General features: G+C 39.5%; 1 long non-coding RNA gene across 1 annotated transcript; it reads right to left on the reverse strand.

The window, feature by feature from the left end:
- Positions 1-28584: 28584 nt before the first annotated feature.
- On the reverse strand, positions 28585-29948 carry LOC144019367 (uncharacterized). The gene is made up of 3 exons (XR_013283642.1): positions 29650-29948; positions 28979-29209; positions 28585-28709 (listed from the first exon to the last, which is right to left on the reverse strand). It is a non-coding gene; the product is annotated as an uncharacterized LOC144019367 (long non-coding RNA).
- Between the last annotated feature and the right edge of the window lie 42141 nt (positions 29949-72089).

Below are 72089 nucleotides of genomic sequence, written 5' to 3' on the forward strand. Positions count from 1 at the left end.
CAAACGTTGTGCACTCAAATCTTTTGCTGTATTTAGTTTAATTTGGGATCCGGATGATGATTCTAGCATGTAATTGCTTGGGCACCTGCTAATTTTTAAGATTTTGACACATTCAGCTCAAATGTACACAATTGCTGATTATGGCTGTCAAATCTAAACCAAAGGTTGTGCACTCAAATCTTTTGCTGTATTTAGTTTATTTTTGCATCCGGATGATGATTCTAGCATGAAATTGCTTGGGCACCTGTTAAATTTTAAGATTTTGACACATTCAGCTCAAATGTACACAATTGCTGATTATGGCTGTCAAATCTAAACCAAAGGTTGTGCACTCAAATCTTTTGCTGTATTTAGTTTATTTTTGCATCCGGATGATGATTCTAGCATGAAATTGCTTGGGCACCTGTTAAATTTTAAGATTTTGACACATTCAGCTCAAATGTACAATCATGCGCTAAAAACGCATTTAAGCAATAAAAAGGTGATTATGGCTGTCAAACCTAAACCAAACGTTGTGCACTCAAATCTATTGCTGTATTTAGTTTATTTTGGCATCCGGATGATGATTCTAGCATGAAATTGCTTGGGCACCTGTTAATTTTTAAGAATTTGACACATTCGCTCAAATGTACACAATTGCTGATTATGGCTGTCAAATCTAAACCAAACGTTGTGCACTCAAATCTTTTGCTGTATTTAGTTTATTTTGGCATCCGGATGATGATTCTAGCATGAAATTTCTTGGGCACCTGTTAATTTTTAAGATTTTGACACATTCAGCTCAAATGTACAATCATGCGCAAAAACGCATTTAAAGCAATAAAAAGATGATTATGGCTGTCAAACCTAAACCAAACGTTGTGCACTCAAATCTTTTGCTGTATTTAGTTTAATTTGGGATCCGGATGATAATTCTAGCATGAAATTGCTTGGGCACCTGTTAATTTTTAAGATTTTGACACATTCAGCTCAAATGTACACAATTGCTGATTATGGCTGTCAAATCTAAACCAAAGGTTGTGCACTCAAATCTTTTGCTGTATTTAGTTTAATTTGGGATCCGGATGATGATTCTAGCATGAAATTCCTTGGGCACCTGTTAATTTTTAAGATTTTGACACATTCAGCTCAAATGTACAATCATGCGCAAAAACGCATTTAAAGCAATAAAAAGATGATTATGGCTGTCAAACCTAAACCAAACGTTGTGCACTCAAATCTTTTGCTGTATTTAGTTTAATTTGGGATCCGGATGATAATTCTAGCATGAAATTGCTTGGGCACCTGTTAATTTTTAAGATTTTGACACATTCAGCTCAAATGTACACAATTGCTGATTATGGCTGTCAAATCTAAACCAAAGGTTGTGCACTCAAATCTTTTGCTGTATTTAGTTTAATTTGGGATCCGGATGATGATTCTAGCATGAAATTCCTTGGGCACCTGTTAATTTTTAAGATTTTGACACATTCAGCTCAAATGTACACAATTGCTGATTATGGCTGTCAAATCTAAACCAAACGTTGTGCACTCAAATCTTTTGCTGTATTTAGTATATTTTGGCATCCGGATGATGATTCTAGCATGAAATTGCTTGGGCACCTGTTAATTTTTAAGATTTTGACACATTTAGCTCAAATGTACAATCATGCGCTAAAAACGCATTTAAAGCAATAAAAAGGTGATTATGGCTGTCAAACCTAAACCAAACGTTGTGCACTCAAATCTTTTGCTGTATTTAGTTTATTTTGGCATCCGGATGATGATTCTAGCATGAAATTGCTTGGGCACCTGTTAATTTTTAAGATTTTGACACATTCAGCTCAAATGTACAATCATGCGCAAAAACGCATTTAAAGCAATAAAAAGATGATTATGGCTGTCAAACCTAAACCAAACGTTGTGCACTCAAATCTTTTGCTGTATTTAGTTTAATTTGGGATCCGGATGATGATTCTAGCATGAAATTGCTTGGGCACCTGTTAATTTTTAAGATTTTGACACATTCAGCTCAAATGTACACAATTGCTGATTATGGCTGTCAAATCTAAACCAAAGGTTGTGCACTCAAATCTTTTGCTGTATTTAGTTTAATTTGGGATCCGGATGATTATTCTAGCATGAAATTCCTTGGGCACCTGTTAATTTTTAAGATTTTGACACATTCAGCTCAAATGTACACAATTGCTGATTATGGCTGTCAAATCTAAACCAAACGTTGTGCACTCAAATCTTTTGCTGTATTTAGTATATTTTGGCATCCGGATGATGATTCTAGCATGAAATTGCTTGGGCACCTGTTAATTTTTAAGATTTTGACACATTTAGCTCAAATGTACAATCATGCGCAAAAACGCATTTAAAGCAATAAAAAGATGATTATGGCTGTCAAACCTAAACCAAACGTTGTGCACTCAAATCTTTTGCTGTATTTAGTTTAATTTGGGATCCGGATGATGATTCTAGCATGAAATTGCTTGGGCACCTGTTAATTTTTAAGATTTTGACACATTCAGCTCAAATGTACACAATTGCTGATTATGGCTGTCAAATCTAAACCCAAGGTTGTGCACTCAAATCTTTTGCTGTATTTAGTTTATTTTGGCATCCGGATGATGATTCTAGCATGAAATTGCTTGGGCACCTGTTAATTCTTAAGATTTTGACACATTTAGCTCAAATGTACAATCATGCGCTAAAAACGCATTTAAAGCAATAAAAAGGTGATTATGGCTGTCAAACCTAAACCAAACGTTGTGCACTCAAATCTTTTGCTATATTTAGTTTATTTTGGCATCCGGATGATGATTCTAGCATGAAATTGCTTGGGTACCTGTTAATTTTTAAGATTTTGACTCATTCAGCTCAAATGTACAATCATGCGCTAAAAACGCATTTAAAGCAATAAAAATGTGATTATGGCTGTCAAACCTAAACCAAACGTTGTGCACTCAAATCTTTTGCTGTATTTAGTTTAATTTGGGATCCGGATGATGATTCTAGCATGAAATTGCTTGGGCACCTGTTAATTTTTAAGATTTTGACACATTCAGCTCAAATGTACACAATTGCTGATTATGGCTGTCAAATCTAAACCCAAGGTTGTGCACTCAAATCTTTTGCTGTATTTAGTTTATTTTGGCATCCGGATGATGATTCTAGCATGAAATTGCTTGGGCACCTGTTAATTCTTAAGATTTTGACACATTTAGCTCAAATGTACAATCATGCGCTAAAAACGCATTTAAAGCAATAAAAAGGTGATTATGGCTGTCAAACCTAAACCAAACGTTATGCACTCAAATCTTTTGCTGTATTTAGTTTATTTTTGCATCCGGATGATGATTCTAGCATGAAATTGCTTGGGCACCTGTTAAATTTTAAGATTTTGACACATTCAGCTCAAATGTACAATCATGCGCTTGTCAACTTCCGCTTACCCGCAGGACTTAAATCGGGAAATATGTCCTGATCGACTCTCCAATTAAAGGGTTAGAAATTCCCCTTTTTCCTCACCAGCTCTAAGGCGTCAGCGTGAGGAGACGGGAATTAGATAAGCCGATATATCAAAGTGGATTCACCTAGGTTTGTTCACTGTCTTCTTATCATGAGGCCAATCCGTTTTCATCCACCTATCAATCCTGAGTGAGTAACCACACACACAGAGCCCAGGAAGGATAATCTGAACACCTCACTTAAATTGGCAGCTCCACTTTTCTAAGTTGTTTGCATTTGTTATTGACCTAGTCATTTAATAATCCTTGTTAGAATCATACGGATTTGTTACATATCAAGCTGGAGTATTTGACTTTATTAATACAGATGGAAGCATTGGTTAGAGGTTATTCAAATGCACTTACCTTCTCCCAAACGTCCGTTGCTGTTGTCCTCCTCGAAGAGGGAAAAAATAATATTGATGCGGACTTATAAAATGTCCAAAACAAAATAAAATCAAAACAAATGATAAGGACTTATAAAACGTCCAAAACAAAAATAAAATCAAAACAAATAATAAGGACTTATCAAACGTCCAAATATAAAAATAAAATCAAAAACAAATAATAAGGACTTATCAAACGTCCAAATATAAAAATAAAATCAAAAACAAATAATAAGGACTTATCAAACGTCCAAATATAAAAATAAAATCAAAAACAAATAACAAGGACTTATGAAACGTCCAAAATAAAAATAAAATCAGAAACAAATAATAAGGTCTTATAAAACGACCTCGGACTCATAAAACGTCCAAAAATAAATATAATAAAAATTAAAACAAACCAAACAAACTAATTAAATCACAATTAGTTTTTAAATCATTTTATTCGGTCTCATAAAATGACCTCGGACTTATAAAACGTCCAAAAGGAATAAAACCAAAAATAAATAAAATAAAGATTAAAACAAAACAATAAAATGATTGATTCAAAAATTGTCTTTTAACCAATTTTATTGACAATAATAAGACAACCAATATTAATCATCAAAATCACATTTAATGATAAAACTTTAAATCAAACAAAATAAAATAAAATAAAATAAAAACAGAAAATTAAGAATAATATAAACCTTTTACAAGAGCTTTCTGAGATTGATCATTTCTCAAAAAAGCTTAAGACCTGATTCACAATAAGATGTTTTTGGCTGAAAATAATTTTAAAGATATGAGAGTGTATTAAATGGCCCCCACCCTGACACGCGATTAGTCATTCATATCTTCCTATTATACATCATTATTGCTAAAAGATTTGTACATTACCAATCAGAGAAGAAGAATTCCAGTCAGCTAATCCAAGTCCTTTGTAAAAAATTCGAAGTCCTCAAACAGCTATAATCCTTCTTCGGGAATACACTCTGTCCAGACCACATCGCAGGGTGAAGAAAAAGGAGCCCCGATCGCAGCTGGTGACGGCTTTTTATCCCCTTGGGTCAGACCACTGACTTCTTCCGTGAATGTCCTTCCGCCTCCAGAAATATCAAAGCGCACTTGTTGGGACTCATTCCCAGTAATTTTCCACAGACGAGCCATGAAGATGAGTCATGAAGTCATACATTCTTTACAAATGTGTCATGGATACACAACGTTGAATGATGAGTCATACATGAAAATATGTCAAGGTCTTAGCTCTATTCGACAATGATGAACGTTAGAATCAATAAAATCATATGTATATTAATTAAGCAAGCATGAATAACATATATATACATGACATGTTAAATCCCAAATTCTCTCACGGCCCTTAACAGGTTAATTCTAATCTCTGTTGCACATCTTGTATATATCTTTGTTAAATCAAACAATACATACAGATAATCTTTTCAATGCAGTTACAGCAATATTATCAGCGATAAAAGACAGTATCACTTATAAATAAAATAAAAGAAAAGAAAAAGAAAGACAGCAAAACTTCATAGTTGGCTTTCAATGTGCTACAAACATTGATCCAAAAATCAGGTTAACAATTGTCGAATATAGATTGTGTTGTGTATTATTATTTAATTCAGGATATCATTTATTTACACTCAATTTGTATCTTATATGGAATTATCCGGGCAATGCTGAGTGGGTGGCTTAGTTGTACAGGTTTGGCGGCATCTGGTGGTTACTTTGAGGAACTACACCCAGAGGCCAAAGAATGATTCAGTCCTACAGACACCAATTGGTATCTAACTACGAATTGAGTCTAGTCCATTAATTTGTTATCTCATTTTACATGATATGGCTTTTCATCTGACCCTACTCAATCCACTCAATTCAACACCCCCTCCTAGAGATCAATGGTGTCCAAACTGATCAACCGCAAAAGCCCCCAGCTCCAACCAGTCACCTGCATTCAACCCCCTTGTGTCATCCGGCAACGGAGACACCGGGGATTCAGAAGGCAAGGAGTCGGACGGAGGATCAGTAAGAGGAGACCACAGGCCCAGTTCACCTATCATCAGGGAGGGAGATGACCCCGTTCCACCCCCATCCTCGCCTTGCACACCCTCCAGGTCATCAGTGGTCGATGTAACCGTGGGGGAGGGTGATCTCAACAGTGGCACAACCTTACCAACTGGAACATCCTGTCGGGCGGCTCTGGGTTCCCCAGGCTCGTCAACCCGGTCCAGGAAGGGCGAGGAGGGCGTTACAGGCTCGTAGGGCCACTCATCCCGATTGGATCCGACCTGTCTCAAAGGAGTGGCGGCTACACAGAAGCCAGCCAAGGTGTTGAATGTCAAGCGCCGAGCACCGTCAGGCAGGCGCCATATCATGCGCATTAAAGGGAAAGTTCCCCCGATAAATTCAGCCTCAACATTAAAATAATAACGTATCTCTTTCAAGCGACTTTGAACCAAACCTTCCAACTTACTTGAGCCCGCGAGGTCAGCAAAGCCAGGCCATATCCAGGAACCACACTGGATATCAATGAAAAAATCACTGACGAAATTTAGAAAAAGCCCGTCTGGTATGAGCCACATTTCTCTACCCTCATCCACTGCGGGCAACGGATAACAACAATGTCCATAGAAAGCGTCCCCCACCACCCAAGCGGACGTGAGGAGATCACTTCCACAGAAGACACACTGCGGCTGATCCTGGTTATCCTGTTAAACACACATCCAAAATTCGACAATTCTTAGACCTGGGGGAAACCTAAAATATTGCGGCTCCCAATATATACATTCTAATCTTAGTCTAAGTTTCCATCCGCATCTACTCCATCAATGCGGAACACCTCTACCACGGGAGAGCGAGAGTGTGGTCGCTCTTCCGAGTAGCGGAACCTCTTGGCGGGAGAGTAAAAAAAAAATACATAGATAAAAACCCAAATTACTAAAACCAAGTGGTCGACCAGACATAACCAAAGGAGAATTAAAATTATTCCCCACACTATTAATTTAGTTGTTCGCTATATCCGACACAACAATAAAAAAGCCATATTATAAAAAATATCCAATATTCCACTTCATTACTCACGTTTTGAAGGGCGCCTGGTCTTCCAATAATACCTTTACCCAAAGCATTACAAGCCATGGTTAGTTGTTGGTTACTGTTCCGCCAAAAGATTTCAGTGAGAAGTGAGGAAGTCAGGGCTAGGGCGTCTTATCTATAATTGGATCGATCCCGCCCTTTTCTGAAGCCCATCCCCACTTCTCAATAATTTCCCCTTAGTCGGCCCCCCCATTTTTCCTGCAGCTCGTTGGCCAATAACTGAGCTTTAACCTTATTTGGTGAGGTTTTCTCTTTATAATTTCGGTGGGTAGATAATGCCAAGATCCCTCTTTTGATAACTGCAACAGCTATAACTGCTGACAGGACAATTCCTGACACAAGCAGGAACCATAGTCCTACATCATATAATAAACCATACAGCCCTGTACTTATCCCAATAACCGCCGTCTCTGCTACATCTTCTACAACTTCCCCGGCTGTAGTGGCCACAGTTTTTACTACACCTTTTATTGCCAATCCTATTCTCTCATACCAAGTACATACATGTTCCCCCTTATGATCATATTCGTCACTGTGTCCACAATGCAGCCATCTTTCAGCAGGTTCGTGGCATGTGCCAGGGCCATAAATTTTATTAAATCCCAGCCAATCAAACCCTGTAACTATATCCCCTTTACAAAGGGTCTTCCTAAATGCGTGACCTTCTAAGATCTGCATAATAGAGTCAGGAGGCTTGGGGATCATTCTTAATCCTACCATTTTGGATAAGTCATGATCTTTGTCCCATCGCGTACAATATTCTCTACCTGCAGCTTGACTCCGGATCCATTGATTACTGTTATCCTTGATCCATACTGCCCCCTCATAGTTGGCATAATTCTCATCGCGATAACGTACATTACAAAAATTCTGAAATCGGGAGACTTTATAACAGGGTATACGTGCTAATACAATTGTGCATTCATTAAAATTTTTCACGGACTCTCCCCCCTTACACAACATTTCCCATGGTCTTGGATTAGCATATAAGGCTGGTCTTTCAATGTCAGGCCAAATATCGTTCTCTTTAGAGTACACCGTCGCCATATATTGATATTTAATCCAATAATTCTCCGACTCTCCTAAGCAAGGTATCACATCCTGAACCATCTCATCTTTATTGAGCCCCCACCACGTCTTACTTTCATCTCTCGTGTGTCCTTCTCTCCATGCTTGGAGCACTCCTTTAATCGTTAGGTTTGTGTTCAACCCTGTACAGTTATATATTTAATGAGTCAAAGGTGGCGTTCCTGTCTCCACCAAGGGGCATCGTGGTGAAATTCCACTTATCCACTCCTTCCTATGCAATCTGTTATACATTCTCAATGCTACACATTGGTCAATTTTATCAAAATCCCCTTTTGGGACATTATATAAATCATCCGGTGTAGGAATACGTTGAGCCCACATCCGTGCCCATACTACTTTTAACACATTTATTCCCAAAGTTTTATTAAAGGTTGATTTCAATATATATGTATCTCTTTTCCATATCCATGGAAAGGAATCATTTAGCCATACTTCATGTTTCACTTCTATTTTCTTTTGATCTAATACATTTCCGGCATATAATCTAATAAAGGGACTCAGGATTAAATTTACATCACCCCTAAACCCTATATCGGAGAGTGTAATTCTATTACCCTCATCTGCATAACAAAACATATGATTGGGCTCAAAACAATATTTCATCATATTCCAATCACAATGGCTATTATTATACGACTGGGCCTTTTCTAACATTAACTTGCATCCTGGCCGTTGCGTTATTACTAATTTTTTCTGTGATATTGATACAGGCTTTTTAAATTTTGCAAACCGACGTAATTTAAGAAATTTAGGTGACCTACCTGATGATGGAGTAGGAGTACCTGGCAAGTAATCTGTGGTCCCGTTTGTCCCTGGCTCCTCGCACCGAAAGGTTATACAGTTCCAACATCGTTCCCATGCCGGGCGAAATTCGGTACAGGTGTCATTCCGTGGGGCCGCCGGGTAGGTAAAGTCAGGGGCGTCATGGTCTGTCTTCAACCAGTATCCACCTGTTGCATCTGGTAGTCTTGCACAATATTCGTTGAAGTACCAAGCAGGTTCTTCCTTCCCGATCTGGACCCAGTTCTTTCTGATGATTCTTTGTTCTTGCTTCTCCAGACATAACAAGGTAATATTGACTGTGAAGTCGCTTGTTGTGTTATCAACTCGTAGAATCACTGGATGTGCACACTTGCTTTTTGATTTCGCAGGATATATAGTACTTCTTCTCAAGACCTCTAGGGTTTCATTATAATATGTGCTGTTAAAGGTGCGAAGATAGGAATTTATTACTGCTATCTTCTCCCTTCTCCATTCTACCCCACAGGGTTTTTCCTCGCCAGCACCGCAGGCTCCCTTCTTCCTTCTCCATTCTTCACAAACATGCTTCACCTCCACTTTCCAGCACGTCTGATTGGTTATTTTAGTGGTGCCATACCGTATTTCTACCAGGTCGAGGGGATTAATCGGGGCTGTGCTAGCGATGCTAGATTTTTGTCTCATCAAATAATATATCAAAAATATTACCATAAAACAAAGTTTGATAGTTATCAAAACCTTTCCATACCTCCAATTTTGTCGCTGGCGTTTAATAGCTTTAAGTTGTTCATCAACTGTGTCCGGTGGGTCTTCTAGCTTAGTACTAGAGCTTAGCTCTAGTATTACTAGCTTGCTACAACCTTGTTCTTGGTTCACCTGTTAATTTTTAAGATTTTGACACATTTAGCTCAAATGTACAATCATGCGCTAAAAACGCATTTAAAGCAATAAAAAGGTGATTATGGCTGTCAAACCTAAACCAAACGTTGTGCACTCAAATCTTTTGCTGTATTTAGTTTATTTTGGCATCCGGATGATGATTCTAGCATGAAATTGCTTGGGCACCTGTTAATTTTTAAGATTTTGACTCATTCAGCTCAAATGTACAATCATGCGCTAAAAACGCATTTAAAGCAATAAAAAGGTGATTATGGCTGTCAAACCTAAACCAAACGTTGTGCACTCAAATCTTTTGCTGTATTTAGTTTAATTTGGGATCCGGATGATGATTCTAGCATGAAATTGCTTGGGCACCTGTTAATTTGTAAGATTTTGACACATTCAGCTCAAATGTACACAATTGCTGATTATGGCTGTCAAATCTAAACCAAACGTTGTGCACTCAAATCTTTTGCTGTATTTAGTTTATTTTGGCATCCGGATGATGATTCTAGCATGAAATTGCTTGGGCACCTGTTAATTTTTAAGATTTTGACACATTCAGCTCAAATGTACACAATTGCTGATTATGGCTGTCAAATCTAAACCAAAGGTTGTGCACTCAAATCTTTTGCTGTATTTAGTTTATTTTGGCATCCGGATGATGATTCTAGCATGAAATTGCTTGGGCACCTGTTAATTTTTAAGATTTTGACACATTTAGCTCAAATGTACAATCATGCGCTAAAAACGCATTTAAAGCAATAAAAAGGTGATTATGGCTGTCAAACCTAAACCAAACGTTGTGCACTCAAATCTTTTGCTGTATTTAGTTTATTTTGGCATCCGGATGATGATTCTAGCATGAAATTGCTTGGGCACCTGTTAATTTTTAAGATTTTGACACATTCAGCTCAAATGTACACAATTGCTGATTATGGCTGTCAAATCTAAACCAAAGGTTGTGCACTCAAATCTTTTGCTGTATTTAGTTTATTTTGGCATCCGGATGATGATTCTAGCATGAAATTGCTTGGGCACCTGTTAATTTTTAAGATTTTGACACATTCAGCTCAAATGTACAATCATGCGCAAAAACGCATTTAAAGCAATAAAAAGATGATTATGGCTGTCAAACCTAAACCAAACGTTGTGCACTCAAATCTTTTGCTGTATTTAGTTTAATTTGGGATCCGGATGATGATTCTAGCATGAAATTGCTTGGGCACCTGTTAATTTTTAAGATTTTGACACATTCAGCTCAAATGTACACAATTGCTGATTATGGCTGTCAAATCTAAACCAAAGGTTGTGCACTCAAATCTTTTGCTGTATTTAGTTTATTTTGGCATCCGGATGATGATTCTAGCATGAAATTGCTTGGGCACCTGTTAATTTTTAAGATTTTGACTCATTCAGCTCAAATGTACAATCATGCGCTAAAAACGCATTTAAAGCAATAAAAAGGTGATTATGGCTGTCAAACCTAAACCAAACGTTGTGATATATATGTAAAGGACGGCAAATGTCAAAAAGTGATTTATTGCCCCCCATAAAACTTTATTGCACCCCCCCCATAAAACTTTATTGCACCCCCCTCATAAAACCATTCATATCCTAGTCCTTTGAAGTAAGCCCCTCCCCCTTCCGGCATCTTAGCCAATCAGAAGCCGTTATTTTGAATTAAGCCCCATCCACTTTCCACCTTCTTAACCAATCAGAAGCCAAGGACGGCAAATGTCAAATTTGATTGATGACATTCTGTTTCCCACAATAACAACAAGCACATGTTTTCCGGATCACCCCCACCCTTTGACAAACATAGGATTCCGGTCACCCCCCACCGATTGTATACGTACTTCCTTTGAACCCCCACACCAACAGCTTTGTTGTCTGAGAGGAAGTTTTCGTCCTGATAAAAAACTTTTTTTTCATCTTACAGGAAGGATCCTACCAGCTTTTGAAGTATCAAGGGGGAAACGAACCCTTGTATTCATGAAATTTTTCACACGAATACTGATAAAGCCCCCCACTTTGAAGTAGAACGGATACCAACCGTAGGAACCCCCGACCCACCTTATCACCATGTTGTTTTCTTTTTTTAGATTAAATACCACGTGGTATTAGGGTGGGATGGATTTAAAGCAGTGGGTGTGTTTTTAGACTGACTAGCGGGAGAGATTCGATTTTCTTTTTCATTTGAGCGGTGACAACTGAAACAAAATGTCTGAGCCCAACCACCGTGTAATAGGCGAGACTAGCGTTTTAATGCGATGTCTTGTGCGTTGTATTTGATAGCAATGTAATAAAGAAATTTTGGTAGGATGAACACATTAAAGTTAGTCTACAAAAGTAAATTAGGGTATTAAAATGTTGATAATGAATGTAAAACCTAAAAATTTGATTCAAAGGTATTCAATTTGTAAAATTATACATTTTGGATGACGGAACAATGTATGGCATTAGAGTAGCCTTTAAATATTAAGTAGGGTTAATTTTTAATTTTTGGCGACAGCAGATCGAAACTAGCATCATACTAAACCCCCCAGCAGCCATCTTTTTAATGTTACTGAACACTATCCCTATATTAAACCAAACTTAACTCATTTACGTTTCGGTTACAAATGATACGTTTTATTTTTATATGGTATCTATTATAAGACGATGGATGCTAGAATTTGTACATTTTATATATACGTGATGTTTATAGGTATGCTTAGACGTGTATGTTTTTATTATTTTATGTTTATGATGTGTATAAGAGTACGCTGTTTGGGGAGGGATGGGAAAATTTGTTTACCTTTTTTTGTGTGTTTAAAAAAGATAATAATTGTACTAGTTTTTAAAAAAAATACTGATTTCTGGAGAGAATATATAATCACAAACTCAGGCAGGAACTGCATGTGGACATTATTGGTCAGACGTCTGCTTCTTTTTAAAACTAAGAGAATTGAAAGTATGAAACTTTGAGTTTCTTGATGCGTTATTAGATTTATACTCTACTTAACCCTTAATCTTTAATCTTAAAGCCGATCTTTGCAACAATTTAACCAAAATCATCTTCTTATTAGTAGATTAACACCATAGTCTCTTACAAAGGGTATTCCTGTAAGCCTTTGGCTAATAGTTTTCTGTAAAAGGATCCACGGTCTGAATTTATGACACCATAGATGTATTTGTACATGAAGAAGGGTGTGTACACTTTTATTTTAATTTTAATTAGAGTGAGGCGTGAAATTAATCGGTCGATGTTTTGTGTGTTGTATTTGACAGCAATGTAATAAAGAAATCTCGGTAGGATGAACACAATAAAGTTAGTATAATTTTGTCTACAAAAGTAAACTAGGGTATTAAAATGTTGATAATGAATGTAAAACCTAAAAATTTGATTCAAAGGTATTCAATTTGTAAATTATACATTTTGGATGACGGAACAATGTATGGCATTAGAATAGTGAAAATTTGTTTACCTTTTTTTTTTTTTTGTGTGTGTGTGTTTAAAAAAGATAATAATTGTACTAGTTTAAAAATACTGATTTCTGGAGAGAATATATAATCACAAACTCAGGCAGGAACTGCATGTGAACATTATTGGTCAGACGTCTGACAGCGTGTGTGCGCGGGTTTTTTTTTTTTTTTTTTCTGTGTTTTTTCCCATTAGTAAAACAGACTGTTATATCTGATGCTTTAGTCTGAAGTATACTTTGTATTACCATACAAGCGATTCTATACCTTCTATTTAAAACTAAGAGAATTGAAAGTATGAAACTTTGAGTTTCTTGATACGTTAATAGATTTATACTCTACTTAACCCTTAATCTTTAATCTTAAAGCCGATCTTTGCAACAATTTAACCAAAATCAGCTTCTTATCAGTAGATTAACACCTTAGTCTCTTACAAAGGGTATTCCTGTAAGCCCTTGGCTAATAGTTTTTTTAGAAAGGATCCACGGCTTGAATTTATGACACCATAGATGCAATATGTATATGAGGGAGGGTGTGTACACTTTTATTTTAGGGCTGTAGCAATTCAAATTGGAATTTTCCACATTTACCAGATTTAAAGACATACTTAGATGTTATCCTAAATGTTATAAGCGATTCTCTTTGCAACAATTTAACCAAAATCATCTTCTTATCAGTAGATTAACACCTTTGTATCTTACAAAGGGTATTCCTGTAAGCCCTTGGCTAATAGTTTTTTTTAGAAAGGATCCACGGTTTGAATTTATGACACCATAGATGTATTTGCACATGAAGAAGGGTGTGTATTGTTTTATTTTAGGGCTGTAGCAATTCAAATTGGAATTTTCCACATTTACCAGATTTAAAGACACTCTTATATGTTATCCTAAATGTGATTCACTGTGCAAAATAATAATACTAATGACACTAAATCACGGCGAGGCGTTGCTCACGTTCTAGTTGTAAACCTGCTTTGGGGATATACATTTTCTACAAATGTACCACTGAGAATATTTACGAGCTTGTAAATAAAATACTAAAGGGGTACCAACATGAAAACTTAAATTTTTGGAGGTTTTAGCTGTGTTAAAATGCTCTTACCTCGCCAAATACATGACCGAATTGGAGTTTTCCTCCATTCTCCCCTCTCTGAGAAATTCTGTTCTACAAAACACCAGCCCCACCCAACCTGAGAAAAAAAGCTGTAGGCGGTCTTTGACACCATAAGGTTACCCTCTCTCACGTTTTTGGTGTACGTCTAGCTATGTATTTTATGTTTTTGAGCTGTTGTATATAAGATTGTGTTGTACATAAGAATTTTACCCCCTCTTACGTTTTTGATGCGTTATAAAACTAATAAATGTGCTGATTTTTTTTTTTTTAAAGGATTAGACTTAGAGAAGGTGTTGGTGGCACTCTCATGAATAAAGCGCGCAAGTTGTTTTAGCCCCTCTGCAGATGCGTACACGTATAAAATGTTATTTTTCTGTTTCTAGTTTTATTACCGCTAGTGCTATTTGTCTATACGATTTTTATTGGATGTCTCTATGTATTTTTGTTGTTGTTTAAGTTTATAAGGTTTGTATATACGAATGCGCTGTGTGGAAACGGGTTTTAACATCTATCGTTTTTGTAATATTTAAAAAACTAATAAATATACTGTTTTTTTTGTTTTTCTTAAACTGATTTATGAAAAGGACTTGTAATCGCAAACTCTTTTTTTTAAAAGCAGTAACTGATTTAGGAGGTGGAGGGGCAATGTATTATGGGGATCATACTTTTTGAAATCTTTAAACTGTTGATTGTAAGAGTCTTCTATCTTGATGTTAGCCTTTTTATCTGAATATGTATGAATGAAATATCTTCTAATTATTAGCTCGGATTCTTTCAATGGATAGCCCTGTAACCCTTAGGTTAGTAGTTTTTTATAAAGTATCTGGGTATGAAATATGTTATGTTAGGAATATGGCGCGTACGTGAAGAAGGTACGTCTGGCTATGTATTTTATGTTTTTGAGCTGTTGTATATAAGATTGCGTTGTACATAAGAATTTTACCCCCTCTTACGTTTTTGATGTGTTATAAAACTAATAAATGTACTGATTTTTTTTTTTTTTTTTTTTAAAGGATTAGGCTTAGAGAAGGTGTTGGTGGCACTCTCATGAGCAGAGTGCGCAAGTTGTTTTACCCCCTCTGCAGATGCGTACACGTATAAAATGCTATTTTTCTGTTTCTAGTTTTGTTACCGCTAGTGCTATAATTTGTGTCTATACGATTTTATCGGATGTCTCTATGTATTTTTGTTGTAGTTTAAGTTTATGAGGTTTGTATATACGAAAGCGCTGCGCGGAAATGGGTTTTATCCTCTTATCGTTTTTGTAATATTTAAAAAAACTAATAAATATACTGTTTGTTTTTTTTTTGTTTTACTTAAACTGATTTATGAAAAGGACTTGTAATCGTAAACTTTTTTTTTTTTTAAAGCAGTAACTGATTTAGGAGGTGGAGGGGGAGGCTGGTCCAAAGTGTGCATGTGTGCATGCGTGTGTAGGGGTGTCAGTGTTTACGCCTAGGGGGTAGTAAAACAGTCTTTGAAAGTGATTGTCATACGATGCTTCGATCTGAAGTATACTACTTTGTAGTCGCGTATAAATAATTTTATACATTCTTTTTTAAAAGAGAGAAATGTAGGTACGAATGTTCGAGCCTGTTAAAATGCAGCGAACTTTATACTTGATTTAGAAATTATTCTTTAATTTACTAGGGCAATGTATTGTGGGGGTCATACTTTTTGAAATCTTTAAGCTGGTGTTTGTAAGAGTCTTCTATCTTGATGTTAACCTTTTTATTTGATGATGTATGAATGAAATATCTTCTAATTATTACCATGGCTTCTATCAATGGATACCCTTGTAAGGCTTAGGATTGTAGTTTTTTAGAAAGTATTCGGGTATGAAATATGTTATGTTCGGGACATGGTGCGTACGCGAAGAAGGTTGATGTAGTTTTATTTTTGTTTTGTTTCCGATTTAGTTTTTTTTTTTAGGGGGATGCAGGCATCGTTTTAAGGTGCCAGGTGTATTTTGTGCAAATAATATATGGATACTTACTTTTTATTTTTGTTACCGATAGTGCTTTGTTTCGTGAAACCCTTATGTTTTGTTTTGTTTCTTGTTTTTTTAACTTACCCTTCGAGGATAAATAAAACGTCTTTAGACTTATCGCTAGCGAAGATGTAGCACGTTTAACATTCTAAATAGTTTTATCGCTGCACGACGTATTCGAACTAAGAGATCCCAAGTCTTTGTGAGTTTTTTTTTCTTTTAAATACTTAGAAATACCCATTGTTAAATTAGCCTATAAGATATTATTGAATATGATAGGCTGTAAGATTAGCTATACTAAATCACCCCTGGGTTTAAAACACAAAACTATGAGATTTAATCAGAGCGTAACAATCTACCGCGACGATCTTTTTTAATCTTAAAACCGCTCTTTGCAGCAATTTACCTAAATATATAGTGAACAAACATGTATCTTGTATGACTAAGAGACATTTAACTTTTGATTGAACGATTTATTTTTTTCCTTACAAATCGCGCTTACTTTCCGATGATACGCGTAGGTAAACAATTTTTTACAAGCATGATTGTGAAATAACAGCTACTATATTACTTAATTTGAATGAATAATATTATTTAAGACGTCTACCCATCTAACGCTTTAAAAATAGCGACATAATTCAGATAAAAATATTATTCGTACTATATATTTTTTTTTTACAATAGTTTCCGAGTTCTCACAATAGATGTTCGATGATACTATTTTATGTTTTTCTTACCGGTATGATTAACTTGTATTACATTTATGACTTTTCGCTATTATCTTTCCATCGTTTTAAGGTGGCCGGTGTATTTTGTACAAATAATATATGGATACTTATTGATTTCTGATCAATTTTTACTCGTATATTTACCTACTTTTGCTTTTAGGCGTATGTTAGTTAGTTAGTTACTTGTATATGAGTGCGTATTCTAACTTTCCCATTCACTTCTTGGTTCCATTCCATCACCCCTGTGAGACCGGACTCGTCCACTTAATATCACTAAAGTCTGTTCAAAAATCATTGGACACCCTGACAGAGCCTCATCTTCCTTTTGTGACCGAATCCTGCTCGATCCGTTTCACTCACTTCATCGAATGTTTGAGTGGCTTCCATCATCTCAGCAGGCTGAGACGCCCCACTCTGACGAACACAGCGGCGGAGAAGGAGGAGGAGGAGGAGGAGGAGGAGGAGGAGGACTACATTTGTCCCCAGATCACTAAAATCTCTTGAACAGTGACCCCCCTCCCGGGCCAAATTGCGACAGACTGACTGACACGTAGCACTTTAGTGTGAAGCACGGAGCACTTTCTTTTGGATTTTTTTTATTGTTATTTATTATTTTTCGTATTTGTTTTTTTTTAATGTTCATTGGTTTCATGTTTTGTTTTTTTAACTTCCCCTCGAGGACAAATAAAAGCGTTTTTGAATTGAATATTTAATTACTTGTGGTATTTTATTAATTTTTAAGTTATTTTTTGGTCTTAAAAAGAGAAACTAAAGTCTTTATCATTAGAAGTTTAATAGTTTTTTTAAATTCCTATCCACGCATCCCTCGCCACTTCCTTGCTCCACCGGTGGTCTAAAACTCGATAAGAAAACAAACGACAAACATGATTTTAATCCATACAGATATATTTTTTATTTAGTTACACGGGACGTCAACAAAAAGACATGATATACATTGTAAAGCACATCAAATAAAACATAGGGACGCACCTTGCTTTCAATAACAGTTTGGAAGTTTTTCATTTCATTTTTTAGATTCAAAGACTCGTCGTTGTCGTAATAATATTTAGCACAGTCAATAAACAATGTCATGACGGTCACCAAATGTCCCGCTTTAATATCATGGTTACACCAATTATTCAATACATATTCCAACGTGTCAGTCATGTTTACACGGTTCTTCAACAGTTTTGTTCTCAATGGATGTGTGTAAAATGGTTTTCTCTACAATTTCTATCCAATTATGCAAGCTTTCGAAAAAGATTCGCCCATCTCACACGTACCAATCAGCGATCAGATCTAGTTGTTCATGGCTCAGTCCTCCGTCCCAACAGTTATCGAGAACGATCTTAATTCTGTCTAACACCATACGCTCATGAACGTAGTCGTGTAGCACAAATTCTACGATGCGTTGGACTTCCTCGGTAGTCGTCTCACGATGGGTTATGGTTAAGATACGGTGAATCGTCGACAGAAAACGTCCGTTACACAGTAGTTTCATGATACCTTCAAAATTCCGAGCAAGATAATACGGTTCCCGATCATAAAATAAGCAGGGATGTCTTAACTGACTCGGTAATTTTAAATCATATCCGGAGCAATTCTCTCTGCTATATTTATGGATAGCGTTCATCAACATATAGCTAACAGTCTGCTTAATACAATTATATCTTGCATTTATTACCCACACGTCCGGTGCGTAGTTCCAAACCAATTCACCCTCCCTCTCCTTAGGCCCGGCAGAAGCCGTCGGTAGACTGGTTAGCGAGTCGTCGTCGTCCACGGAGGTCTCAAGAGAGGAAACGTTACTTTCCGTACCGTCCTCAGTCGGGCGATCTTCGGGTTGAGGAGACCCGGGCGGAGGGTTATTCTCCTCTTCCTCAGCGATAGGGTCTATCATCTGTAAATATAAACGTAGGTAACCCTCCTTTTTTTAATTATTATTATTATTATTGATGTTATTAGGCTACATCGATTCGTCAAAAGTAGTTTACCGGGATGGATGCCGTAGACGATGTCGAGGATAAGTTGCAAGCGGTCATGGGGCTGGAACTCCGGTAGGGTCCGTCGATAAAGGTTACGTTTGCCTCATCCTCTTCGACGTCCGAACGCTCAGGACTAGATGCTGTAAGATTTGGCGGCTCGCTGAAAATCTGCATACTTCTGGAGAGTCGTGGGGATGTCCAGATCGTTCTAACTCGATCCCCCGGAGGTGGTGGCACTAGTGAATCTCCTCAAAGATTATCAAACGTTCGCAATGTTAGGTTTTTTTTTTCCCGAAGGGGGAGCGGTTAAATACTTTTATTAGCACGAGACCCCCCACAAAAAAAGGTTGGTGGCGCTAAAACAACAGATTTAAAAAAAAATGAAAGTCAGAGAGTCTCCTTGATTCCTTCGCACATTAAAATCAATATGCGACTAATATAAAAACATTTACCGTAAAATAAAACATCTTTGAATAAGTCCCCCCTGTTTTAATCCGGGATAAAACATTTAACGATAATATTCGTCAGTAAAGACACAAGGGGTCTAAGCCGACGTTTAAAGCGTGTAAAGACGTCGCTAAAGAGTAAACTCTCGGAATAACTTTAAATTATAAAACGTTAGCCTCACGAATAATTAGTCAATACGGGAATCGAGTAGTTAAATATTAATTACAAATTTTAACGGTATACGTACGCATTCAATAAAAATACAAGCGGGCGATTAATACTCGGCAAAGTTACGCCTAGAATTTTTAAAATCCGTAAAAATGTGTAAACACGTTTTGTTTTACTTTGTTTTGGAGGGACCGAGTATTTTGAAACATTTCATAGTAAAGCATAAGGAGAACTAAAAAGTTTCATAAAGGTAATAATTTGACTTTATAAAAAAACAACCAAAAAATAACTTAAAAATGAATAAAATACCACAAGTAATTAAATATTCAATTCAAAAACGCTTTTATTTGTCCTCGAGGGGAAGTTAAAAAAACAAAACATGAAACCAATGAACATTAAAAAAAAAACAAATACGAAAAATAATAAATAACAATTAAAAAAAAAAAAAAGAAAGTGCTCCGTGCTTCACACTAAAGTGCTACGTGTCAGTCAGTCTGTCGCAATTTGGCCCGGGAGGGGGGTCACTGTTCAAGAGATTTTAGTGATCTGGGGACAAATGTAGTCCTCCTCCTCCTCCTCCTCCTCCTCCTCCTCCTTCTCCGCCGCTGTGTTCGTCAGAGTGGGGCGTCTCAGCCTGCTGAGATGATGGAAGCCACTCAAACATTCGATGAAGTGAGTGAAACGGATCGAGCAGGATTCGGTCACAAAAGGAAGATGAGGCTCTGTCAGGGTGTCCAATGATTTTTGAACAGACTTTAGTGATATTAAGTAGACGAGTCCGGTCTCACAGGGGTGATGGAATGGAACCAAGAAGTGAATGGGAAAGTTAGAATACGCACTCATATACAAGTAACTAACTAACTAACATACGCCTAAAAGCAAAAGTAGGTAAATATACGAGTAAAAATTGATCAGAAATCAATAAGTATCCATATATTATTTGTACAAAATACACCGGCCACCTTAAAACGATGGAAAGATAATAGCGAAAAGTCATAAATGTAATACAAGTTAATCATACCGGTAAGAAAAACATAAAATAGTATCATCGAACATCTATTGTGAGAACTCGGAAACTATTGTAAAAAAAAAATATATAGTACGAATAATATTTTTATCTGAATTATGTCGCTATTTTTAAAGCGTTAGATGGGTAGACGTCTTAAATAATATTATTCATTCAAATTAAGTAATATAGTAGCTGTTATTTCACAATCATGCTTGTAAAAAATTGTTTACCTACGCGTATCATCGGAAAGTAAGCGCGATTTGTAAGGAAAAAAATAAATCGTTCAATCAAAAGTTAAATGTCTCTTAGTCATACAAGATACATGTTTGTTCACTATATATTTAGGTAAATTGCTGCAAAGAGCGGTTTTAAGATTAAAAAAGATCGTCGCGGTAGATTGTTACGCTCTGATTAAATCTCATAGTTTTGTGTTTTAAACCCAGGGGTGATTTAGTATAGCTAATCTTACAGCCTATCATATTCAATAATATCTTATAGGCTAATTTAACAATGGGTATTTCTAAGTATTTAAAAGAAAAAAAAACTCACAAAGACTTGGGATCTCTTAGTTCGAATACGTCGTGCAGCGATAAAACTATTTAGAATGTTAAACGTGCTACATCTTCGCTAGCGATAAGTCTAAAGACGTTTTATTTATCCTCGAAGGGTAAGTTAAAAAAACAAGAAACAAAACAAAACATAAGGGTTTCACGAAACAAAGCACTATCGGTAACAAAAATAAAAAGTAAGTATCCATATATTATTTGCACAAAATACACCTGGCACCTTAAAACGATGCCTGCATCCCCCTAAAAAAAAAAACTAAATCGGAAACAAAACAAAAATAAAACTACATCAACCTTCTTCGCGTACGCACCATGTCCCGAACATAACATATTTCATACCCGAATACTTTCTAAAAAACTACAATCCTAAGCCTTACAAGGGTATCCATTGATAGAAGCCATGGTAATAATTAGAAGATATTTCATTCATACATCATCAAATAAAAAGGTTAACATCAAGATAGAAGACTCTTACAAACACCAGCTTAAAGATTTCAAAAAGTATGACCCCCACAATACATTGCCCTAGTAAATTAAAGAATAATTTCTAAATCAAGTATAAAGTTCGCTGCATTTTAACAGGCTCGAACATTCGTACCTACATTTCTCTCTTTTAAAAAAGAATGTATAAAATTATTTATACGCGACTACAAAGTAGTATACTTCAGATCGAAGCATCGTATGACAATCACTTTCAAAGACTGTTTTACTACCCCCTAGGCGTAAACACTGACACCCCTACACACGCATGCACACATGCACACTTTGGACCAGCCTCCCCCTCCACCTCCTAAATCAGTTACTGCTTTAAAAAAAAAAAAAGTTTACGATTACAAGTCCTTTTCATAAATCAGTTTAAGTAAAACAAAAAAAAACAAACAGTATATTTATTAGTTTTTTTAAATATTACAAAAACGATAAGAGGATAAAACCCATTTCCGCGCAGCGCTTTCGTATATACAAACCTCATAAACTTAAACTACAACAAAAATACATAGAGACATCCGATAAAATCGTATAGACACAAATTATAGCACTAGCGGTAACAAAACTAGAAACAGAAAAATAGCATTTTATACGTGTACGCATCTGCAGAGGGGGTAAAGCAACTTGTACACTCTGCTCATGAGAGTGCCACCAACACCTTCTCTAAGCCTAATCCTTTAAAAAAAAAAAATAAATAAATCAGTACATTTATTAGTTTTATAACACATCAAAAACGTAAGAGGGGGTAAAATTCTTATGTACAACGCAATCTTATATACAACAGCTCAAAAACATAAAATACATAGCCAGACGTACCTTCTTCACGTACGCGCCATATTCCTAACATAACATATTTCATACCCAGATACTTTATAAAAAACTACTAACCTAAGGGTTACAGGGCTATCCATTGAAAGAATCCGAGCTAATAATTAGAAGATATTTCATTCATACATATTCAGATAAAAAGGCTAACATCAAGATAGAAGACTCTTACAATCAACAGTTTAAAGATTTCAAAAAGTATGATCCCCATAATACATTGCCCCTCCACCTCCTAAATCAGTTACTGCTTTTAAAAAAAAGAGTTTGCGATTACAAGTCCTTTTCATAAATCAGTTTAAGAAAAACAAAAAAAACAGTATATTTATTAGTTTTTTAAATATTACAAAAACGATAGATGTTAAAACCCGTTTCCACACAGCGCATTCGTATATACAAACCTTATAAACTTAAACAACAACAAAAATACATAGAGACATCCAATAAAAATCGTATAGACAAATTATAGCACTAGCGGTAATAAAACTAGAAACAGAAAAATAACATTTTATACGTGTACGCATCTGCAGAGGGGCTAAAACAACTTGCGCGCTTTATTCATGAGAGTGCCACCAACACCTTCTCTAAGTCTAATCCTTTTAAAAAAAAAAAATCAGCACATTTATTAGTTTTATAACGCATCAAAAACGTAAGAGGGGGTAAAATTCTTATGTACAACACAATCTTATATACAACAGCTCAAAAACATAAAATACATAGCTAGACGTACACCAAAAACGTGAGAGAGGGTAACCTTATGGTGTCAAAGACCGCCTACAGCTTTTTTTCTCAGGTTGGGTGGGGCTGGTGTTTTGTAGAACAGAATTTCTCAGAGAGGGGAGAATGGTACAAACGTCGCCTCATTTATTTTTATTTATTTTTGAGAAAGAAAACCCATGACCATATGCAGTAACATCCTGTGCCCTTTAGATGGCGCCGTTTACCGCGGCTTGAGGGGGTCACACCTCTCCGCCACCCCCCATCGGCTTTTACATAGTCACACAGACACACAAGTTTTTAGTCTAAGAAAAAGAAGGACGCTGTTCTGAAATGGGTTAAATAACCGCCCTTTACGCACGAATAATCTATTTTTTCGCCTGTATTTCCAGCTCCAACGGTTAGAAACCGATCCTCTTTATTTTATTTAAAAAAAAAAAAGAAAGAAAAACCCTTTAAAGGAGACGCAACTTCGTACACGTAAACACCGGTAAGTTTCTTTTATTTATTTATTTTAAAAAACATGAAACAAATGGATAACATTTTTTTAATATTCACAACACTTTAACCCAAATAAGAGAGCCTCGTACTAATTTACATTCACGCACGCACATACCCGATAGAGGGGGGGGGGGGGGGGGGGGGGGGGTGATGGCTTCCTGCCGCCCAACATGGTGATAAGGGGGGTCGGGGGTTCCTACGGTTGGTATCCGTTCTACTTCAAAGTGGGGGGCTTTATCAGTATTCGTGTGAAAAATTTCATGAATACAAGGGTTCGTTTCCCCCTTGATACTTCAAAAGCTGGTAGGATCCTTCCTGTAAGATGAAAAAAAAGTTTTTTATCAGGACGAAAACTTCCTCTCAGACAACAAAGCTGTTGGTGTGGGGGTTCAAAGGAAGTACGTATACAATCGGTGGGGGGTGACCGGAATCCTATGTTTGTCAAAGGGTGGGGGTGATCCGGAAAACGTGCTTGTTGTTATTGTGGGAAACAGAATGTCATCAATCAAATTTGACATTTGCCGTCCTTGGCTTCTGATTGGTTAAGAAGGTGGAAAGTGGATGGGGCTTAATTCAAAATAACGGCTTCTGATTGGCTAAGATGCCGGAAGGGGGCGGGGCTTACTTCAAAGGACTAGGATATGAATGGTTTTATGAGGGGGGTGCAATAAAGTTTTATGGGGGGGGTGCAATAAAGTTTTATGGGGGGCAATAAATCACTTTTTGACATTTGCCGTCCTTTACATATATATCACAACGTTTGGTTTAGGTTTGACAGCCATAATCACCTTTTTATTGCTTTAAATGCGTTTTTAGCGCATGATTGTACATTTGAGCTGAATGAGTCAAAATCTTAAAAATTAACAGGTGCCCAAGCAATTTCATGCTAGAATCATCATCCGGATGCCAAAATAAACTAAATACAGCAAAGGATTTGAGTGCACAACCTTTGGTTTAGATTTGACAGCCATAATCAGCAATTGTGTACATTTGAGCTGAATGTGTCAAAATCTTAAAAATTAACAGGTGCCCAAGCAATTTCATGCTAGAATCATCATCCGGATGCCAAAATAAACTAAATACAGCAAAAGATTTGAGTGCACAATGTTTGGTTTAGGTTTGACAGCCATAATCACCTTTTTATTGCTTTAAATGCGTTTTTAGCTCATGATTGTACATTTGAGCTAAATGTGTCAAAATCTTAAAAATTAACAGGTGCCCAAGCAATTTCATGCTAGAATCATCATCCGGATGCCAAAATATACTAAATACAGCAAAAGATTTGAGTGCACAACGTTTGGTTTAGATTTGACAGCCATAATCAGCAATTGTGTACATTTGAGCTGAATGTGTCAAAATCTTAAAAATTAACAGGTGCCCAAGGAATTTCATGCTAGAATCATCATCCGGATCCCAAATTAAACTAAATACAGCAAAAGATTTGAGTGCACAACCTTTGGTTTAGATTTGACAGCCATAATCAGCAATTGTGTACATTTGAGCTGAATGTGTCAAAATCTTAAAAATTAACAGGTGCCCAAGCAATTTCATGCTAGAATCATCATCCGGATCCCAAATTAAACTAAATACAGCAAAAGATTTGAGTGCACAACGTTTGGTTTAGGTTTGACAGCCATAATCATCTTTTTATTGCTTTAAATGCGTTTTTGCGCATGATTGTACATTTGAGCTGAATGTGTCAAAATCTTAAAAATTAACAGGTGCCCAAGCAATTTCATGCTAGAATCATCATCCGGATGCCAAAATAAACTAAATACAGCAAAAGATTTGAGTGCACAACGTTTGGTTTAGGTTTGACAGCCATAATCACCTTTTTATTGCTTTAAATGCGTTTTTAGCGCATGATTGTACATTTGAGCTAAATGTGTCAAAATCTTAAAAATTAACAGGTGCCCAAGCAATTTCATGCTAGAATCATCATCCGGATGCCAAAATATACTAAATACAGCAAAGGATTTGAGTGCACAACGTTTGGTTTAGATTTGACAGCCATAATCAGCAATTGTGTACATTTGAGCTGAATGTGTCAAAATCTTAAAAATTAACAGGTGCCCAAGGAATTTCATGCTAGAATCATCATCCGGATCCCAAATTAAACTAAATACAACAAAAGATTTGAGTGCACAACCTTTGGTTTAGATTTGACAGCCATAATCAGCAATTGTGTACATTTGAGCTGAATGTGTCAAAATCTTAAAAATTAACAGGTGCCCAAGCAATTTCATGCTAGAATCATCATCCGGATCCCAAATTAAACTAAATACAGCAAAAGATTTGAGTGCACAACGTTTGGTTTAGGTTTGACAGCCATAATCATCTTTTTATCGCTTTAAATGCGTTTTTGCGCATGATTGTACATTTGAGCTGAATGTGTCAAAATCTTAAAAATTAACAGGTGCCCAAGCAATTTCATGCTAGAATCATCATCCGGATGCCAAAATAAACTAAATACAGCAAAAGATTTGAGTGCACAACGTTTGGTTTAGATTTGACAGCCATAATCAGCAATTGTGTACATTTGAGCTGAATGTGTCAAAATCTTACAAATTAACAGGTGCCCAAGCAATTTCATGCTAGAATCATCATCCGGATCCCAAATTAAACTAAATACAGCAAAAGATTTGAGTGCACAACGTTTGGTTTAGGTTTGACAGCCATAATCACCTTTTTATTGCTTTAAATGCGTTTTTAGCGCATGATTGTACATTTGAGCTAAATGTGTCAAAATCTTAAAAATGAACAGGTGCCCAAGCAATTTCATGCTAGAATCATCATCCGGATGCCAAAATAAACTAAATACAGCAAAAGATTTGAGTGCACAACCTTTGGTTTAGATTTGACAGCCATAATCAGCAATTGTGTACATTTGAGCTGAATGTGTCAAAATCTTAAAAATTAACAGGTGCCCAAGCAATTTCATGCTAGAATCATCATCCGGATGCCAAAATAAACTAAATACAGCAATAGATTTGAGTGCACAACGTTTGGTTTAGGTTTGACAGCCATAATCACCTTTTTATTGCTTAAATGCGTTTTTAGCGCATGATTGTACATTTGAGCTGAATGTGTTAAAATCTTAAAAATTAACAGGTGCCCACGCAGTTTCATGCTAGAATCATCATCCGGATGCCAAAATAAACTAAATACAGCAAAAGATTTGAGTGCACAACGTTTGGTTTAGATTTGACAGCCATAATCAGCAATAGGTCGCTTGCACATCGTAATGCATCATGGGAGTTTTTCCTTCGGGCGCCATATTGGGTGTCCGCCGGTTCACAAGGTACACTCGCGAGTTACACGGTAGAGCTTATCAACCTGATGTAATTTTCGCAGTATTTTCACGATTTACCGGAAGATCAAAAACGATACAGGCAGAAGGTGTCTCTGTGTGGCGGGATTGATCCTAATTACGTCCTGACCAAGGGTGATTTTTTTTTTGACGGAGAAAGCTTGCTGGCCAAATTTGACATCTCTGGACATCTTTCCCTACCTCGTGTTGACAACATGCTCCATAACACGCCAACAAATCCCTGGAGGCTTACAATTATTTTGTAAGCGGGTGGATACAGAGTGTAAACTTTAACATCGCATCAGAAGAAACGGTTGCTGTTGCACGTAAGTAAACCACATGGTGTTGGTAATTCTGCACACAAAAATGTTGATTTGTTCTCAGGCTTCCTGTTATCATTGTGTTTACATGCACAGCTAGGTTTACCTGATGTGGTTTTTCTAACAATTTTATAACAGGCAAATATGGCAGAGCATATAAGAATAAAAAGTAACTATGCACAGCCTCCCCGTGGCTTAATTAAATTTAATGCTACCCTTTCACTAGTTACATGTTACTTAATCAACTTATTCTAAATGGTTAAGGTTAACCACTCTCAGAGGACGTATTTTTAGTTTCAGTTTCCAGTACAATAAAACGTGTTCATGGTAACTACTGAGCATACTGACAGCTTTTCTTATGATCTCACGGTTAAGGAGGCTGTCACAACACCCAATTTCTGTCTGGTGCCAGATGGCAACAATTCCCATCACTTGTCACGACAACACCAATAGTATTACCAGGTATGTATGGCTTTACTTTTTGTAGTTTCTTATTTAATTCTATGTTTCATATTTTCATTACAATGTTTGTAATATTTTCAGATTCAGGCACAGATGAGTTTAACTGGACGGACTTCTGCGGCTTTGTGGTGTGGACAAAGTGTGATTGAGCGAGTCCAACCAGATCGCTCGTTTTGGCCAGTTGGAAAAGCCAGTTTTTTTTCCCCAAAATCCCCTCCTTACCTGAACTGCTCGGGAGAGCATTTACTAGATCAGCAGTGGACTTCCAGTGTTCCTGCTCAGCCGCTGTCACCTACCACTTGCTCATGTACTTCAAAGATGCGGAATAAAGTAGTTTTTTGTGCTGCAGCAGATTGTAAAATCAAATGATATCACTTGAAGTGTGCCAATCTAGACTGCCAAAAGGACAGTGGTTTTGTGACAAGTGTGAAACAAGGATTATTGGGAAAACTGAAACACAGTACTGGTACTTGTCTTACATTAAACAAATTTAAAAGAGAGCAACTTTTTCCTCTGTACATAGCATAATGAAAGTCATTGCGTACCCCATCAACATTACATCATACCGTCATCTCAGGATGGTAGGCACCTGTGCTAAAATAAACTACATTAATTAACAGTTCAATTTTTAACCCTGAAATTACTACATCTAATCATTATTCACTTCATTTTTTGTGCTTTTAGAAATAATAGAGATTTATGCCATTACTTTAAGAGGGACCATATTGCACATTGAGTCAAATCCTGTCATTTGTATTATGTATAGCTTTGTAAACAAACCCAACAATAGAATTTGTATAAACGCTGCCTTTATTAGCGCCAAACAAACAGTCGCATGTTGTCCTCCTCCAATGCTTTGATGCTCGCCTTCGTTTCCATCATGTCATTGGCAATCAAGTCGGTGTGGCATGAGATCCCTAAAGAAAAAAATAAAGAAAAAATCACAAAAAAATACGGTACCAGTAATAGGTTTAATATAGTAAAGTAGTATAGTTTTTTTGTCAGTAAAAGAAATGTACACATTTTGTTGCATTTTTTAATGTATGAACATTGCTACAGGCAAATACTTATTTCTATAAACACTTCCAAATGTCTCTAAAATATAAGGTGCGTGTACACACACAAACAAACACATACATTCACTCATGCATACAATATATCATGTAATGAATTCTGAGTGGCATACCAGAGTCAATGATGTCAGCAGTACTTGAGGGTACAGGTTACTGGAGCCATCTGGCTGCATAACTGCAACAATCTCTGCCACTTCGAGTCGTCTTTTCTTTGCTTGTCTCTCCTGTGCACGTTCATATCTTGGCACCGACTGGGCTGAGACATAGATGTTGTAACTTAGGACCCAACTTTAATGTTGGAGCCCAGTCGGGATGATTGGACAGAAAAACGGGCGCAGGGCGACCTGTTAAAATAAACAAATATATAAACAAATAAAATATGGAAAGACTGGTTATTTTACCGCAGTAGGGTGGCCGTGAATAAGTTCTTTAGCATGATGTGTAGGCTACCGGGGGTCTGTTTTCTTGCATCACCCCCGGGGGTCTGTTTTCTTGCATCAGCCCCTTCTGTCTCTTTTTTTTTCAAGTTTACATTTTGCCACCAAAAAACATGTTATCGGCATTAAAAGCCCAAGACTAATCAATCCAATTTCAGCAGTAAACACTTTGCACTGGCACTACTTGGGTGAAAATGTTCGATGTTAGCTTTCGGCTAACGTCCGCTAGCCAGCTTGTACTACCGAACTTGCTTGCTCATGAATCCAAAACATAAGCAACTTGCCCATATATGGGCGGTCGAAACGTTATTAATCCTCATGCATTAAATAAAGGTAAACAAGCTTACCGCTCACAAAGTGATCGCTGCACACACGAGCCCAAAGTAACGACTTCCCCCCGGAGTCCGCACTCCTCTGTCTCCAGGCCCTGGTTCCTAATTATTTTCGGAATTCGGAAAAAAGACCGACCATTTTCCCCCTTGGCTTTGTTCGAACAGCCAACGATGCAGCAACAATGTACCATTTTAAACGCAGAAAACAAACGTGATAGATACGTGTTAGACCGAATCGCTACGTAAATGGAGGCCACCCAGCATGGCGACTACGAGAAATCCGAGGCGGAAGTGACGACATGTGCAAGCGACCTATTGTGTACATTTGAGCTGAATGTGTCAAAATCTTAAAATTTAACAGGTGCCCAAGCAATTTCATGCTAGAATCATCATCCGGATGCAAAAATAAACTAAATACAGCAAAAGATTTGAGTGCACAACCTTTGGTTTAGATTTGACAGCCATAATCAGCAATTGTGTACATTTGAGCTGAATGTGTCAAAATCTTAAAAATTAGCAGGTGCCCAAGCAATTTCATGCTAGAATCATCATCCGGATCCCAAATTAAACTAAATACAGCAAAAGATTTGAGTGCACAACGTTTGGTTTAGGTTTGACAGCCATAATCATCTTTTTATTGCTTTAAATGCGTTTTTGCGCATGATTGTACATTTGAGCTGAATGTGTCAAAATCTTAAAAATTAACAGGTGCCCAAGCAATTTCATGCTAGAATCATCATCCGGATGCCAAAATAAACTAAATACAGCAAAAGATTTGAGTGCACAACCTTTGGTTTAGATTTGACAGCCATAATCAGCAATTGTGTACATTTGAGCTGAATGTGTCAAAATCTTAAAAATTAACAGGTGCCCAAGCAATTTCATGCTAGAATCATCATCCGGATGCCAAAATAAACTAAATACAGCAAAAGATTTGAGTGCACAACGTTTGGTTTAGGTTTGACAGCCATAATCACCTTTTTATTGCTTTAAATGCGTTTTTAGCTCATGATTGTACATTTGAACTAAATGTGTCAAAATCTTAAAAATTAACAGGTGCCCAAGCAATTTCATGCTAGAATCATCATCCGGATGCCAAAATATACTAAATACAGCAAAAGATTTGAGTGCACAACGTTTGGTTTAGATTTGACAGCCATAATCAGCAATTGTGTACATTTGAGCTGAATGTGTCAAAATCTTAAAAATTAACGGGTGCCCAAGGAATTTCATGCTAGAATCATCATCCGGATCCCAAATTAAACTAAATACAGCAAAAGATTTGAGTGCACAACGTTTGGTTTAGGTTTGACAGCCATAATCATCTTTTTATTGCTTTAAATGCGTTTTTGCGCATGATTGTACATTTGAGCTGAATGTGTCAAAATCTTAAAAATTAACAGGTGCCCAAGCAATTTCATGCTAGAATCATCATCCGGATGCCAAAATAAACTAAATACAGCAAAAGATTTGAGTGCACAACCTTTGGTTTAGATTTGACAGCCATAATCAGCAATTGTGTACATTTGAGCTGAATGTGTCAAAATCTTAAAAATTAACAGGTGCCCAAGCAATTTCATGCTAGAATCATCATCCGGATGCCAAAATAAACTAAATACAGCAAAAGATTTGAGTGCACAACGTTTGGTTTAGGTTTGACAGCCATAATCACCTTTTTATTGCTTTAAATGCGTTTTTAGCTCATGATTGTACATTTGAACTAAATGTGTCAAAATCTTAAAAATTAACAGGTGCCCAAGCAATTTCATGCTAGAATCATCATCCGGATGCCAAAATATACTAAATACAGCAAAAGATTTGAGTGCACAACGTTTGGTTTAGATTTGACAGCCATAATCAGCAATTGTGTACATTTGAGCTGAATGTGTCAAAATCTTAAAAATTAACAGGTGCCCAAGGAATTTCATGCTAGAATCATCATCCGGATCCCAAATTAAACTAAATACAGCAAAAGATTTGAGTGCACAACCTTTGGTTTAGATTTGACAGCCATAATCAGCAATTGTGTACATTTGAGCTGAATGTGTCAAAATATTAAAAATTAACAGGTGCCCAAGCAATTTCATGCTAGAATCATCATCCGGATCCCAAATTAAACTAAATACAGCAAAAGATTTGAGTGCACAACGTTTGGTTTAGGTTTGACAGCCATAATCATCTTTTTATTGCTTTAAATGCGTTTTTGCGCATGATTGTACATTTGAGCTGAATGTGTCAAAATCTTAAAAATTAACAGGTGCCCAAGCAATTTCATGCTAGAATCATCATCCGGATGCCAAAATAAACTAAATACAGCAAAAGATTTGAGTGCACAACGTTTGGTTTAGATTTGACAGCCATAATCAGCAATTGTGTACATTTGAGCTGAATGTGTCAAAATCTTACAAATTAACAGGTGCCCAAGCAATTTCATGCTAGAATCATCATCCGGATCCCAAATTAAACTAAATACAGCAAAATATTTGAGTGCACAACGTTTGGTTTAGGTTTGACAGCCATAATCACCTTTTTATTGCTTTAAATGCGTTTTTAGCGCATGATTGTACATTTGAGCTAAATGTGTCAAAATCTTAAAAATTAACAGGTGCCCAAGCAATTTCATGCTAGAATCATCATCCGGATGCCAAAATAAACTAAATACAGCAAAAGATTTGAGTGCACAACCTTTGGTTTAGATTTGACAGCCATAATCAGCAATTGTGTACATTTGAGCTGAATGTGTCAAAATCTTAAAAATTAACAGGTGCCCAAGCAATTTCATGCTAGAATCATCATCCGGATCCCAAATTAAACTAAATACAGCAAAAGATTTGAGTGCACAACGTTTGGTTTAGGTTTGACAGCCATAATCATCTTTTTATTGCTTTAAATGCGTTTTTGCGCATGATTGTACATTTGAGCTGAATGTGTCAAAATCTTAAAAATTAACAGGTGCCCAAGCAATTTCATGCTAGAATCATCATCCGGATGCCAAAATAAACTAAATACAGCAAAAGATTTGAGTGCACAACGTTTGGTTTAGATTTGACAGCCATAATCAGCAATTGTGTACATTTGAGCTGAATGTGTCAAAATCTTACAAATTAACAGGTGCCCAAGCAATTTCATGCTAGAATCATCATCCGGATGCCAAAATAAACTAAATACAGCAATAGATTTGAGTGCACAACGTTTGGTTTAGGTTTGACAGCCATAATCACCTTTTTATTGCTTAAATGCGTTTTTAGCGCATGATTGTACATTTGAGCTGAATGTGTTAAAATCTTAAAAATTAACAGGTGCCCACGCAGTTTCATGCTAGAATCATCATCCGGATGCCAAAATAAACTAAATACAGCAAAAGATTTGAGTGCACAACGTTTGGTTTAGATTTGACAGCCATAATCAGCAATTGTGTACATTTGAGCTGAATGTGTCAAAATCTTAAAATTTAACAGGTGCCCAAGCAATTTCATGCTAGAATCATCATCCGGATGCAAAAATAAACTAAATACAGCAAAAGATTTGAGTGCACAACCTTTGGTTTAGATTTGACAGCCATAATCAGCAATTGTGTACATTTGAGCTGAATGTGTCAAAATCTTAAAAATTAGCAGGTGCCCAAGCAATTTCATGCTAGAATCATCATCCGGATCCCAAATTAAACTAAATACAGCAAAAGATTTGAGTGCACAACGTTTGGTTTAGGTTTGACAGCCATAATCATCTTTTTATTGCTTTAAATGCGTTTTTGCGCATGATTGTACATTTGAGCTGAATGTGTCAAAATCTTAAAAATTAACAGGTGCCCAAGCAATTTCATGCTAGAATCATCATCCGGATGCCAAAATAAACTAAATACAGCAAAAGATTTGAGTGCACAACCTTTGGTTTAGATTTGACAGCCATAATCAGCAATTGTGTACATTTGAGCTGAATGTGTCAAAATCTTAAAAATTAACAGGTGCCCAAGCAATTTCATGCTAGAATCATCATCCGGATGCCAAAATAAACTAAATACAGCAAAAGATTTGAGTGCACAACGTTTGGTTTAGGTTTGACAGCCATAATCACCTTTTTATTGCTTTAAATGCGTTTTTAGCTCATGATTGTACATTTGAGCTAAATGTGTCAAAATCTTAAAAATTAACAGGTGCCCAAGCAATTTCATGCTAGAATCATCATCCGGATGCCAAAATATACTAAATACAGCAAAAGATTTGAGTGCACAACGTTTGGTTTAGATTTGACAGCCATAATCAGCAATTGTGTACATTTGAGCTGAATGTGTCAAAATCTTAAAAATTAACAGGTGCCCAAGGAATTTCATGCTAGAATCATCATCCGGATCCCAAATTAAACTAAATACAGCAAAAGATTTGAGTGCACAACCTTTGGTTTAGATTTGACAGCCATAATCAGCAATTGTGTACATTTGAGCTGAATGTGTCAAAATATTAAAAATTAACAGGTGCCCAAGCAATTTCATGCTAGAATCATCATCCGGATCCCAAATTAAACTAAATACAGCAAAAGATTTGAGTGCACAACGTTTGGTTTAGGTTTGACAGCCATAATCATCTTTTTATTGCTTTAAATGCGTTTTTGCGCATGATTGTACATTTGAGCTGAATGTGTCAAAATCTTAAAAATTAACAGGTGCCCAAGCAATTTCATGCTAGAATCATCATCCGGATGCCAAAATAAACTAAATACAGCAAAAGATTTGAGTGCACAACGTTTGGTTTAGGTTTGACAGCCATAATCACCTTTTTATTGCTTTAAATGCGTTTTTAGCGCATGATTGTACATTTGAGCTAAATGTGTCAAAATCTTAAAAATTAACAGGTGCCCAAGCAATTTCATGCTAGAATCATCATCCGGATGCCAAAATATACTAAATACAGCAAAAGATTTGAGTGCACAACGTTTGGTTTAGATTTGACAGCCATAATCAGCAATTGTGTACATTTGAGCTGAATGTGTCAAAATCTTAAAAATTAACAGGTGCCCAAGGAATTTCATGCTAGAATCATCATCCGGATCCCAAATTAAACTAAATACAGCAAAAGATTTGAGTGCACAACCTTTGGTTTAGATTTGACAGCCATAATCAGCAATTGTGTACATTTGAGCTGAATGTGTCAAAATATTAAAAATTAACAGGTGCCCAAGCAATTTCATGCTAGAATCATCATCCGGATCCCAAATTAAACTAAATACAGCAAAAGATTTGAGTGCACAACGTTTGGTTTAGGTTTGACAGCCATAATCATCTTTTTATTGCTTTAAATGCGTTTTTGCGCATGATTGTACATTTGAGCTGAATGTGTCAAAATCTTAAAAATTAACAGGTGCCCAAGCAATTTCATGCTAGAATCATCATCCGGATGCCAAAATAAACTAAATACAGCAAAAGATTTGAGTGCACAACGTTTGGTTTAGATTTGACAGCCATAATCAGCAATTGTGTACATTTGAGCTGAATGTGTCAAAATCTTACAAATTAACAGGTGCCCAAGCAATTTCATGCTAGAATCATCATCCGGATCCCAAATTAAACTAAATACAGCAAAATATTTGAGTGCACAACGTTTGGTTTAGGTTTGACAGCCATAATCACCTTTTTATTGCTTTAAATGCGTTTTTAGCGCATGATTGTACATTTGAGCTAAATGTGTCAAAATCTTAAAAATTAACAGGTGCCCAAGCAATTTCATGCTAGAATCATCATCCGGATGCCAAAATAAACTAAATACAGCAAAAGATTTGAGTGCACAACCTTTGGTTTAGATTTGACAGCCATAATCAGCAATTGTGTACATTTGAGCTGAATGTGTCAAAATCTTAAAAATTAACAGGTGCCCAAGCAATTTCATGCTAGAATCATCATCCGGATCCCAAATTAAACTAAATACAGCAAAAGATTTGAGTGCACAACGTTTGGTTTAGGTTTGACAGCCATAATCATCTTTTTATTGCTTTAAATGCGTTTTTGCGCATGATTGTACATTTGAGCTGAATGTGTCAAAATCTTAAAAATTAACAGGTGCCCAAGCAATTTCATGCTAGAATCATCATCCGGATGCCAAAATAAACTAAATACAGCAAAAGATTTGAGTGCACAACGTTTGGTTTAGATTTGACAGCCATAATCAGCAATTGTGTACATTTGAGCTGAATGTGTCAAAATCTTACAAATTAACAGGTGCCCAAGCAATTTCATGCTAGAATCATCATCCGGATGCCAAAATAAACTAAATACAGCAATAGATTTGAGTGCACAACGTTTGGTTTAGGTTTGACAGCCATAATCACCTTTTTATTGCTTAAATGCGTTTTTAGCGCATGATTGTACATTTGAGCTGAATGTGTTAAAATCTTAAAAATTAACAGGTGCCCACGCAGTTTCATGCTAGAATCATCATCCGGATGCCAAAATAAACTAAATACAGCAAAAGATTTGAGTGCACAACGTTTGGTTTAGATTTGACAGCCATAATCAGCAATTGTGTACATTTGAGCTGAATGTGTCAAAATCTTAAAATTTAACAGGTGCCCAAGCAATTTCATGCTAGAATCATCATCCGGATGCAAAAATAAACTAAATACAGCAAAAGATTTGAGTGCACAACCTTTGGTTTAGATTTGACAGCCATAATCAGCAATTGTGTACATTTGAGCTGAATGTGTCAAAATCTTAAAAATTAGCAGGTGCCCAAGCAATTTCATGCTAGAATCATCATCCGGATCCCAAATTAAACTAAATACAGCAAAAGATTTGAGTGCACAACGTTTGGTTTAGGTTTGACAGCCATAATCATCTTTTTATTGCTTTAAATGCGTTTTTGCGCATGATTGTACATTTGAGCTGAATGTGTCAAAATCTTAAAAATTAACAGGTGCCCAAGCAATTTCATGCTAGAATCATCATCCGGATGCCAAAATAAACTAAATACAGCAAAAGATTTGAGTGCACAACCTTTGGTTTAGATTTGACAGCCATAATCAGCAATTGTGTACATTTGAGCTGAATGTGTCAAAATCTTAAAAATTAACAGGTGCCCAAGCAATTTCATGCTAGAATCATCATCCGGATGCCAAAATAAACTAAATACAGCAAAAGATTTGAGTGCACAACGTTTGGTTTAGGTTTGACAGCCATAATCACCTTTTTATTGCTTTAAATGCGTTTTTAGCTCATGATTGTACATTTGAGCTAAATGTGTCAAAATCTTAAAAATTAACAGGTGCCCAAGCAATTTCATGCTAGAATCATCATCCGGATGCCAAAATATACTAAATACAGCAAAAGATTTGAGTGCACAACGTTTGGTTTAGATTTGACAGCCATAATCAGCAATTGTGTACATTTGAGCTGAATGTGTCAAAATCTTAAAAATTAACAGGTGCCCAAGGAATTTCATGCTAGAATCATCATCCGGATCCCAAATTAAACTAAATACAGCAAAAGATTTGAGTGCACAACCTTTGGTTTAGATTTGACAGCCATAATCAGCAATTGTGTACATTTGAGCTGAATGTGTCAAAATATTAAAAATTAACAGGTGCCCAAGCAATTTCATGCTAGAATCATCATCCGGATCCCAAATTAAACTAAATACAGCAAAAGATTTGAGTGCACAACGTTTGGTTTAGGTTTGACAGCCATAATCATCTTTTTATTGCTTTAAATGCGTTTTTGCGCATGATTGTACATTTGAGCTGAATGTGTCAAAATCTTAAAAATTAACAGGTGCCCAAGCAATTTCATGCTAGAATCATCATCCGGATGCCAAAATAAACTAAATACAGCAAAAGATTTGAGTGCACAACGTTTGGTTTAGGTTTGACAGCCATAATCACCTTTTTATTGCTTTAAATGCGTTTTTAGCGCATGATTGTACATTTGAGCTAAATGTGTCAAAATCTTAAAAATTAACAGGTGCCCAAGCAATTTCATGCTAGAATCATCATCCGGATGCCAAAATATACTAAATACAGCAAAAGATTTGAGTGCACAACGTTTGGTTTAGATTTGACAGCCATAATCAGCAATTGTGTACATTTGAGCTGAATGTGTCAAAATCTTAAAAATTAACAGGTGCCCAAGGAATTTCATGCTAGAATCATCATCCGGATCCCAAATTAAACTAAATACAGCAAAAGATTTGAGTGCACAACCTTTGGTTTAGATTTGACAGCCATAATCAGCAATTGTGTACATTTGAGCTGAATGTGTCAAAATCTTAAAAATTAACAGGTGCCCAAGAAATTCATGCTAGAATCATCATCCGGATCCCAAATTAAACTAAATACAGCAAAAGATTTGAGTGCACAACGTTTGGTTTAGGTTTGACAGACATAATCATCTTTTTATTGCTTTAAATGCGTTTTTGCGCATGATTGTACATTTGAGCTGAATGTGTCAAAATCTTAAAAATTAACAGGTGCCCAAGCAATTTCATGCTAGAATCATCATCCGGATGCCAAAATAAACTAAATACAGCAAAAGATTTGAGTGCACAACGTTTGGTTTAGATTTGACAGCCATAATCAGCAATTGTGTACATTTGAGCTGAATGTGTCAAAATCTTACAAATTAACAGGTGCCCAAGCAATTTCATGCTCGAATCATCATCCGGATCCCAAATTAAACTAAATACAGCAAAAGATTTGAGTGCACAACGTTTGGTTTAGGTTTGACAGCCATAATCACCTTTTTATTGCTTTAAATGCGTTTTTAGCGCATGATTGTACATTTGAGCTAAATGTGTCAAAATCTTACAAATTAACAGGTGCCCAAGCAATTTCATGCTAGAATCATCATCCGGATGCCAAAATAAACTAAATACAGCAAAAGATTTGAGTGCACAACCTTTGGTTTAGATTTGACAGCCATAATCAGCAATTGTGTACATTTGAGCTGAATGTGTCAAAATCTTAAAAATTAACAGGTGCCCAAGCAATTTCATGCTAGAATCAGCATCCGGATGCCAAAATAAACTAAATACAGCAATAGATTTGAGTGCACAACGTTTGGTTTAGGTTTGACAGCCATAATCACCTTTTTATTGCTTAAATGCGTTTTTAGCGCATGATTGTACATTTGAGCTGAATGTGTTAAAATCTTAAAAATTAACAGGTGCCCACGCAGTTTCATGCTAGAATCATCATCCGGATGCCAAAATAAACTAAATACAGCAAAAGATTTGAGTGCACAACGTTTGGTTTAGATTTGACAGCCATAATCAGCAATTGTGTACATTTGAGCTGAATGTGTCAAAATCTTAAAATTTAACAGGTGCCCAAGCAATTTCATGCTAGAATCATCATCCGGATGCAAAAATAAACTAAATACAGCAAAAGATTTGAGTGCACAACCTTTGGTTTAGATTTGACAGCCATAATCAGCAATTGTGTACATTTGAGCTGAATGTGTCAAAATCTTAAAAATTAGCAGGTGCCCAAGCAATTTCATGCTAGAATCATCATCCGGATCCCAAATTAAACTAAATACAGCAAAAGATTTGAGTGCACAACGTTTGGTTTAGGTTTGACAGCCATAATCACCTTTTTATTGCTTAAATGCGTTTTTAGCTGTTGAATTGAGTGGATTGAGTAGGGTCAGATGAAAAGCCATATCATGTAAAATGAGATAACAAATTAATGGACTAGACTCAATTCGTAGTTAGAGACCAATTGGTGTCTGTAGGACTGAATCATTCTTTGGCCTCTGGGTGTAGTTCCTCAAAGTAACCACCAGATGCCGCCAAACCTGTACAACTAAGCCACCCACTCAGCATTGCCCGGATAATTCCATATAAGATACAAATTGAGTGTAAATAAATGATATCCTGAATTAAATAATAATACACAACACAATCTATATTCGACAATTGTTAACCTGATTTTTGGATCAATGTTTGTAGCACATTGAAAGCCAACTATGAAGTTTTGCTGTCTTTCTTTTTCTTTTCTTTTATTTTATTTATAAGTGATACTGTCTTTTATCGCTGATAATATTGCTGTAACTGCATTGAAAAGATTATCTGTATGTATTGTTTGATTTAACAAAGATATATACAAGATGTGCAACAGAGATTAGAATTAACCTGTTAAGGGCCGTGAGAGAATTTGGGATTTAACATGTCATGTATATATATGTTATTCATGCTTGCTTAATTAATATACATATGATTTTATTGATTCTAACGTTCATCATTGTCGAATAGAGCTAAGACCTTGACATATTTTCATGTATGACTCATCATTCAACGTTGTGTATCCATGACACATTTGTAAAGAATGTATGACTTCATGACTCATCTTCATGGCTCGTCTGTGGAAAATTACTGGGAATGAGTCCCAACAAGTGCGCTTTGATATTTCTGGAGGCGGAAGGACATTCACGGAAGAAGTCAGTGGTCTGACCCAAGGGGATAAAAAGCCGTCACCAGCTGCGATCGGGGCTCCTTTTTCTTCACCCTGCGATGTGGTCTGGACAGAGTGTATTCCCGAAGAAGGATTATAGCTGTTTGAGGACTTCGAATTTTTTACGAAGGACTTGGATTAGCTGACTGGAATTCTTCTTCTCTGATTGGTAATGTACAAATCTTTTAGCAATAATGATGTATAATAGGAAGATATGAATGACTAATCGCGTGTCAGGGTGGGGGCCATTTAATACACTCTCATATCTTTAAAATTATTTTCAGCCACTTTTTGACATTTGCCGTCCTTTACATATATATGTTGTGCACTCAAATCTTTTGCTGTATTTAGTTTAATTTGGGATCCGGATGATGATTCTAGCATGAAATTGCTTGGGCACCTGTTAATTTTTAAGATTTTGACACATTCAGCTCAAATGTACACAATTGCTGATTATGGGTGTCAAATCTAAACCAAAGGTTGTGCACTCAAATCTTTTGCTGTATTTAGTTTATTTTGGCATCCGGATGATGATTCTAGCATGAAATTGCTTGGGCACCTGTTAATTCTTAAGATTTTGACACATTTAGCTCAAATGTACAATCATGCACTAAAAACGCATTTAAAGCAATAAAAAGGTGATTATGGCTGTCAAACCTAAACCAAACGTTGTGCACTCAAATCTTTTGCTGTATTTAGTTTATTTTTGCATCCGGATGATGATTCTAGCATGAAATTGCTTGGGCACCTGTTAAATTTTAAGATTTTGACACATTCAGCTCAAATGTACAATCATGCGCTAAAAACGCATTTAAGCAATAAAAAGGTGATTATGGCTGTCAAACCTAAACCAAACGTTGTGCACTCAAATCTTTTGCTGTATTTAGTTTAATTTGGGATCCGGATGATGATTCTAGCATGAAATTGCTTGGGCACCTGCTAATTTTTAAGATTTTGACACATTCAGCTCAAATGTACACAATTGCTGATTATGGCTGTCAAATCTAAACCAAAGGTTGTGCACTCAAATCTTTTGCTGTATTTAGTTTATTTTTGCATCCGGATGATGATTCTAGCATGAAATTGCTTGGGCACCTGTTAATTTTTAAGATTTTGACACATTTAGCTCAAATGTACAATCATGGGCTAAAAACGCATTTAAAGCAATAAAAAGGTGATTATGGCTGTCAAACCTAAACCAAACGTTGTGCACTCAAATCTTTTGCTGTATTCAGTTTATTTTTGCATCCGGATGATGATTCTAGCATGAAATTGCTTGGGCACCTGCTAATTTTTAAGATTTTGACACATTCAGCTCAAATGTACACAATTGCTGATTATGGCTGTCAAATCTAAACCAAAGGTTGTGCACTCAAATCTTTTGCTGTATTTAGTTTATTTTTGCATCCGGATGATGATTCTAGCATGAAATTGCTTGGGCACCTGTTAAATTTTAAGATTTTGACACATTCAGCTCAAATGTACACAATTGCTGATTATGGCTGTCAAATCTAAACCAAACGTTGTACACTCAAATCTTTTGCTGTATTTAGTTTATTTTGGCATCCGGATGATGATTCTAGCATGAAACTGCTTGGGCACCTGTTAATTTTTAAGATTTTGACACATTCAGCTCAAATGTACAATCATGCGCTAAAAACGCATTTAAGCAATAAAAAGGTGATTATGGCTGTCAAACCTAAACCAAACGTTGTGCACTCAAATCTATTGCTGTATTTAGTTTATTTTGGCATCCGGATGATGATTCTAGCATGAAATTGCTTGGGCACCTGTTAATTTTTAAGATTTTGACACATTCAGCTCAAATGTACACAATTGCTGATTATGGCTGTCAAATCTAAACCAAAGGTTGTGCACTCAAATCTTTTGCTGTATTTAGTTTATTTTGGCATCCGGATGATGATTCTAGCATGAAATTGCTTGGGCACCTGTTAATTTTTAAGATTTTGACACATTCAGCTCAAATGTACAATCATGCGCTAAAAACGCATTTAAAGCAATAAAAAGGTGATTATGGCTGTCAAACCTAAACCAAACGTTGTGCACACAAATCTTTTGCTGTATTTAGTTTAATTTGGGATCCGGATGATGATTCTAGCATGAAATTGCTTGGGCACCTGTTAATTTTTAAGATTTTGACACATTCAGCTCAAATGTACACAATTGCTGATTATGGCTGTCAAATCTAAACCAAAGGTTGTTGTAACAACTATTGCCTAGGTCCATTTCACCCTCTAATTTTTTTTAAGTTTGCTTCTCCTAAAGCAAATTCTCTGCAGTGCATGAATATTCCACTGCCCAGACAGGATCCAAGCCTGGTCAGCTCGGCAGGTGGCTACCCAGCCACCAACAAAACTCTTTTGAAGCCGCTGACCAGGTGACAAAGGAATTTATGCGTCTGCCGAAGGAGTGTATTTCAAGCAGTCTTCTCGGAGCCCGAACAAATGGCTCCAATGGTTTGGAATACACAAATGACCGATCAAAGGAATGTTCCTGACTTCTTATCAATCACAAAAGGATACTCTGGCGCCTCGCCCTTCCTGGAACGTCTAGATGGAGCAACAACACCTCCAAGTGGCGAAACTTGGAACTATCCTTAGTGACAATTCACATAAGTAATCGCATTTTACACATTTATATCATGATAATTCTTGACAGACAACTGAACTACGAATGATTCATGTTATATCTTTGTGTGTATGAACATCCTATTTCATGTGTACTCCATAAAGAATGAAAGATAATCAATGTCTCTCAGTTCAGTCAGATTAGACAAGTAGAAGTTACCTCACAAGTTAGTTTATGATGCATTAATTACAATGTGTGTTAAACGGGTTGTGTGGGAAAACTGATTTGCCAGACTGACCAAATTTAATGCCAAATTATTAACCTTTTTAATAATTTTCCTCTGAGAGTCTGCGCGAGCGAACAGAAGGGTGTGCCTTCACCTGCTCGCCCCACCCAGAAACTATAAAAAGGATGAGCAGACCACTGCCCGCCCTCTTGCCCTCTTCCTGCGCTCTTGCCCTCTTCCTGCTCTCACAAGCTCTTCCAAAAACTCTGGCCCGACTTGCCAGTGGCCCAGCCAGGCTGCTCGAACTCTTTGTTCTAAGAGACTTGCAAACCACGTGGCCTTTTTCTTCCCTAGCAGGATCCGTTAACGAAATCGGATCCTCGCTCCACGCCACACCAAAGCAAGTCAACTGCAACGCTGACTAAAGACTCTTTCGTTTTTTTGTTTTTTTGTTCCACTATCGGTGCTCACCCGCCCGACCTTCTCGGTCCCGGGTACACTTGCAACGCACCGCCGGACTCAAGGTTGTGCACCTAAGCCGCGCACCGCACCTGCTACTCGGTGGCGCTCCGCCGCAGTGCCAACGCACCTCCAACGGCTGGCCTTCCCCGTACGCAGGCGCGTACTGACCGAGCTGCAACACTGGAGCCGGGCAGCCGTCCGGCAGAACCAACCTCGCCAAGTCGACCAACCAATCAAGGGACGAGCCGCGCAACTACGTCAGGCCCCTGGCGTGGCTCCCCCGCTAACCTGTGGAATAAACCTTTTTTTTTCTTGCATTTTTCAACGAACATTGACTATTTTTCCCCCTTTGTCAAAAAGGCCGCCACTTCTGTTCGTTGCTACGCAACTCCAGGTCTCGTAAGTGCGCTTGATTTCTACCTCGGCGTATCCACTGTGTGCCACTTACGTTTGAAACATCACAAATCTGGCAGGTCAAATTTTCTCTTTTCCCTGTTTCTTTATTCATTCGCATTCCTTCCTTATTTTCATTCGCTTTATTTTATTTCTTTTCTTCTGACGGTAGAATAGTTAGATAGGCAGTATTTTGATTCTGTAGTGTAGCAATCGTGAATAAATGCATGTTTTATAAACTTTATTCCGCCTAAGTCATCTGTGTTTCCGAGTGGATTATTATTCTTTTGTTAGTACAACGAACCACTGAATATCGAGTGTGGCGACTTTAGATTATCAATGACTGATGAAAGAAGGATTTTGCTCGTTGTTTGCTCCTGTTAACCCAAGCAAATTCAACGTGGTGCCCCAGAGGTTATCGAGGTAAATACCATTTACCTCTGTAACGTCCAGATTATTAATTCGTCCAAAAGACGACCCAATTATCGCTACATAATGGTGCCGGCCGTGTGAGGCTACAAAACATAAGAAGATCCACTCGAAAATACAAGACTTTGGATGTGAAAAGTAAAACACATTTCACGTAGGGTACCTAATCATTTGTCTCTGTGTAAGAAGGTAAACATTTCTTCTTACATAGAACTGCACTGACTTTTCCCTTCAGCTTTGAATCAAGCGTCTGTTAAGCCGCCATATTGCGTGTGTCACCACCGCAGTGGTTGGCGATAAGTAAACGAGAGTAAAGGGATTGAGTGTTGGAAGTTAGGTAAGAGCCGGTCACCGTTTGAGGAAATGGTGGCTTGTATTTGAAAACGTACGTGATAGAGCTCGAGTTGTGCAACTTTTAGATTTCAGCTGGCTGAATTTGAAGTTGTTTGTCTTTGTGTTGTTGTGTTTCCGGAAATTGTGGGAAGTCACGTGACAGCCTACGTGCGTCGCGTTGATCCGACTCGAGTTACGTGCTTCGGAGTAGCTAACCGCGAGCAACGTAAACGACGTCCGAGTCACTTTCCCCGTGTTCCTCCTACACCTAGCTTGTGGGAGAAGTTTGAGTCGTGACTGAGCTTTTGTAGCCGCCGACTCAAAGTTGCAGCTCGTGGCGAGCGGATTAACAGAGCGCTAAGACGTTAGCTGCTTACCTGTACCGTGTACGCATTTCCACAAGGTGGCGCCATAGTCCTTGTGAAGAGCTGTGTGGCTCGTGGAGGCGTGGTTGAGTACCTCCCCCTCCCTTCTCGTTGGCGAGTTTGAGCCACGCCTGCAGACGCCCCGAAGGGGAGTGAGTCCCGCAGGCTGTCAGCTGTCATTCAGTGTTTGGAGTGACACAGATCACTCGAGCTTGCTCCACTGTCAATAGACAACTGACGCCCCCCCACTGCTGCTTTAAGCCGGTGTTCCTGGCTCCGCGATAATTCTGATTCAATGTCACTTCACATTGCTTTTTGAATTGTTTTCCGTGTCGAGCGTTGTACGTAGTGATTGTCGTCACTGTTAGTACGCAAGGATGATAAAAGAATTATCCACGTCCGATTAAACGCAGTTGTAGGCTTAATTGACTGCTTGCGTTTAACGATTATAGTAATAGCCACCGCATTCTAGTCTTTTACGCTGCCTAGCGTGAGAGCAATTACGGTTGCATCAACAAAACATACTGCTGGGTCAAATTAATATAAAGGAACTATTTACACTGTTGTGTTTTTCTCTTTTTTCTTTTTTTTTTCCATATTCCCTCTTATCCAGTTTCATACTAGGCTAACTAGCTGTATTCTCGACTTAACATTCTACTTAATTTAGGGTTTTGTGTTTGTTTAGTTGATTTGGTAGACCTAGTATTATTATTTTTATTTCCTTCCCTTTTATTTGTTTTTCTTCTCATTTTTATCCATTATTTTTAATTTTTTTGTTTTGTTTGTTCTTTTGTTTTTGTTTTTCGGTTGTGTCTAGTTAATAAGAAGGTGTGAGTTCGAGTGAGCTATTATTTGAGAGGCAGCTCTAATATTTCTGTACAGTTTTGCAGTGTTTGTGTCCCAAAAACCCCGTCCACAAGACATTTGCATAAAACTGTACTGACACTGTAATCAGTCATTTGACTAAGACTATTAAACCCTTTTAAGTTTATTTTCCCCTTTTTGCTTTGTTGTTTATTTAATTTAATTTTAATTTCAACTTTTAACTCGACTTCAAAAAAAAAAAAAAAAAAAATTTTTTTTTTTTTGATTTAGCTTTTGGGATTGACCGCTGTAACATTTCAGAGTTACTCCGTCCCTCATTCAAGCTATTCTTTGCTGAGTGAATCAAGTTGAAGTTAGTATTATTATTTTTTTTATTTTTTTCATTTTTATTTATTTATTATTTTATTTTTGTTGCTGTTTGTTTTTGTTTGTTTTGATAACTGGAATTGATTTTTCACAACTATAGTGTAAGCTGTGGGTTGCATAGCCCACTACAAATCTTTTGCTTTTGTGGCAATTTCCCTTTTGATAATTTGAACCCAGTGTGTATTGTTGACGATAATACTTGATAGCGGTAGTTAGCTAACTGCGTACGCTAATTAACTAACTATTAAACGCTAGTATAAGTTTGATCGTCTAAAAGCTATTGACAATATGGCAGCATCCCGAGAGACTTCCAGCCCCTGTGAGAGCTTAGAGACCTTAGCTCAACTGGTGCAGAAGCTGACCAAGGACTTCTTACCTGGATACGCTGAGTCTATTCGGCATGCGGATGTCAATACGCTAAATGATAACCTCGCGCAACTCATGAGCGACGCTGAGACAAAAGCCCTAAAAGACAAATCACTCATTCGAATGCTCGGATGTCTGACTTTGAACCTTGCCGCTCAGTTGAAGCTCAGCGATGCCGAGGATTGTCAAGTGAAACACCAACTTGACATGGCACGACAGCAGAGCCGTGACGCCACGGCACAGCTTGAAGCCGCCCACGACCGAGTGAAGGTCATGGAGACCCAGCTGGACGACGTTAAAGCACAGCTGGATGAGGCAGAAGCCCGCGCAGATGCGGCGCTAGCCGAAAATCTGGGCAGTGATGCAGATGAGTCTGCTTCCACTGACGACTCCCATCAAAAGATGGGTGAGTTAACCCAAGCTCTCGCGTCCGCCGAAGAGACAAATCGAGAGCAAGAACAACTGCTGAGATCCGCGGCAAATGAAATTCACAAACTAAAAGCAGAGGTGACTGACTTGACTGAACGACCGTCAAAAGACCAACTTCGGCTCGCAGAAGCTAAGTACTTTCGGGTCAGTTCGTCGCTAGCTCAGTCAACCGATGAAGTGAAGCGCCTCCAAGTTCAGGTACAGACCTTTAGGGAGGAACGTAATGCCGAAGTGGACCGCTCATATGACCTGCGAACCAAATTAGCATTGACTGAAGCCGAGGTTACCCGCCTCCGACAATGCCAGCAGGAATATGAGACAGAGTTAGCTCATATTAAACATGAGTTACAACGCGCGCAGCAGTTGCATGAGGTCTCCCGAGGAGCCTCCCGGCCGGGAGCTCCACCCCCACACAGACCTCCTGATCCCAGAGCCACAGCACCACAGCTCAAACTGCCACCTGAGTCCGGAACCGCCTGGAGGACGTCGCCAGTGACCACCGCCGCTTTAGGCCTGGCACCTCCAATGGCCGCCTCCCCACACGCTTTCGGGCCATCAGGTGATGACAGTTTCCAACGTGGACCCATGTCGACTCCCCCGTTGGAGGGACAAATGGGCGTGGCCTGGAAAGATTTGGACAAGCTGGCTCGAAATATAACCAAATTCGAACCGAAACCAGGGGGGTCCCACAACACAACAGAGTACTTGAAAGACATCAACTATCATCTCCAGCGGTTCCCAATGGCAACCGTGGAAGATAAGTTGTACTTGATCAAAATGACGTCCAGCCGAGCAGTCAACAGACTGCTGGAACGGCAGCCCGCTGATGTGTTGTCTGACCCCTTGGCACTGCACCAAGCCATCTCACGCGAGTTTGACGGTTCTCCTGGGTTGTCGGGCATGGAAGTCGCCATGTTCGTCAAACAGGGAAAGCAGGAGGCTCCTCAGGCTTTCTATAGTCGTCTTCGCGATGCCTATTTTGGGACTCGTAACGAGCCCAACATGGAGGAAGATCCTGGTTTTAAAACGTTGTTTGTCCGAAACCTCCAACAAAACCTTAACCACTACTTGGGACTGGCTTTGTGTCCTGAGACACTGAATAGCTCGCAGCTACGTGACTTAGCAGCTAGGGGCTATGCAAAGCTAAAATTATCCGCTCCCAAGGCAGGCGACGCAGGAATTTATAAAGTGGACGTGGGTCCTCCTTCAGAGCTGGAGGGAGCTTGCTCCTTTGCTCCGAGGGAAGACCAGACTAAATCCAAAAAGTCAAAACAGTCCCGCGCCCCGCAAAACCGGAAACCGCGCTCCAAAACCGACTACTCGCGTGACGAGAAAGCGGACGGAGAAAAGCAAGCTGACGACCGCCGGCGCTCCAAAGTTGCTAAAGGAAAGCCCGATTCGCGCTATCATCCAAAACGTGATAAAGTCGAACGCGTACCAGCAACCGATTCCTGCCGCGAGTCCCGGAACCGCCAAGCCGACTCCGAGACTGACCACAACGCAGTTGCCAACGGCATATTGAAGGCACTCCTGAAATTGTCAAAAGACTCGTCAAAAGACCCGCCTTTATGACTAACCGACGGCCGGATGCCCACTGAAGTGACCCACCAGCAGAGGTCACCAGAGGGGCCTCCAGTAGCCGACACTCAGACACCTACTAAACTGCCTTCTGACTCAACAATATTGGTACTGCAGGCTGATCCAAATACAGCAGACCCGCATGTATCGCGATCAACCGATGACGTGAGACCGTTCCAACAGCTTTTAGGTGACCTCACCACCAGGGGGATGGCTCGTAAATTCTATCTGAGCGTCACCCTGGAGCGAGCTCTAACCTACGAAGCCCTTGTAGATCCCGCCGCAGACATCACGGTGATGTCCAATACGGTGTTCGAACGACTCCGCGCCGCGTCACAAGCTAACAGTCGACCGCTCCGCCTACGGCGGTGCCCACTTACCGTTAGCGCCTTCTCACCTACTAACACAAAGCTGGAATCTGTCGCGATGGTACACTGGTCTATTGGCCCCATGGAATTCATCCATCCAGTCTATGTGGGACCCATTGAGTCAGTCCCCCTTCTTATTGGTCAAGACCTGTTGTTCCGCTTCCAACCCATCATAGACTACCAGAGACTCCAGATTTGGGCCCAGGTGCGGCAGGCCCTGCCGACATTTCCTTCGGGCCCTGACCAGGCTCAGCTCTGCACTGTGACTCGGGCGCAGCCACCCCACGGGGAAGCAGATGCCCCCACAGGGAGCTGGGACACGACACAGTCCAAGGCAGGACCCCTCGCGTCCCCGACAAAGGACCGGCTGAGAAGCCATGACACCTTCCTTTGTGACCTTGACCCACCACCACCTGATGCAGGGTACGCCCCGCGCATCATCGGAGGTGTCCACGTGCAAGGTGCACCTGTTCTTGACGCTGTCCTCGCCTTGTGGGCTGACAAATCAGCCATTTCTGCAGCATTCGCTGACAACTTGCGAGATCTCGACCCGAACATGCTTTTCGTCTCCAAGTCTTGCCGGTTTCCGTTGAACACGGAACCCCCTCTCACAATAACTGCAGTGGGCGTGTGCGCCTTAAACCTTCAGTGGAAGCAGCACTCACTGACCCACTACTTCTTGGTTGTCCCGGACGCGCCTCACACCCTCTTCGTGGGTGCAGATTTGCTTGTTCGTCTTGCCGTCCAGGTGGACACCATCAACAACGTGCTTTGGTCCCTCACCAACTCGGAACCTCTAGCTTGTGTTCCCAGTCTTCCAAACATGAAGTCCGGACAGACCATCCCAGATGCTTGCGAAGTCTTAAACGAGGATGAAGTGATCGCTCCGGCGACCACGATCAACATTCCGGTTCGCTTGGTGGCACGAGCTAACCAGGTCTTGAATGCTAACTCCGCTTTCTTTCAACCTTCATCGGAATTCATGAACCTGTCGTTACTCTTGGAGGCCACGCCCATCGTGGACGCCTCCCTCACCACTCTGATCTTGGTTCACAACCCCCTTTCGTACGACGTTCGCATACCAAAAGCGACCCGTCTGGGCCTGCTCATCCGTTCCGACTTCCACGACTTCACTCTAACGGTGCCTGTGGTTGGACACATTCCATCTGACTTGTTCTTGACTGAAGACACCGGTGGCCGAAGACTCACCAGGCCATCTCAGCTTGTTACGGTCAACCCTGCCGGTCCCACCAACGATGAAGACATCGTCCGAGTGGACCTGGGGACAGACCAACAACTGGTGATTTATGCCTTGAGCGCGTTGCCTCCAACGCCCTCCAGCATTCCCTCTGGAAACCCAGAGAGACCTCAACCAACCACGACTCCAAATGGGGACCTTCAACCGTACCCAGAGTTCGAGGCGCACCTCCAAGAAGTTCTGCACCGCGCCGACGCGCTCCGGTCCGAACAGGACCGCGAACGTTTGCGCACCGTGTTAATGAAATACACACCCTCTTTTGCCAAGGACTCTTTGGATTGCGGGTTGACGGCACTACATGTAGTCCGCATCCCGACTCAGCCCGGCGCTCCTCCAACTTTCGTGCGCCAGTACAAGATTCCGATAGCTTCTTACGAACCAGTACAGAAGACTATCGACGCCATGCTGGAAAAGGGCATCATTCGCCCCTATAACAGCACCTATTCGGCTCCATTGTGGCCAGTCTTGAAGCCAAACGGTACATGGAGACCAACCATTGACTATCGCAAACTGAACCAACAGGTTCCTCTTTCACGATGGCCCATGACACAACTTGAACAGGAACTTCCCAAGGTTCGAGATGCCAAATTCTTCACCACCATCGATGTGGCTTCAGGGTTCTGGACGATCCCAGTAGATCCCAGGGATCAATACAAGTTGGCATTCACCTTTGGCAACAAACAGTACACTTTCAACCGGTGTCCATTCGGCTACGCCAACTCGCCAGCCGAATTTAACATCTTCCTCAACAAGGCGTGCCCTGACGCCGCCGCCAGGGGCAACCTCATTTATGTCGATGACATTATGATGAGAAGCTCCTCTTTGGATGACCATTTGATGGAAATCGATCACGTTCTTGGACAGCTGTCTTCTGCAGGCGCCAAACTGTCCCTCCTGAAAGGTCAGTGGTGTCGCACGAAGGTCAACTACGTGGGGATCTTGGTCGGGCCGAACGGGATTGAACCACAATCCAGCCGTATTCAAGGCCTTCTTGACATCAAAACCCCCACCGATGTGTCAAAATTGCGCAGCTTCCTTGGCGTGTGCAACTATTCGCGCCAGTTCATTGAACATTTTGCTGACATAGCACGCCCTCTTACTAACCTGCTGAAGAAAGATACGCCCTTCGATTGGGGTGACGAACAAAACAACGCGATGAATATGCTAAAACAAAAGCTGGGCTCCGCCCCCTGTCTCGCGTACCCCGATAGCAACAAGGAATTTTTCTTGGAAGCAGGATTCTCCGACCATTGTTTGAGTGCGGGTCTATACCAAATGTACGACCAGGATAAACGCGTCGTGGCGTACGCCAGTAAAACGTTGAACGGCCCTGAGTTGAAATACTCCGACTGCGAAAAAGCCCTGCTTTCCACAGTATGGGCAATCAAACATTTCTCAAACTACATTGGATGTCAAAAAGTAACGATTGATACTAACCATCATCCGGTTACTTTTCTTAACAACCAACGCATTCGAGACGGTGTCGTAACGAACGCGCGCATTGCCGGCTGGCTTATGGCGTTACAAAGTTACGATGTTCGAGTCCGGTACGCGAAAAACGCAAAGTTACCGCTGGGTACCGGTCTAGCGATTTGCCAGAACTGTGTGTCAACTTCCCCGACCCCGCCGACAGACGTCGCCGTGGCACCGATGCCGGAATTCACGCGTCACCGCTATTTTGAGGAACATGTCTGCAAAGACATGCCTACAGCTTACGTGGATGGCTGCTCTTACCACCACCAAACCCAGCTGCAGGCTGGGGTGGGCATCGCTTGGGTCAATGACACACCGTGCAAACCACTGCAATTCCAATTGGGCCCCCACTCTTCTCAATATGCGGAAATCGCTGGCATCCTGATTACACTCAAATTGGCAGTTGAAAACGGTGTCGCGGTGCTGGTTATCTGCACTGACTCAAACTATGCCCGCCTCGCCTTCACCTGTCATCTACCGGTGTGGCGTCGAAATGGTTTCCTTACGTCAGCGAAGAAACCCGTTAAACACCGCGACCTCATCTTGACATGCGACCATTTGGTTTCCTCCAATGATATGCATGTCTATTGGAAAAAGGTCCGGGGACACTCAAATGTCCCAGGAACTGACAAACATTTTAACGACCTAACGGACACGTTAGCCAAACAAGGGGCCCTCAACGGGACTCCTTGGACATTTGATACAGCTTGGCTGCCCACCCAGCCCACCCTGGAGGTCCACGTTCTCACGCGCCGCCGCGCTGCGGTCGCCGCTAAGTCTCGCGACGCCCCCACACAAACCCCTACGGGGCCCGTGGCGTGCGTACCGCCCGTCCGAACCTCCGACTTGGTCGCCCAACAAGCCGGCGACCCCGCGCTTTTCAAAATAATTCAGCACCTTTCTGATCCTGTCGCCAACCCCGTGTCGCCTGACGCGTTGAGTGACGACAGCGACTTCAGAGACTTGCTCTCCGTGCTGCAAAGGCTGCGTCTCGTTAAGGGCCTTCTGGTTTATGACTCCGGGTCTCCACCTGCCCTGCGGTTGGTGGTTCCACGGAGCCAAAGGGGGGTCTTGCTAACATACGCCCACGACGCGCCTTATGCAGGCCACCGCGGATTCAAGGCCACTGTCACCGCACTACAACAGGTGGCATACTGGCCGCGCATGCATAATGATGTAGCAACCTACATCAAAGGATGCCTGGTTTGCTGCCAGTTTCAGCCAGCAAACCCAAGTCACCGAGCACCACTCCAACAGAAAGGAGTCAACTTCCCATGGTCTGATCTGCAAATTGATTGGGTGGGACCACTGGTCAGATCTCTGAGAGGGAACAAATACTTTCTTACAGTAGTTTGCGCGTTCACCAAGTGGGTAGAATGCCTGCCCGCTCCAAATGACACCGCACACACCACTGCGTGCCTGCTGATGAACCACGTGTTCTCCCGTTTTGGGTTGCCCTCACGGGTTAACTCAGACAGGGGAACCCACTTCACAGCCGAGGTGATGCAACAACTTTGGCAAATGCTCGGAATCAAGGCCCAGTTGCACATTAGCCATCACCCGCAGTCATCAGGACAGGTGGAGCGGACTAATCGCACCGTGGTAAATTTGCTGAAAAAGTTTGTTGTTTCCAACCATCGGGACTGGGACACCCGACTCCCACTGATCCTCATGGCAATTCGAGCCACCCCTCACGAATCCACAGGGGTGGCCCCCTTTGAAATGATGACCGGACGGCGAATGACGCTCCCCCTGCACCTGATGTATCAGCCAGGAGAAACAAACCTAGCCACGGCATACACGGCCTCCCAGTACGTGGAGGACTTGCAAGCCCACCTCCGAGCCACGTTTGCATTTGCTCAACAACGGCTTAAGCAAAGTGCAGAAGGTCAGAAAACCTACTACGATAGGAAAGCCTCACGAACCGAGTTCGAAATAGGTGATCGAGTATGGTACTACTTGTTCGCGCAACCAAATGCTACTACTCCGCGTGCCCAGAGGGGCATCGCCCGAAAATTTCTTCCCCGGTGGTCAGGACCATACGAAATCGTCGACAAACTGTCACCCGTCGCCTATCAAATTAGGATGAATAAAGGACGTCAGGGGGACCAACTAAGATGGGTCCACCGAAATCAGATCAAAAGTCACTGCGGTTTAGAACGTCTGGGAACGCGATCGAGCGAATCTCAGGACCAGCATGCGCGCGACACTGACAAAGGGGGGTCACCAGCTGACTCCGAGTCAGTGACCCGACCGACACCCGCGACAGACGCGCCAAACTCCGTCGACCGACCTACCTGAGTATCAGACGTGCAAAAGGGGGGTCAACACCCCGCTGCACCTACCGAACCCCTAAGTGATGTCATACTGAGCGACGCTAATCCGCTTGTCTTTGTTGGTTGCTAGAGGATGGTGTGATATGATGACGACCCTGATGTTGTGCATGACCGCTGTGGTGAGTTGGCCAGAAACGGTTGAACCCGGACTTGCAGCGGAAATTGCCTTGATTGAATAACCAGGATTGCTTACGAATGATTGCGAGAAGTTAGCATACTGTGTTTTTCTACTTATTTGCAGACGCTTGGTGCAACACTTAAGGATACGGTCCTAGCTGTAACACCAATAGCATTATGCAGAATTAGACTAGACAACTATAAATAGATTTGCAACTCAAATTCAAAAGATTATTTACACTCAAGGTGTTATAATACTTATGAATGGTATGCTGCGTGAAATCAGTTTTTGCTAACTATAAAAAGCTCCCCCGTACTTAAGGCCTTCAAAAGCAGGTCAGAGTACTCTTTTTAAAGCGTTAGTGAGTCTAGCTAATCTAACTAAGCCCTTTGCCTTCCTTCCCTTAGTCCAGCGTGACTGCCGAGGATACTCTGATTTTTTTTTTTTCCCCTTTTGCTTCTTTTTCTCCCCTCCTCCCTTTTTTTCCCTTTTCCCTTCAGTTATTCTTGGATAACGCACGACTTTTTGGGTGTTTAATTACGCTATAGGAAGACGCGATAGCTAAGTACCTAGCAACGATAGTGTCGCGCTAACCGACCTAAGACTTTTTTTTTTGTGACGAACACCCCCAGGGGTGGAGATTTGCACCGACACGCAGGTGCCTGAGACAACCTCCCTATTTTTATAAGAGAGTTATAGCCTGAGTATAGTCCCGGGTTTTTTGAGTTTTAGAAGGCGAAAGCCTCTTTCTCGTTCTCTCTCTCTTTTCTTTAATTTGCTGTTCGTTTCCCCTAGTTACTCATAATATGATACTAGCCTTATAGCCTTAGGAAAAGTTTTCTTCCTTTTCTTTTGTTTGGAACTTCGCGTCTTGCGTCTTTCCCAGGCCCGCGCCTGTTTTGGGACCCGAGTCCCTCAGTTAGCTGACACAGTACCAAGTTAGACACACACTGTTAACTGAATACACATAGAGACACCTTAAAAACACACAGACATACCCTGCATACACATAACCAGGCAGAGGTTAGGGAAACGTAGCACCAGTGGTATGTCTTGAGTGTTGCAGCAGAGCGTGAGTGGGACTCCGGCCGTCTGACCGTGGCCTGGACCCTGGCCACGCATCATCTGGACCCGCCAACCTGGACATCCTGAAGATTCATCCCGCTTGACGAAGGGGGGTCTGTAACAACTATTGCCTAGGTCCATTTCACCCTCTAATTTTTTTTAAGTTTGCTTCTCCTAAAGCAAATTCTCTGCAGTGCATGAATATTCCACTGCCCAGACAGGATCCAAGCCTGGTCAGCTCGGCAGGTGGCTACCCAGCCACCAACAAAACTCTTTTGAAGCCGCTGACCAGGTGACAAAGGAATTTATGCGTCTGCCGAAGGAGTGTATTTCAAGCAGTCTTCTCGGAGCCCGAACAAATGGCTCCAATGGTTTGGAATACACAAATGACCGATCAAAGGAATGTTCCTGACTTCTTATCAATCACAAAAGGATACTCTGGCGCCTCGCCCTTCCTGGAACGTCTAGATGGAGCAACAACACCTCCAAGTGGCGAAACTTGGAACTATCCTTAGTGACAATTCACATAAGTAATCGCATTTTACACATTTATATCATGATAATTCTTGACAGACAACTGAACTACGAATGATTCATGTTATATCTTTGTGTGTATGAACATCCTATTTCATGTGTACTCCATAAAGAATGAAAGATAATCAATGTCTCTCAGTTCAGTCAGATTAGACAAGTAGAAGTTACCTCACAAGTTAGTTTATGATGCATTAATTACAATGTGTGTTAAACGGGTTGTGTGGGAAAACTGATTTGCCAGACTGACCAAATTTAATGCCAAATTATTAACCTTTTTAATAATTTTCCTCTGAGAGTCTGCGCAAGCGAACAGAAGGGTGTGCCTTCACCTGCTCGCCCCACCCAGAAACTATAAAAAGGATGAGCAGACCACTGCCCGCCCTCTTGCCCTCTTCCTGCGCTCTTGCCCTCTTCCTGCTCTCACAAGCTCTTCCAAAAACTCTGGCCCGACTTGCCAGTGGCCCAGCCAGGTTGCTCGAACTCTTTGTTCTAAGAGACTTGCAAACCACGTGGCCTTTTTCTTCCCTAGCAGGATCCGTTAACGAAATCGGATCCTCGCTCCACGCCACGCCAAAGCAAGTCAACTGCAACGCTGACTAAAGACTCTTTCGTTTTTTTGTTTTTTTGTTCCACTATCGGTGCTCACCCGCCCGACCTTCTCGGTCCCGGGTACACTTGCAACGCACCGCCGGACTCAAGGTTGTGCACCTAAGCCGCGCACCGCACCTGCTACTCGGTGGCGCTCCGCCGCAGTGCCAACGCACCTCCAACGGCTGGCCTTGCCCGTACGCAGGCGCGTACTGACCGAGCTGCAACACTGGAGCCGGGCAGCCGTCCGGCAGAACCAACCTCGCCAAGTCGACCAACCAATCAAGGGACGAGCCGCGCAACTACGTCAGGCCCCTGGCGTGGCTCCCCCGCTAACCTGTGGAATAAACCTTTTTTTTTCTTGCATTTTTCAACGAACATTGACTATTTTTCCCCCTTTGTCAAAAAGGCCGCCACTTCTGTTCGTTGCTACGCAACTCCAGGTCTCGTAAGTGCGCTTGATTTCTACCTCGGCGTATCCACTGTGTGCCACTTACGTTTGAAACATCACAAATCTGGCAGGTCAAATTTTCTCTTTTCCCTGTTTCTTTATTCATTCGCATTCCTTCCTTATTTTCATTCGCTTTATTTTATTTCTTTTCTTCTGACGGTAGAATAGTTAGATAGGCAGTATTTTGATTCTGTAGTGTAGCAATCGTGAATAAATGCATGTTTTATAAACTTTATTCCGCCTAAGTCATCTGTGTTTCCGAGTGGATTATTATTCTTTTGTTAGTACAACGAACCACTGAATATCGAGTGTGGCGACTTTAGATTATCAATGACTGATGAAAGAAGGATTTTGGTCGTTGTTTGCTCCTGTTAACCCAAGCAAATTCAACGTGGTGCCCCAGAGGTTATCGAGGTAAATACCATTTACCTCTGTAACGTCCAGATTATTAATTCGTCCAAAAGACGACCCAATTATCGCTACAGTTGTGCACTCAAATCTTTTGCTGTATTTAGTTTAATTTGGGATCCGGATGATGATTCTAGCATGAAATTCCTTGGGCACCTGTTAATTTTTAAGATTTTGACACATTCAGCTCAAATGTACACAATTGCTGATTATGGCTGTCAAATCTAAACCAAACGTTGTGCACTCAAATCTTTTGCTGTATTTAGTATATTTTGGCATCCGGATGATGATTCTAGCATGAAATTGCTTGGGCACCTGTTAATTTTTAAGATTTTGACACATTCAGCTCAAATGTACACAATTGCTGATTATGGCTGTCAAATCTTCTTCTTCTTCTTCTTCTTCTTCTTCTTTATTCTCCGCAAACAATCGCGATTTTGGGTACCTAAATATTCACGAAAACTCACCGAACTTTGCACACTCCTCAGGTCCGGCGAAAAATTTGATATTATGAAGTCGTTATAACAACGCGACTCTATAGCGCCCCCTAGCATAGAAAAATAAAAACCAAGCCCGGCACGTTTGAGCTAGAGCAACGAAAATTGGCAGGCACGTGTAGCACCCCGAGACGCACAAAAAAGTCTATTGGGACCATGTAGCTAAAATGTACAGGAAGTGAGCTATGAATTTTTTAATGTCCAACTTTGGCCTATTTTGGCACATTCACTGTGGTCATGCTTTTTCTCCCTATGCAAACATTTTTCATCCCATTGACTTCAAACTTGGCATTTATCATCTCAAGACCTAAGAGAACAGTTGGGCAAAAAGTCTTGCCTTTTCGAAATACTATATGACGGGGGCGGGGCATCAAATATTGCCTTTAAAATTTCATTTTTCCAGAAAGAACAAATGCTGAATAACTCCCATGTACAAGCTCCAAAAAATCTCAAACTTCTCAGGCAACGTAATAGTCACGGCCTGAAAACATCTATATGACAAAATTCAGTCATACATATAGCGCCACCTAGTGGTTACAATAAATGTCATACTTTACGTTTTTAGCTACTGTGCTGAGCTCGTTGAAGGGATCCAGTTGAAAATTGGTCAGAAAAGCCTTAAGATGTTGATGATGCCCCACACCGAATATTGTAACTATTCGCAAAAAGGCGTGGCCGCTACGGTGACGCAAAATCTGAAGATTTTTCGTGACAATAAAAGCTGCATTAACTTGACCGAGATGATCCTATCTTCTCAAAATTTCACACATTTGATGAGAGTCCAGCTCTAAAGACATCTACTAACTTACTTTTCATCTAACTGATAGCGCCACCTAGTGGCAATTTTTTTTCTTACGAATTTTCTTCTACGTTTTTCTCCAAACAGGTTAACTGGACCTACCTCATATTTGCTCAGAGGAGGGTTTCGGCCTTCATGATGTCACAACACGAAGTTTGTGAGTTTTCGCGAAATGCTGTAGGCGTGGCTAAGCGCTGTTCGCCAAGAAAACAACGCCAGTTTTGAGGGTCTAAACATGCACAGAAACTCCTGAAACTTGGCACACACATCTGGCCTGGTAAAATGAGCAATATTTTATTGTTGATTGTGCTATTTTTACAAAAATGACTCAATAGTGCCCCCTCGAAATTTTTAACGAAGCAGCCCCGGTTGTACGTTTAAGCAAGAACGCCGAATATTTTTAGGTGTATGAGGGAGCCCAAGACCTACAAAAAAGTCTCTTGTACCCATATGCTAAAATGAACAGGAAGTGAGCTACGAATTTTTGAATGTCCCATTTTTGACGATTTTTGCACATTAACAGGGGGCAGACTTTTGCCCACTTCTCCTACACGTTTCATCCGACTGAGTTAAGACTTGGCCTGGACCATGTCAAGACCTGAGCCAACGACAGGGGGAACATTTTTGACTTTTCGAAATACTATATGATGAGGGCGGGGCATCAAAATTTGTGTTTCACAATGAAAAAGGATATGCTTGATAACTCCCCGGTACATGCTCCAAAAAATCCCAAACTTGACATGTATGTTTATCGTCAAGGCCTGAAGTTATCTCTATGACAACATTCAGTTATATATGCAGCGCCACCTAGCCCTTGAGGCATGAAAAAAAAATACCCCACATACGGTATTTTGTACAAAAAATGTAAACTCATTCTAAGTGTGATAACGAAGTCATTTATGAATATTCTTTTAGTTTCCACCACTCAAAATGTTCACTGGCATCAGACTTATCCAAACATATATATATTTTTATTTATTTTTGATAGCCTCTATGGACATTAAAAGCAATATCGTGAATGAAGGATATGCTTAATAACTCCACGGTACATGCTCCAAAAAAAATCCCACACTTTTGACATGTATGCTTATAATCAAGGCCTGAAGGTATCTCTATGACAACATTCAGTTATAAATACAGCGCCACCTAGCCCTTGAGGCTTATATAAAAAAAAATAAAAAATACCCCACATACGGTATTTTGTACAAAAAATGTACACTCATTCTAAGTGTGATAACTAAGTCATTTATGAATATTCTTTTAGTTTCCACCATTCAAATTGTTCACTGGCTTAACACCGATCCAAACGTATGTACGTTTCCATTTTGTTTTATTCATTTTTGATTGCCCCTTTGGACAATAAAAGTAACATTGTGCAATGAGTACAACGAGTGATGATGTGTATATACACTTTTACAAAAAAATACCAATCAGGGCAACTCATTGCCTAAAAATAAAAAAGGACGCTGATTTTTGCAGGTCTTAACAATCACCAAAACCCGTTGAGCTTGACACACACACTGGCAAAAAAAAAATTCTACATGTAAACGTTTATTATGCCATTTTCAAAGAAATTTTGCTTCCAATATGCCAGTACCCCAATGTGCCAGTACCCCAACGTGCAAGTACCCCAACGTGCAAGGACCCCAACGTGGCCCGGGCTGCGAGGGCCCTTTATAGCTGCTCGCAGCTCTAGTTATTAGGGCCCGAGCAGCGACCGCTGCGAGGTCCCTATTGTTTTTGTAAAAATTATTATTAGGGCCCGAGCAGCGACCGCTGCGAGGTCCCTATTGTTTTTGTAAAAATTATTATTATTATTATTATTATTATTATTATTAGGGCCCGAGCAGCGACCGCTGCGAGGTCCCTATTGTTTTTGTAAAAATTATTATTATTAGGGCCCGAGCAGCGATCGCTGCGAGGTCCCTCTTGTTTTTGTAAGAATTATTCTTCTTCTCCGTAAACGATCGCATTTTTGAGGGCCTAAACATTTACGAAAACTCACCAAACTTTGCAGTCTCTTCGGGCCCGGCGAAAAATTTGATATTATGTCGTTGCCATAACAATGCGACTCTATAGCGCCCCCTAGCATAGAAAAATAAAAACCAATCCCGGCCCGTTTGACCTAGAGCTACGAAAATTGCCAGGCACGTGTAGCACCCCGAGACGCACAAAAAAAGTCAGTGGAAGCCATTTCCTAAAATGTACAGGAAGTGAGCTATGAATTTTTGAATGTCCAATTTTGGGCCATTCACTGTGGTCATACTTTTTCCCCCTTTGCAAATATTTTTCAGCCAGTTGACTTCAAACTTGCCATGTATCATCTCAAGACCCAAGACAACAACTGGGCAAAATATCTTGACTTTTTGGAATACTATATGACGGGGGCGGGGCATCAAATATTGATTTTAAAATTTAATTTGTCCAGAAAGACAAAATGCTGAATAACTCCCATGAACAAGCTAAAAAAAATCTCAAACTTCTCACGCAACTTAATAGTCACGGCCTGAAAACATCTATATGATACAATTCTGTTATATATATAGCGCCACCTAGTGGTGACAATAAATGTCATACTTTACGTTTTTAGCTACTATGCCAAGCTCTTTGAAGGGATCCAGTTGAAAATTGGTCAGACAAGCCTTAAGATGGTGATCATGCTCCACACCGAATATTGTAACTTTTCGCCAAAGGGCGTGGCCGCTACGGTGCCGCAAAGTCTGGTAATTTTTCGTGGCAATAAAAGCTGCTTTTACTTGACCCAGGTAATCCTATCTTCTCAAAATTTCACACATTTGATGAGAGTCCAGCCCCTAAGACATCTACGAACTTATATTTCATCTTACTGATAGCGCCACCTTCTGGCAATTTTTTTTCTTGCGATTTTTCTTCAATGTTTTTCTCCAACCATATTAACTGCACCTACCTCATATTTACTCAGATGAGGGTTTCGGTCTTCATGATGTCACAACACGAAGTTTGTGAGTTTTCGCGAATCGCTGTGGGCGTGGCTAAGCGCTGTTCGCCAAGAAAACAACACCAATTTTGAGGGCCTAAACCGGCATAGAAACGCATGAAACTTGGCACACACATCTGGCCTGGCAAAATGAGCGATATTTTATCCTGGATTGTGCTATTTTTACAAAAATGACTCAATAGCGCCCCCTAGAAAATTTTAATGAAGCAGCCCCGGTTGTACGTTTAAGCAAGATCTACGAAAATTTTTAGGTGTATGAGGGAGCCCAAGACCTACAAAAAAGTCTCTTGGACCCATATGCTAAAATGAACAGGAAGTGAGCTACGAATTTTTGAATGTCCCATTTTTTACGATTTTAGCACATTTACAGGGGGCATACTTTTGCCCACTTCTCCTACACGTTTCATCCGACTGACTTCAGACTTGACCTGGGCTATGTCAAGACCTGAGCCAACGACAGGGAGAAAAATCTTGACTTTTCTAAATACTATATGATGAGGGCGGGGCATCAAAATTTGTGTTTCGCAATGAAAAATGATATGCTTAATAACTCTCCGGTAAATGCTCCAAAAAATCCCAAACTTGACATGTATCTTTATAGTCAAGGCCTGAAGCTATCTCTATGACAACATTCAGTTATATATGCAGCGCCACCTAGCCCTTGAGGCATGAAAAAAAAATACCCCACTTACGGTATTTTTACAAAAATTGTAAACTCATTCTCAGTGTGATCACGAAGTAATTTATTAATATTCTTTTACTTTCCACCACTCAAAATGTTCACTGGCATCAGACCTAACCAAACATACATATTTTTGTCATTTAGTTTTATGTATTTTTGATAGCCTCTATGGACATTAAAAGCAATATCGTGAATGAAGGCTATGCTTAATAACTCCCAGGTACATGCTCCAAAAAATCCCATACTTGAAATGTGTATTTATAGTCAAGGCCTGAAGGTATCTCTATGACAAAATTCAGTTATAAATACAGCGCCACCTAGTCCTTGAGGCATAAAAAAAAAAATGCCTCACTTACGGTATTTTTGCAAAAATTGTAAACTCATTGTAAATATGATAACTAAGTCATTTATGAATATTCTTTTACTTTCCACCACTCAATGTGTTCACTGGCATCAGACCGATCCAAACATATGTACTTTTTTTATTTAGTTTCATTTTCTTTGATCGCCTCTATGGACAATAAAAGCAACATTGTGCAATGAGTACGAGCGATGATGTGTGTATACATACTTTTACGAAAAATAAATGTGCCAGTACCCCAATGTGCAAGTACCCCAACGTGCAAGTACCCCAACGTGCAAGTACCCCAACGTGGCCCGGGCTGCGAGGGCCCTTTATAGCTGCTCGCAGCTCTAGTTATTATTATTATTATTATTATTATTATTACTATTATTATTAGGGCCCGAGCAGCGACCGCTGCGAGGTCCCTATTGTTTTTGTAAAAATTATTATTATTATTATTAGGGCCCGAGCAGTGACCGCTGCGAGGTCCCTATTGTTTTTGTAAAAATTATTATTATTATTATTATTATTATTATTAGGGCCCGAGCAGCGACCGCTGCGAGGTCCCTATTGTTTTTCGTTCGAATTATTATTATTATTATTATTATTAGGGCCCGAGCAGCGACCGCTGCGAGGTCCCTCTTGTTTTTGTAAGAATTATTATTATTATTATTCTTCTTTATTCTCCGCAAACGATCGCATTTTTGAGGGCCTAAACATTTACGAAAACTCACCAAACTTTGCAGTCTCTTCGGGCCCGGCGAAAAATTTGATATTATGTAGTTGTCATAACAACGCGACTCTATAGCGCCACCTAGCGTAGAAAAATAAAAACCAATCCCGGCCCGTTTGAGCTAGAGCTACGAAAATTGGCAGGCACGTGTAGCACTCCGAGACGCACAAAAAAGTCAGTGGAAGCCATTTCCTAAAATGTACAGGAAGTGAGCTATGAATTTTTTAATGTCCAATTTTGGCCTATTTTGGCACATTCACTGTGGTCATACTTTTTCCCCCTATGCAAACATTTTTCATCCCATTGACTTTAAACTTGGCATTTATCATCTCAAGACCTAAGAGAACAACTAGGCAAAAAATCTTGCCTTTTCGAAATACTATATGACGGGGGCGGGGCATCAAATATTGCCTTTAAAATTTCATTTGTCCAGAAAGAGCAAATGCTGAATAACTCCCATGTACAAGCTCCAAAAAATCTCAAACTTCTCAGGCAACGTAATAGTCACGGCCTGAAAACACCCATATGAAAAAATTCAGTTATACATATAGCGCCACCTAGTGGTTACAATAAATGTCATACTTTATGTTTTTAGCTACTGTGCTGAGCTCGTTGAAGGGATCCAGTTGAAAATTGGTCAGAAAAGCCTTAAGATGTTGATGATGCCCCACACCGAATATTGTAACTTTTCGCCAAAGGGAGTGGCCGCTACGGTGACGCAAATTCTGAAGATTTTTCGTGACAATAAAAGCTGCATGAACTTGACCGAGATGATCCTATCTTCTCAAAATTTCACACATTTGATGAGAGTCCAGCCCTAAAGACATCTACGAACTTATATTTCATCTAACTGATAGCGCCACCTAGTGGCAATTTTTTTTCTTACGAATTTTCTTGTACATTTTTCTCCAAACACGTTAACTGGACCAACCTCATATTTGCTCAGATGGGGGTTTCGGCCTTCATGATGTCACAACACGAAGTTTGTGAGTTTTCGCGAATCGCTGTGGGCGTGGCTAAGCACTGTTCGCCAAGAAAACAACGCTAGTTTTGATGGTCTAAACATGCGCAGAAACTCATGAAACTTGGCACACACATCTGGCCTGGCAAAATGAGCAATATTTTATCATGTATTGTCCTATTTTTACAAAAATGACTCAATAGCGCCCCCTAGAAATCTTTAACGAAGCAGCCCCGATTGTACGTTTAAGAAAGATCTACGAAAATTTTTAGGTGTATGAGGGAGCCAAAGACCTACAAAAAAGTCTCTTGGACCCATGTGCTAAAATGAACAGGAAGTGAGCTACGAATTTTTGAATGTCCCATTTTTGACGATTTTTGCACATTTTCAGGGGGCATACTTTTGCCCACTTCTCCTACACGTTTCATCCGACTGAGTTAAGACTTGACCTGGACCATGTCAAGACCTGAGCCAACAACAGACGGAAAAATCTTGACTTTTGGAAATACTATATGATGAGGGCGAGGCATCAAAATTTGTGTTTCGCACTGAAAAAGGATATGCTGAATAACTTCCCGATACATGCTCCAAAAAATCCCAAACTTGACATGTATGTTTATCGTCAAGGCCTGAAAGTATCTCGATGACAACATTCAGTTATAAATACAGCGCCACCTAGCCCTTGAGGCTTATATATAAAAAAAAAAATATATCCCACATACGGTATTTTGTACAAAAAATGTAAACTCATTCTAAGTGTGATAACTCAGTCATTTAGGAATATTCTTTTACTTTCCACCACTCAAAATATTCACTGGCATCAGACCTAACCAAACATACATATTTTTGTTATTTAGTTTTATGTATTTTTGATAGCCTCTATGGACATTAAAAGCAATATCGTGAATGAAGGCTATGCTTAATAACTCCCCGGTACATGCTCCAAAAAATCCCATACTTGAAATGTATATTTATAGTCAAGGCCTGAAGGTATCTCTATGACAAAATTCAGTTATAAATACAGCGCCACCTAGTCCTTGAGGCTTAAAAAAAAAATGCCTCACTTACGGTATTTTTGCAAAAATTGTAGACTCATTGTAAGTGTGATAACTAAGTCATTTATGAATATTCTTTTACTTTCCACCACTCAATATGTTCACTGGCATCAGACCGATCCAAACATACGTATTTTTTATTTAGTTTTATTTATTTTTTTGATCGCCTCTATGGACAATAAAAGCAACATTGAGTACGAGCGATGATGTGTGTATATATACTTTTACGAAAAATACCAATCAGGGCAACTCATTGCCTAAAAATAAAAAAAAGACGCTGATTTTTGCAGATCTTAACAATCACCAAAACCCATTGAGCTTGACACACTCATCACACCTGGCAAAAAAAATAAATAATCCACATGTTTATCATGCCATTTTCAAAGAAATTCTGCTTCCAATGTGCCAGTACCCCAATGTGCAAGTTCCCCAACGTACAAGTACCCCAACGTGGCCCGGGCTGCGAGGGCCCTTTATAGCTGCTCGCAGCTCTAGTTAGGGCCCGAGCAGCGACCGCTGCGAGGTCCCTATTGTTTTTCGTTCGAATTATTATTATTATTATTATTATTATTATTATTCTCCGTAAACGATCGCATTTTTGAGTACCTAAACATTCACGAAAACTCACCAAACTTTGCACACTCCTCAGGCCCGGCGAAAAATTTGATATTATGAAGTCGTCATAACAACGCGACTCTATAGCGCCCCCTAGCGTAGAAAAATAAAAACCAAGCCTGGCACGTTTGAGCTAGAGAAATTTTGCTTCCAATATGCCAGTACCCCAACGTGCCAGTACCCCAACGTGCAAGTACCCCAACGTGCAAGGACCCCAACGTGGCCCGGGCTGCGAGGGCCCTTTATAGCTGCTCGCAGCTCTAGTTATTAGGGCCCGAGCAGCGACCGCTGCGAGGTCCCTATTGTTTTTGTAAAAATTATTAGGGCCCGAGCAGCGACCGCTGCGAGGTCCCTATTGTTTTTGTAAAAATTATTATTATTATTATTAGGGCCCGAGCAGCGACCGCTGCGAGGTCCCTATTGTTCCTGAAGGAATTCTTATTATTATTATTCTTTTTATTTGTTATTATTCTTTTCCGCAAACAATCACATTTTTGAGACACTAAACGTGAACGAAAACTCACCAAACTTTACACGCAGATCGGGCCTGGCGAAAAATTTGATATTTCAAAGTCGCCATACATGATAACAGAAAAATGGCTCTGTAGCGGCACCTACATAGCTTAAACGGATCCCTGTCCCGCTACGATTGTCCTACAGCTATGAAAATTGTGTGGCACCTGTAGCATATCCAGATGAACAAAAACCTCTTTGATCTGTGTACCCTAAAATAGACAGGAAGTGAGATATGAGTATTTAAATGTCCAATTTTGGCCAATTTTTGCACATTTACAGGGGTCATACTTTTGCCCGCTTCTCCTACACGGTTAATCCGATTGACTTCAAACTTGGGATGTACCATCTCAAGACCTCGGACAACAACATGGTAAAAAATCTAAAGTTTTTGACATACTATATGACGGTGGCGGGGCATCAAATTTACAGTTTCAAAATTCTTACTTAACGAAGCATTGCCGGTGGTACGTTTAACCAAGAGCTATGAAAATTGGTACACATATGTAACAGACTATGATCTACAAAAAAGCCTGTTGGTGCCATATGCTAAACCTAACAGGAAGTCCGCCAGAGGCGAGGCATCAAATTTTGTGTTTCAAAATTCTAACTTAATGAAGCATTCCCGGCTGTACATTTCACCTAGAGTTACCAAAATTTGAAGACATATGTAACAGCCCTCAAGGTACAAAAAACTCTTTTTGAACCATATGCTAAACCGAACAGGAAGTCAGCCATTTTGATTTACTTTGGAACGTGTTGCCATTTTTTGGGCCATTTCATAGGGGTCTTATTTTAACGAACTCCTCCTACAGAGTTTATCCGATCATCTCCAAACTTGGTGTGATTCATCTTAAGATGTTGAAGATGAAAAGTTATTGAAAGCTTTTTATTTCGTCGCACGCTGTTGCCGTGGCATGCACAGTTTGCAAAGGAAAAAATTCCTTCTTAATGAAGCATTCCCAGTTGTACGAAGCAGCTCGAGCTACGAAAATTTGGAGACAAATGTAACAGCCCACGATGTACAAAAAAGTCTCTTGGTGCCATGTGCAAAACCCAACAGGAAGTCCCGTAGGGGCCGGGCATCACATTTTGAGCTAAAAAATTCCTCTTTAACGAAGCATTCCCGGTTGTACGTTTCACCTAGCGCTATGATAATTTGGAGGCATACATAAGAGCCCACGATGTACAAAAAAGTCTCTTAGAACCATATGCTAAACCAAACAGGAAGTCCGGCATTTTGATTTACGTTGGGATTTGCAGCCATTTTTTGTGGCCTTTTTTAGGGGTCACATTTTAACGAACTCCTACGAAATTTATCCGACTGTCTTCCAACTTGGTGTGTTTCATCTTAAGATGTTTAAGATGCAAAGTTATCGAAAGTTTTTTTTATTTTGTCGCAAGCCGTTGCCATAGCGATGCATTATTTGCCAAGTAAAATGCTGCTTTTTTTTTTTTGTCTAAACGAGCGAAAACTCATGAAACTTTACACACACATCAGACTTGTCATAAACATGAATATTTTAGAGATTTCTTGTGCAATTTGCAATAAATGGCTCAATAGCGCCCTATAGACATTTTTATGAAGCTTTTGGAAATGTATGAATCAGCTAGATTTGTAAAAATTGGGATACCTATCAGCCTAAGACTGACAAAAAAGTTTCTAAAGCCATATGCTAAACCAAACAGGAAGTCTGCCATTTTGATTTACTTTGCTATTTGTAGCCATTTTTTGGGGCCTTTTATAGGCCTCATATTTTCTACAAAACTTATCAGATTGTCTTCATTCTTTGGCGTGTTTCATCTGAAGATATTTAAGATGAAAAGTTCTTGAAATTGTTTGTCACGCCTTTGCTCTAGCGATGCATTGTTTGCAAAGAAAAATGCTTTTTTTTTAAGTCTAAACATGAGCGAAAACTCAAAACTTTGCACACAGATCAGACCTCTCAAGAACATGAATATTTTAGAGATTTGTTGTGCAATTTGTAATAAATGGCTCAATAGCGCCCTTTAGACATTTTTTATGAAGTATTTCCGATTATATGATTCAGCTAGATGTGTGAATATTTGGAGGCACACCTATCAGTCTAATACCAAGAAAGATTATTCTATAGCCATGTGCCAAACCATTTTGATTTTATTTTGTTAATTGTGCATCATTTTTGACCTTTCCATGAAACTTTGCAAGCACAAAGCATGGCAAAAACATTTACAATTTAGACGGTTTCCTATGAAACAGTACCCCAACATGTCAGTACCCCGACGTGCAAGTACCCCAACGTGGCCCAGGTTGCGAGGGCCCTTTATAGCTGCTCGCAGCTCTAGTTATTATTAGGGCCCGAGCAGCGACCGCTGCGAGGTCCCTATTGTTTTTGTAAAAATTATTATTATTATTATTATTATTATTATTATTATTATTATTAGGGCCCGAGCAGCGGCGGCGGCGGTGCCGCTGCGAGGCCCTATTGTTTTTGTAGGAATTCTTCTTATTATTATTCTTATTATTATTCTTCTCCGCAAACAATCGCATTTTTGAGACACTAAACGTGACCGAAAACTCACCAAACTTTACACGCACATCAGGCCTGGCGAAAAATTTGATATTTTAAAGTCGCCATACATGATAACAGAAAAATGGCTCCTTAGCGCCCCCTACATAGGTTAAACGGATCCCTGTCCCGCTACGATTGTCCGACGGCTATGAAAATTGTGTGGCACCTGTAGCACATCCCAATGAACAAAAACCTCTTTGAAGTGTGTACCCTAAAATAGACAGAAAGTGAGGTATGAGTATTTAAATGTCCAATTTTTGCCAATTTTTGCACATTTACAGGGGTCATACTTTTGCCCGCTTCTCCTACACGGTTAACCCGATTGACTTCAAACTTGGGATGTACCATCTCAACACCTGGGACAACATCATTGTGAAAAATGAAAAGTTTTTGATATACTATATGAAGGCGGCGACGCATCAAATTTAGAGTTTAAAAATTCTTACTTCACGAGGCATTGCCGGTTGTACGTTTAATCTAGAGCTACGAAAATTGGTACACATATGTAACAGGCTATGACCTACAAAAAACTCTTTTTGAACCATATGCTAAACCTAACAGGAAGTCCACCATTTTGATTTATTTTGGAACGTGTTGCCATTTTTTTGGCCATTTCATTGGAGTCTTATTTTAACGAACTCCTCCTACAGTGTTTATCCGATCATCTTCAAACTTGGTGTGATTCATCTTAAGATGTTGAAGATGAAAAGATATTGAAACCTTTGTATTTCGTCGCACGCTGTTGTCATGGCATGCACTGTTTGCAAAGGAAAAAAAATATCCTTAAAGAAGCATTCCCATTTGTACGAAGCAGCGAGAGCTACGAAAATTTGTAGACATATGTAACAGCCCAAGATGTACAAAAAAGTCTCTTGGTGCCCTGTGCTAAACCCAACAGGAAGTCCCCCAGGGGCCGGGCATCACATTTTGAGCTAAAAAACTCCTCTTTAACAAAGCATACCCGGCTGTACGTTTCACCTAGAGTTACCAAAATTTGTAGAGGTATATAACAGCCCTCGAGGTACAAAAAACTCTTTTTGAACCATATGCTAAACCTAACAGGACGTCCGCCATTTTGATTTACTTTGGAATGTGTTGCCATTTTTTGGGCCATTTCGTAGGGGTCTTATTTTAACGAACTCCTCCTACAGAGTTTATCCGATCATCTTCAAACTTGGTGTGACTCATCTTAAGATGTTGAGGATGAAAAGTTATTGAAAGCTCTTTATTTCGTCGCACGCTGTTGTCGTGGCATGCACTTTTTGCAAAGGAAAAAAATCCTTCTTAATGAAGCATTCCCAGTTGTACGAAGTAGCTAGAGCTACAAAAATTTGTAGACATATGTAACAGCCCACAATGTACAAAAAAGTCTCTTGGTGCCATGTGCTAAACCCAACAGGAAGTCCCCCAGGGGCCGGGCATCACATTTTGAGCTAGAAAACTCCTCTTTAACGAAGCATTCCCGGTTGTACGTTTCACCTAGCGCGATGATAATTTGCAGGCATACATAAGAGCCTACGATGTACAAAAAAGTCTCTTGGAACCATGTGCTAAACCAAACAGGAAGTCCGCCATTTTGATTTACGATGGGATTTGTTGCCATTTTTTGTGGCCTTTTTCAGGGGTCATATTTTAACGAACTCCTCGTACAAAGTTCATCCGACCGTCTTCAAACTTGGTGTCTTTCATCGTAAGATGTTTAAGATGCAAAGTTATCGCAAGTTTTATTTTGTCGCACGCTGCTGCTATAGCGATGCATTGTTTGCCAAGTAAAGTGCTGCTTTGTTTTTTTATCTATACATGTGTGAAAACTCATGAAACTTTGCAAACACATCAGACTTGTCATGAACATGAATTTTTAGAGATTTATTGTGCAATTTGCAATAAATAGCGCCCTCTAGACATTTTTATGAAGTATTTCCGATTGTATGATTCTGCTAGATTTGTGAAAATTAGGACAGACCCCTATCAGCAGAATACCTACAAAAAAGTATTATGTAGCCATTTGCCAAACCAAAGAGGAAGTCCGCTATTTTGATTTTATTTTGGGAATTATACATCATTTTTGGCCTCTTTCATTAAACTTTGCACAAACAAGGCATGGAAAAAACTAACATTTTAAATGGTCCTTGTTCCATGTAACAGTACCCCAACGTGCCAGTACCCTGACGTGCAAGTAACCCAACGTTGTGCTCAATAGCGCCCTCTATGCATTTTTATGGAGCATTTCCAATTGTATGATTCAAGCGATACACAACTAAAGATGACTTGACCTAGATTTGTGAAAACTGGGAGGCATACCTATTAGCTTAAGACCTACAAAAAGTATTCTGTAGCCGTATGCTAAACCTAAAAGGAAGTCCGCCATTTTGAATTTATTTTGGGAATTGCACACCATCTTTGGCCTTTTGCACTCACAAAGCTTGTCAAAAACATTTTAGATGGTCCTTGTCCGATTTGACAGTACCCCAACGTGCCAGTACCCCGACGTGCAAGTACCCCAACGTGGCCCAGGTTGCGAGGGCCCTTTATAGCTGCTCGCAGCTCTAGTTATTATTATTATTCTTTATTCTCCGCAAACGATCGCGATTTTGGGTACCTAAACATTCACGAAAACTCACCGAACTTTGCACACTCCTCAGGCCCGGCGAAAAATTTGATATTATTAAGTCGTCATAACAATGCGACTCGATAGCGCCCCCTAGCGTAGAAAAATAAAAACCAAGCCCGGCACGTTTGAGCTAGAGCAACAAAAATTGGCAGGCACGTGTAGCACCCCGAGACGCACAAAAAAGTCTATTGGGACCATGTAGCTAAAATGTACAGGAAGTGAGCTATGAATTTTTTTATGTCCAATTTTGGCCTATTTTGGCACATTCACTGTGGTCATGCTTTTTCCCCCTTTGCAAACATTTTTCATCCAATTGACTTCAAACTTAGCATTTATCATCTCAAGACCTGAGAGAACAACTGGGCAAAACATCTTGCCTTTTTGAAATACTATATGACGGGGGCGGGGCATCAAATATTGCCTTTAAAATTTCATTTGTCCAGAAAGAGCAAATGCTTAATAACTCCCATGTTCAAGCTCCAAAAAATCTCAAACTTCTCAGGCAACGTAATAGTCACGGCCTGAAAACATCTATATGATAAAATTCAGTTATACACTCCTGATCAAAATCTTAAGACCAGTTAAAAAATTGCAAGAATTTGCATTTTCCACTGTTGTATCTTAAGAAGGTTCTAAGTAGAGTTTCAGAATGCAAAAAGAAGAAATGGGAACAAGAGACCAAATATTTTGAGCAGGCAATTTATTGAAAAGAACAATTGAACT

Source organism: Festucalex cinctus, chromosome 5 (genome assembly GCF_051991245.1).
Source record: "Festucalex cinctus isolate MCC-2025b chromosome 5, RoL_Fcin_1.0, whole genome shotgun sequence".
Taxonomy (NCBI): Eukaryota; Metazoa; Chordata; class Actinopteri; order Syngnathiformes; family Syngnathidae; genus Festucalex; species Festucalex cinctus.